General features: G+C 46.1%; 1 protein-coding gene across 1 annotated transcript; it reads right to left on the reverse strand.

Annotated features, from left to right (window-relative positions):
- Positions 1-826: 826 nt before the first annotated feature.
- LOC147990901 (uncharacterized) lies at positions 827-41,147 on the reverse strand. Its single transcript, XM_087533413.1, has 4 exons — positions 41,064-41,147; positions 40,944-41,000; positions 40,787-40,838; positions 827-1,035 (listed from the first exon to the last, which is right to left on the reverse strand). Exons 1-4 carry the CDS (start codon positions 41,145-41,147, stop codon positions 917-919), a joined length of 312 nt encoding a protein of 103 aa, XP_087389539.1. The 3' UTR covers positions 827-916.
- Positions 41,148-72,089: the final 30,942 nt, after the last annotated feature.

Below are 72,089 nucleotides of genomic sequence, written 5' to 3' on the forward strand. Positions count from 1 at the left end.
TTACATGCATGACATGTTAGACTTGGCTTTGAACGCATGCAATATGGAAATACTAGTGCCTGGTTTCATTGCAATGCATATACACATCTGGCCATGACCATCTGGACGTGCAAAATTTTGCCATGCACACGTACAGAGCTAAATTTAAACAAAAATCATTTAGCATGTCTGCAGTACTAGCGCTTATGGGCATATGTGTGTACATGCTCCGGGTCAATTCTGCCTCCATATATAGCCTGTAGTAAAAACTCAAAAATATATATTTAATGCAACAGTGCACAAAAACTCGTCGAACACTGGTCTAAGTACATTTGTTATTATTAAATAAAAATGCAAAGGCGTGTTAACTACAAGATGCAGCAACCAAATGTAGTCATTCATAGTGGTATTGATGAAATTGAATTGCACAGTTCATACTTGCACATATAGAACATCACGTTGTGAATAACTGGAATAAACAAGGTATACTATGAACAACCAAACATAGCATGTGAAACTGGACATATGCTAACTACAAACAACCGAACAACCAAAAAACTTTAAAAGAGGCATATGCTAGCTATAACAGGCTTAACAGCAAACAGATTTTTTTTAGAACCGGGCTTTACCCCTTTCCATTGCATAGAACGGAAATACAACCAGTTCCAACAGAAAAGTCGAGAGAAGGGAAAGAGGTAGAGCGAGTTCCATCACTACTAGGAAACCCACCACACTCGCTCGTAATCGAAACGAGTGTTATGGGGTGAAAACCTGAGTAGCACAAATTAAGTCTAGCCTATTACACTTTTTAGAAGATCAATCTAGAATAACCACAGTATCATGCCAGCCGAAGAGAACCAACTCCTCCGGGCAGAAGCAAAAGAAAGCAGACGCCTGTCTATGGCAGCCATCTCCTCATCGAGAGCGTCACGAAGCATCAGGCACCTTGGATCGGTTGCTTGGCAGCATCACACATCTTCATCAGCTGCATTGTACTCGTCCTGATCATCTCTGCTCTTGTACGTAACTCCCTGGCGGCGTCTCCTTGTTGTAAACCTATCCAGTAAACTGGAAAAGAGCACAGAGAAAACACAATCTCAAAAGGTGTCTTGATTTGTTTCTTTTCAAAAGTAGCCCGATTATCCGCCAACCAGATGGCCCAGCAAGTGGTTGCTAAGCCCAGCGTGTAGAATGTTTTCTTCCCAGGAAGAAACTTGTGACACCAAACGAAATATTGCCAATAATTCCTTGAACATTTGTGAGTGCCTAAAACCACCCCAATAGATCGCCATACTACCCTGGCCACTGGACAAGTAAAGAAGAGATGCTGGGTTGTTTCCACCTCCTTGCAAAAAGGGCAGCAAGGCTACCCTGGCCATTTTCTTTTTTTCATCACTTGCATGGTAAGTACTGCGTCTTGCGATAGCCGCCACGAAAGATTTTTTATCTTAAGAGGGATTTTAGATTTCCATATTTACTTGTAGTGGCATCCACTAAGGGGTTTTTCTAGCATCTTGTAAACTGATTTAGTGGTGAACTTGCCATTCTGGTTTAGACCCCAAAAAAATCGATCACTCTTCTCATTTAAAGGGATACTTTTAACTACAGCACGTAGGTCTTCCCACTGTTTAGACGGTTCAGGGGTAAGCCTACGTCTGAAGACAGAGGTGTTGTTAAGCTCATGTTTTTTGTCCATGGTGCTTTCTGGATGCTTACAAATCTCAAACAACCGTGGGTAATGAAGGAAATATGCCCTAGAGGCAATAATAAAGTTATTATTGATTTCCTTATTTCATGATAAATGTTTATTATTCATGCTAGAATTGTATTAACCGGAAACATAATACATGTGTGAATACATAGACAAACAGAGTGTCACTAGTATGCCTCTACTTGACTAGCTCGTTAATCAAAAATGGTTATGTTTCCTAACCATAGACAAAGGGTTGTTATTTGATTAACGGGATCACATCATTAGGAGAATGATGTGATTGACTTGACCCATTCCGTTAGCTTAGCACTCAATCGTTTAGTATGTTGCTATTGCTTTCTTCATGACTTATATATGTTCCTATGACTATGAGATTATGCAACTCCTTTTTACCGGAGGAACACTTTGTGTGCTACCAAACGTCACAACGTAACTGGGTGATTATAAAGGAGCTCTACAGGTGTCTCCAAAGGTACATGTTGGGTTGGCGTATTTCGAGATTAGGATTTGTCACTCCGATTGTCGGAGAGGTATCTCTGGGCCCTCTCGGTAATACACATCACCTAAGCCTTGCAAGCAATGCAACTAAATGAGTTAGTTGCGAGATGATGTATTACGGAACGAGTAAAGAGACTTGTCGGTAACGAGATTGAACTAGGTATTGATATACCGACGATCGAATCTCGGGCAAGTAACATACCGATGACAAAGGGAACAACGTATGTTGTTATGCGGTCTGACCGATAAAGATCTTCATAGAATATGTGGGAGCCAATATGAGCATCCAGGTTCCGCTATTGGTTATTGACCGGAGACATGTCTCGGTCATGTCTACATTGTTCACGAACCCGTAGGGCCCGCACGCTTAAGGTTTCGATGACAGTTATATTATGAGTTTATGAGTTTTGATGTACCGAAGTTGGTTCGGAGTCCCGGATATGATCACGGACATAACGAGGAGTCTCGAAATGGTCGAGACATAAAGATTGATATATTGGACGGCTATATTCGGACACCGGAAGTGTTCCGAGGAAGTTTTGGATAAAACCAGAGTACCGGGGGGTTACCGGAACCCCCCGGGGGGTTAATGGGCCTCATGGGCCTAAAGTGGAGAAGAGGAGGGGCTGCCGGGGCAGGCCGCGCGCCCCCTCTCCCCCTAGTCCGAATTGGACAAGGAGGGAGGGGCGGCGCCCCCCCCCTTTCCTTCCTCTCCACTCTTCCTTCCTTCCCCCTCTCCTACTTGGACAAGGAAAGGGAGGGGAGTCCTACTCCCGGTAGGAGTAAGACTCCTCCTGCGCGCCTCCTACTAGGGCCGGCCGCACCCCCCTTGGCTCCTTTATATACGGAGGCAGGGGCACCCCTAGACACACAAGTTGATCCATGTAATCGTTTTCTTAGCCATGTGCGGTGCCCCCTTCCACCATAATCCTCGATAATATTGTAGCGGTGATTAGGCGAAGACCTGCGACGGTAGAACATCAAGATCGTCACCACGCCGTCGTGCTGACGGAACTCTTCCCTGACACTTTGCTAGATCGGAGTCCGGGGATCGTCATCGAGCTGAACTTGTGCTAAAACTCGGAGGTGCCGTAGTTTCGGTGCTTGATCAGTCGGGCCGTGAAGATGTATGACTACATCAACCGCGTTGTGCTAACGCTTCCGCTGTCGATCTACAAGGGTACGTAGATCACACTCTCCCCTCTCGTTGCTATGCATCACCATGATCTTGTGTGTGCGTAGGAATTTTTTTGAAATTACTACGTTCCCCAACAGTGGCATCCGAGCCTAGGTTTTATGTGTTGATGTTATATGCAGGAGTAGAACACAAGTGAGTTGTGGGCGATATAAGTCATACTGCTTACTAGCATGTCATACTTTGGTTCGGCGGTATTGTTGTACGAAGCGGCCCGGACTGACATTACGCGTACGCTTACGCAAGACCGGTTCTCCCGACGTGCTTTGCACAAAGCTGGCTAGCGGGTGTCAGTTTCTCCAACTTTAGTTGAACCGAGTGTGGCTACGCCCGGTCCTTGCGAAGGTTAAAACAACACCAATTTGACAAACTATCGTTGTGGTTTTGATGCGTAGGTAAGATTGGTTCTTGCTTAAGCCCGTAGCAGCCACGTAAAACTTGCAATAACAAAGTAGAGGACGTCTAACTTGTTTTTGCAGGGGATGTTGTGATGTGATATGGTCAAGACATGATACTAAATTTTATTGTATGAGATGATCATGTTTCGTAACCGAGTTATCGGCAACTGGCAGGAGCCATATGGTTGTCGCTTTATTGTATGCAATGCAACTGCACTGTAATGCTTTACTTTATCACTAAGCGGTAGCGATAGTCGTGGAAGCATAAGATTGGCGAGACGACAATGATGCTACGATGGTGATCAAGGTGTCTCGCCGGTGACGATGGTGATCATGACGGTACTCCGGAGATGGAGATCACAAGTACAAGAAGATGATGGCCATATCATATCACTTATATTGATTGCATGTGATGTTTATCTTTTATGCATCTTATCTTGCTTTGATTGACGGTAGCATTATAAGATGATCTCTCACTAAATTTCAAGATAAAAGTGTTCTCCCTGAGTATGCACCGTTGCCAAAGTTCGTCGTGCCCAGACACCACGTGATGATCGGGTGTGATAAGCTCTACGTCCATCTACAACGGGTGCAAGCCAGTTTTGCACACGCGGAATACTCAGGTTAAACTTGACGAGCCTAGCATATGCAGATATGGCCTCGAAACACTGAGACCGAAAGGTCGAGCATGAATCATATAGTAGATATGATCAACATAGCGATGTTCACCATTGAAAACTACTCCATTTCACGTGATGATCGGTTATGGTTTAGTTGATTTGGATCACGTAATCACTTAGAAGATTAGAGGGATGTCTTTCTAAGTGGGAGTTCTTAAGTAATATGATTAATTGAACTTAAATTTATCATGAACTTAGTACCTGATAGTATCTTGCTTGTTTATGTTTGATTGTAGATAGATGGCCCATGTTGTTGTTCCGTTGAATTTTAATGCGTTCCTTGAGAAAGCAAAGTTGAAAGATGATGGTAGCAATTACACGGACTGGGTCCGTAACTTGAGGATGATCTTCATTGCTGCACAGAAGAATTACGTCCTAGAAGCACCGCTGGGTGCCAGGCCTGCTGCTGGAGCAACACCAGATGTTATGAACGTCTGGCAGAGCAAAGCTGATGACTACTCGATAGTTCAGTGTGCCATGCTTTACGGCTTAGAAGAGGGACTTCAACGACGTTTTGAACGTCATGGAGCATATGAGATGTTCCAGTAGTTGAAGTTAATATTTCAAGCAAATGCCCGGATTGAGAGATATGAAGTCTCCAATAAGTTCTATAGCTGCAAGATGGAGGAGAACAGTTCTGTCAGTGAGCATATACTCAAAATGTCTGGGTATAATAATCACTTGATTCAATTGGGAGTTAATCTTCCAGATGATTGCGTCATTGACAGAATTCTCCAATCACTGCCACCTAGCTACAAGAGCTTCGTGATGAACTATAATATGCAAGGGATGAATAAGACTATTCCCGAGCTCTTCGCAATGCTAAAAGCTGCGGAGGTAGAAATCAAAAAGGAGCATCAAGTGTTGATGGTCAACAAGACCACTGGTTTCAAGAAAAAGGGCAAAGGGAAGAAGAAGGGGAACTTCAAAAGGAATAGCAAGCAAGTTGCTGCTCAAAAGAAGAAACCCAAATCTGGACCTAAGCCTGAAACTGAGTGCTTCTACTGCAAGCAGACTGGTCACTGGAAACGGAACTGCCTGAAGTATTTGGCGGATAAGAAGGATGGCAAGGTGAACAAAGGTATATGTGATATACATGTTATTGATGTGTACCTTACTAGAGCTCGAAGTAGCACCTGGGTATTTGATACTGGTTCTGTTGCTAATATTTGCAACTCGAAACAGGGACTACGGATTAAGCGAACACTGGCGAAGGACGATGTGATGATGCGCGTGGGAAATGGTTCCAAAGTCGATGTGATCGCGATCGGCACGCTACCTCTACATCTACCATCGGGATTAGTATTAGACCTAAATAATTGTTATTTCGTGCCAGCGTTGAGCATGAACATTATATCTGGATCTTGTTTGATGCGAGACGGTTATTCATTTAAATTAGAGAATAATGGTTGTTCTATTTATATGAGTAATATCTTTTATGGTCATGCACCCTTGAAGAATGGTCTATTTTTGATGAATCTCGATAGTAGTGATACACATATTCATAATGTTGAAGCCAAAAGATGCAGAGTTGATAATGATAGTGCAACTTATTTGTGGCACTGCCGTTTAGGTCATATCAGTGTAAAACGCACGAAGAAACTCCATACTGATGGACTTTTGGAACCACTTGATTATGAATCACTTGGTACTTGCGAACCGTGCCTCATGGGCAAGATGACTAAAACACCGTTCTCCGGTACTATGGAGAGAGCAACAGATTTGTTGGAAATCATACATACAAATGTATGTGGTCCAATGAATGTTGAAGCTCGTGGCGGATATCATTATTTTCTCACCTTCACAGATGATTTAAGAAGATATGGGTATATCTACTTAATGAAACATAAGTCTGAAACATTTGAAAAGTTCAAAGAATTTCAGAGTGAAGTTGAAAATCATCGTAACAAGAAAATAAAGTTTCTACGATCTGATCGTGGAGGAGAATTTTTGAGTTACGAGTTTGGTCTACATTTGAAACAATGCGGAATAGTTCCGCAACTCACGCCACCTGGAACACCACAGCGTAATGGTGTGTCCGAACGTCGTAATCGTACTTTACTTGATATGGTGCGATCTATGATGTCTCTTACAGATTTACCGCTATCGTTTTGGGGTTATGCTCTAGAGACAGCCACATTCACGTTAAATAGGGCACCATCAAAATCCGTTGAGACGACGCCTTATGAACTGTGGTTTGGCAAGAAACCAAAGTTGTCATTTCTAAAAGTTTGGGGCTGCGATGCTTATGTGAAGAAACTTCAACCTGATAAGCTCGAACCCAAATCAGAGAAATGTGTCTTCATAGGATACCCAAAAGAGACTGTTGGGTACACCTTCTATCACAGATCCGAAGGCAAGACATTTGTCACTAAGAATGGATCCTTTCTGGAGAAGGAGTTTCTCTCGAAAGAAGTGAGTGGGAGGAAAGTAGAACTTGATGAGGTAGCTGTACCTGCTCCCTTATTGGAAAGTAGTACATCGCAGAAACAGGTTTCTGTGACACCTACACCAATTAGTGAGGAAGCTAATGATAATGATCATGAAACTTCAGAACAAGTTACTACTGAACCTCGTAGATCAACCAGAGTAAGATCCGCACCAGAGTGGTACGGTAATCCTGTTCTGGAAGTCATGCTACTAGATCATGATGAACCTACGAACTATGAAGAAGCGATGGTGAGCCCAGATTCCGCAAAAATGGCTCGAAGCCATGAAATCTGAGATGGGATCCATGTATGAAAACAAAGTATGGACTTTGATTGACTTGCCCAATGATCGGCAAGCAATTGATAATAAATGGATCTTCAAGAAGAAGACTGGCGCTGACGGTAATGTTACTATCTACAAAGCTCGACTTGTTGCAAAAGGTTTTCGACAAGTTCAAGGGATTGACTATGATGAGACCTTCTCACCCGTAGCGATGCTTAAGTCTGTCCGAATCATGTTAGCAATTGCCGCATTTTATGATTATGAAATTTGGCAGATGGATGTCAAAACTGCATTCCTGAATGGATTTCTGGAAAAAGAGTTATATATGATGCAGCCGGAAGGTTTTGTCGATCCAAAGGGAGCTAACAAAGTGTGCAAGCTCCAGCGATCCATTTATGGACTGGTGCAAGCCTCTCGGAGTTGGAATAAACACTTTGATAGTGTGATCAAAGCATTTGGTTTTGTGCAGACTTTTGGAGAAGCCTGTATTTACAAGAAAGTGAGTGGGAGCTCTGTAGCATTTCTGATATTATATGTAGATGACATATTACTAATCGGAAATGATATAGAATTTCTGGATAGCATAAAGGGATACTTGAATAAGAGTTTTTCAATGAAAGACCTCGGTGAAGCTGCTTACATATTAGGCATTAAGATCTATAGAGATAGATCAAGACGCTTAATTGGACTTTCACAAAGCACATACCTTGTCAAAGTTTTGAAAAAGTTTAAAATGGATCAAGCAAAGAAAGGATTCTTGCCTGTGTTACAAGGTGTGAAATTGAGTAAGACTCAATGCCCGACCAATGCAGAAGATAGAGAGAAAATGAAAGGTGTTCCCTATGCTTCAGCCATAGGCTCTATCATGTATGCAATGCTGTGTACCAGACCTGATGTGTGTCTTGCTATAAGTCTAGTAGGGAGGTACCAAAGTAATCCAGGAGTGGATCACTGGACAGTGGTCAAGAACATCCTGAAATACCTGAAAAGGACTAAGGATATGTTTCTCATATATGGAGGTGAAAAAGAGCTCATCGTAAATGGTTACGTTGATGCAAGCTTTGACAGTGATCCGGACGATTCTAAATCGCAAACCGGATACATATTTACATTAAACGGTGGAGCTGTCAGTTGGTGCAGTTCTAAACAAAGCGTTGTGGCGGGATCTACATGTGAAGCGGAGTACATAGCTGCTTCGGAAGCAGCAAACGAAGGAGTCTGGATGAAGGAGTTCATATCCGATCTAGGTGTCATACCTAGTGCATCGGGTCCAATGAAAATCTTTTGTGACAATACTGGTGCAATTGCCTTGGCAAAGGAATCCAGATTTCACAAGAGAACTGTAACGCGCCGAGACCGATGTGCCAGGTGTCGTCCAGTTATTCGCTGTTGTTGTCTTGTCATTGCTTGCGTGTCATGCATTGCATATCATGTCATCATGTGCATTTCATTTGCATACGTGTTCGTCTCATGCATCCGAGCATTTTCCCCGTTGTCCGTTTTGCATTTCGGTGCTCCGTTCTCCTCCGGTGGTCATTTCTACCTTATTCTCGTGTGTGTGGATTAAACATTTCTGGATTGGACCGAGACTTGTCATGCGGCCTTGGTTTACTACCGGTAGACCGCCTGTCAAGTTTCGTACCATTTGGACTTCGTTTGATACTCCAACGGTTAACCGAGGGACCGAAAAGGCCTCGTGTGTGTTGCAGCCCAACACCCCTCCAATTTGGCCCAAAACCCACCTAAACCTGCTCCATCATCTAGACGTTCGATCACGATCGCGTGGCTGAAAACCGCACCTCATTTGGACTCTCCTAGCTCCTCCTATGCCTATAAATAGGTCCTCCCCCGAAATCCTCGCGCAAACCCTAGCCCCCTCTCTCCCCTCACCCGCCGGACATCTTCCCGCCGACGGACATTGTCCGCCCGCCGTGTCCGCCGCCACGTGGCAGCCGCCCATACGCCGCGCGCCTCGCCCCACTTCGCCGGCCCGGGAGGCCCAGGGAGGGCCCCCGAGGCCCGTTGCCGCCGCCGCCCGCGCTCGTCTCCACCTCCGGCGACCGGACGCCGCCAGCCGCCGCGCGCCACCGCCCGCCGCCGCCTCGCCACCCTTCTTCGCCGGCGCCGCGCCACGCTCCGTGCCGGCTGGCCGCGCTTCCCCCGCCGCCTCTCCGACTCCCTGTCGGCCGGATCCGGTGAGGTCCGGCCCGGGAGCACCTCGCCGCCGTTCGTCCCGCTCCGACCACCTTCGATTCCGGCAGTCCTCAATCCGCGTGCCCCGATCCAGATCCGGTGAACAGTAAACCCTAGGTCGTTTTTTCTTCTAAGTCCCTAAATTTTCAGATCCATGTGCTCATGTTCATAGCATCATATCTCCTCATCCGTAGCTCCGATTTGGGCATATAACATATCAAAATGTTCATCTCAAAGAGTACATCATTTCATTCCATTGCATTATTTTCATTTGAGCTCATCTTGATGCCCGAAATGCTGTTAGAAGAGTGCTAGTTGAATTAATTGTCAGATCTGCTGCATCATTTAGCTATTTGTCATTTTTGCCATGATTGATGTGTGCATGATATGCCCATGAGCTCTACATATGTTTTGTTAAGGGTTTTGTCATCTTTCCAGAGGTGCAACCCATGTATTTTTGTGATGTGTGTGGTGACTGTTACAAGCTTGCAAAGTGAGGCACTTGGTAGTGCTGATTTCAGGGACTTAGCATTTCCACTAAGTCCTTGATCTGTTTATTTCATGATGCCATATATTCATGTTGTTTCCTAGTGATCCGTGCCTCTTTTGAGGATGATCAGTAAGGATGTTTTGTTAACTTGTAGTGCTCTATCCATCCATGTCTTTGTTTGCAATTATGGAGCACCCTAGCTTGAGCCAATCGAGCTCTACTTTTGCTACTTTGTGAATCTGGGCAGATTGTCTACTTGTTAGCGATTTTGCCGAGGATGTTATAGTTGATCCGTGCATACTATGCTATTGTTCTTGCCATGTCTAGCTTGCATTTTGTGTATTCTTGATGGGTGTATGCTTAGATGGTCATGACTTGCTCCGTAGTGAGTGCATCGAGCTCGTATACATGCCTACTTGATATCTGTTTTCAGCATGCTCTAGTTTTCACCAAGTCTGAGAACTGATTATGTTTTTGCCATGTTCACATGCTTGCAATGTGTTTTCTGATCCCTTTTGGCTCAAGGTCACTAAGGGACTTTTGTTAAGCTCTTTGAGTAGCTCCATGCCATGCTTTACTTTGCCATGTTCAGGCCCTGTCGCATATAGTTTTCATGCTCCGAATAGTGCTATCTGATCTGAAATTCCAGACAAGTGTTAATTTCACTAAGTCTGAAATCTGTTTGCCATATGCATTTTTCCATGCTTGTTTGAACCTGTTAATGGATGAATTGGCCGTAGCTCAGTGCTAGACTTTTGTTAAGCTTCTTGAATGCATCCCTGCCTTGTATTTTTTTGCCATGTTTGAGTGCTGTAGCATGTTCATCTCATTGCATTTAGATGGCTACTTGCTGTAAATCGCAGACCGGCGTCATATTTGAATCGCTTGCCATTTCCAAACCGTAACTCCGATTCCGGCGTTCTTTATATCGTTTTCAAGCGATTTCATCACACCTTTCCAGTGGCACACTTGGATTTCCAAGTTGAGGCCAGGTTCATTCATTCCTTGTCGAATCATGCATATGCATCGCATACCGCATCTCGCATATCATACCATGTTCATGTGTCGGTTGTTTACTATGTGGTGTGCTTCTTTTCCGGTGTTTGCTTCTTCGGGTTGGTTTCGATAACGTCGCATTTGTGAGGACCCGTTCGTCTACATCTGTTTGTCTTCTTCATGGACTCGTTCTTCTTCCTTGCGGGATCTCAGGCAAGATGATCATACCCTCGAAATCACTTCTATCTTTGCTTGCTTAGTTGCTCGCTCTTTTGCTATGCCTATGCTGCGATACCTACCACTTGATTATCATGCCTCCCATATTGTTGAACCAAGCCTCTAACCCACCTTGTCCTAGCAAACCGTTGATTGGCTATGTTACCGCTTTGCTCAGCCCCTCTTATAGCGTTGTTAGTTGCAGGTGAAGATTGAAGTTTGTTCCTTGTTGGAACATGGAGATGTTGTTCCTTGTTGGAACATGTTTACTTGTTGGGATATCACAATATATATTATTTAATTAATGCATCTATATACTTGGTAAAGGGTGGAAGGCTCGGCCGTATGCCTGGTGTTTTGTTCCACTCTTGCCACCCTAGTTTCCGTCATATCGGTGTCATGTTCCCGGATTTTGCTTCCCTTACGCGGTTGGGCTATAATGGGAACCCCTTGATAGTTCGCCTTGAATAAAACTCCTCCAGCGATGCCCAACATTGGTTTTACCATTTGCCACCTAGCCTTTTATTTTCCTTTGGGAGTCGCGCTCCTGCGGGTCATCATTATTTTAACCCCCCCGGGCCAGTGCTCCTCTGAGTGTTGGTCCAACCGAGCGATGTCCGGGGCTACCAGGGGCAACTCTGGGCTGGCCTACCCGACGTCTTGCTCATCCGGTGTGCCCTAAGAACGAGATATGTGCAGCTCCTATCGGGATTTGTCGGCACATCTGGGTGGTGTTGCTGGACTTGTTTTACCATTGTCGAGGATGTCTTGTAGACCCGGGATACCGAGCCTGATCGGAATGTCTCGGGAGGAGCTCTATTCCTTCGTTGACCGTGAGAGCTTGTGATGGGCTAAGTTGGGACACCCCTGCAGGGATTTGAACTTTCGAAAGCCGTGCCCGCGGTTATGGGCAGATGGGAATTTGTTAATGTCCGGTTGTAGATAACTTGAACCTTAACTTAATTAAAATACATCAACCGCGTGTGTAACCATGATGGTCTCTTCTCGATCGAGTCCGGGAAGTGAACACGGTGTTGGAGTTATGCTTGACGTAGGTTGTTTTAGGATCACTTCTTGATCATAATCTTATCGACCGTGCTTTGCCTTCTCTTCTCGCTCTCATTTGCGTATGTTAGCCACCATATATGCTAGTCGCTTGCTGCAGCTCCACCTCATACCTTTTACCTTACCCATAAGCTTAAATAGTCTTGATCGCGAGGGTGCGAGATTGCTGAGTCCCTGTGGCTCACAGATACTTCCAAAACCAGTTTGCAGGTGCCGATGAGACCGTGTAGTTGATGCAACCAAGCTCAGGAGGAGCTCGACGAAGATCTTGTCCTTTGTGATGTTTCGTTCTAGTTGGTCAGTAGTGGAGCCTAGTTGGGGTCGATCGGGGACCTTTGTCGCATTTGGGGTTCTTCTTTTATTTTGGTTCTGTAGTCGGACCTTGATTGTATCTGGATGATGTAATGCTTTATTCATGTAATTGTGTGAAGTGGCGGTTGTAAGCCAACTATGTATCTCTTTCCCTTATGTATTACATGGGTTGTGTGAAGATTACCTCACTTGCAACATTGCTTTCAATGCGGTTATGCCTCTAAGTCGTGCTTCGACACGTGGGAGATATAGCCGCATCGAGGGCGTTACAAGTTGGTATCAGAACCTTCCCCGACCTTAGGAGCCCCATTGCTTGATCATTTTTAGCAGCCGTTGTTGTGTCTAGAAAAATGTTTTGAGTCAGTTAGGAATTATATATCGGAGAGTTTAGGAATTCTTTTTACTTCCCAGTCTCCTCATCGCTCTGGTAAGGCATCCTGACGTAGAGTTTTGACTCTTCTCTTTTTCAAATTTCACTAAAAACAATTTTAGGATCATGCGGGTATCTTGGAATCGTTCCGATGGTTTTATGACGAGAACATTGTCTTGGTGCCTCCTGTCAGGGGTTTTGTGGAAGTGTCCCGGGGAGTTGAGCTCTGAGGTGTTGTCGTCATAATTTTATCGTTGCAGTTCTGGAATACCTGAGTTTAGTACGCCGACATCAAAAATCTCTTTTATGCAGTTCGTTGGTGAGATAACCTCGACGCCACCCAGTACTGGGGCGGGAGTTCGGGAGTATCGCCATAACTTGTATAACGGATGCTTTTCGAAGGTTGAGGTAGATGATTTCTGAGGGTTTCTTGGTTATGTGTTGAAGGATGGATACAGCTGGATGTAGGATTTGCTAGTTTTGGGTGAGATATTATGCTTCCCCTGTATCCCCAACACCCGATTGCATAACTGGAAAGGTTCGGGAGTTTCATAGGTGGGAATTCAAGTAGCTCTTAGGATATCTTTCCGACAGATGTACGATATGAAATTGGGGTTCGACGTCTAGTGGTCCGCCTATTCACGGTTGGTTTTACAGTGGTCTCGTTGTGTCTTAAAGAGTCCTTGGCTATGCCGACTCGGGGACGCTTCGTATGTCATGTGCACTGCCTTGTACATGATGGTGCTGTACGATCGAGCCCGTGTAGGCCCCACCACGAAAACTTCGGACGAAATCTCTATCATATGTTTGTTCCGGCTTATTCTGCAAGCCAATCCTTTGTTTTTGTTTTGAGCTGTGGTATTCGAGTTGCTTTGAAGTCAAGTGTTGATTCCATACCTTTCCCCAAATGGTGTTCTCATACTCCGATGTGAATACCAATCCTTCTTGATCATCCAGATTGTCTTGTCAATCCTTTTCAACCGGTGTGTTTCTCTTCAAGTGAATCCGTTCGTTTCAACATCCGCTTGATCAAGTATCAGTTCTTCTCAACAGTGTTTGTTTCATCCGTCTCCAAGTTGTCTTTGTTTTCCCACCCACCCACCCTTTTTCTTCGAGGACTCAGTTTTCTTAATCAAATATCCATTTTATTCATGTGAAGTCTCTTCGTTCTTTTTCAGTCAATGTTCGTATGCGGTGATTGTCATGAAGATCCTAACGGAGCTTCTAGTTTATCATTCTTTGTTCTTTTATCTTCTCCGGTGGAACCAATTCAACTGTTGAAGATCATATCATTTCCTCGTTTCAAATGTCTGCTCTTGTCGGTTCACCTCATAATCATTCCCCGCTTGCTATTCATCTGTTCCGTCATGCTTAAGATATCTCGAAGATTCGTGTTTCCACTCTGCTTTCATTCAAGCTATTTCGAGGTCCTATCGTATTCAAGCCTTTTATTCAACCGGTGCAATCTCTCTTTTCAAGTAATCGTTCAACGGTGTATCTTTTGAGTGGGCCCTAATCCACAGGTCTTTTCCCAGGATCTTACCTGACTCTTCCTATTTTCCCGGAGCTATCCTCAAAAATTTCTTTTCAAAGTTTGACGTAAGTATGATTTATCATCAGTTAAATGTCTTTCTCCAAGATTCTTTAAATTCATTTCATTGTTGACTCAACTTTTATATTCTTATTTATTCCGGTGCCTCAATAATTCTTGGTAGTGTTTCTCGTTGTCATTCTCATCTTTTGAAGACCGAAGAAGAGTTTCTCTTTAATCTTTCTCCATTCTCTTCAAGATTTTTGATTCCAGCTTGTTGCCATCCTCTCGTAATTGTTTTGATCCTGAGAATTCTTTTCACCTATCCGGAGTAATTCAAGAGTCTTCTCAGTTTGTTATCCGGAGTCCATCAATTCAGATTTATTAATTCTCAGCTTTCAGTTATCATTCTCCAATCTTACAGGTGCTTCATTCAAGTGATCTCTAATCAGTTTGTGATCCCTTTGTTCTCATGTATCTAAATCCTCTCAAGCATCTTCGTTCATTTCATAATTCTTCCCGGTGTTCTTTATCTTTTCCTCGATCATTTTAATTCTTACGGTGGTTCTTCCAAGATTTTTGTCTTCCTTCGTTTATCATATTAATTCTTTTGTTGTTTCATTCTACCGGTGGTTCTTTGAATACCTTCTCAAGTTTGACTTATATCTCTCTTAATCCTTTCTACGAGAATAAGTAATATGCCAAATCCATTGCTTGTCATCAATTTAATGGGTGAAGGATAAGAATAATGTAATTTTTATTCTTGTTTCATCGAGTATATTCAATTTTTTATTACGGAGGCTCATCAAATTCTCGGTTTCACTTGATTCATCTTTTCTTTTCCGGAGCTCCAAGTTTCAACTTATCTCGTCGCAGAGCTCTTCCAATCATCGCAAGGTTTCACCTTGTGTTTTCAACTTCTCTTTCTTGTCGTTACCCTTTGTTACCGGAGTTCTTCATGGAGGCTCTACATGATGTTTCATAAAGTATTTAATTCCATCTCGAAGTTTTCATTGAGATTCTTTTCTAAGGAGCTCAAGCATTCTTCATCTTGCAATCCGGAGTGCAATTGTTCCCCCTTATCTTTTGAGATGGTGTTATGTCTTTCTTGACAATGTCCCTTCATGTTTCATGATTCGCAAGTTGTCAAGTATGAGATAGTTTAAACCCATCAAGTCCTTCGAGCATGAGCTCTTCTCAATCCATCAACCTCTTCATTGAAGTTATCTTGGATTATATTTCACCTAAAGCTTTCCCTAAGGATTGTTGCTAATTATGGTGCTTATAAATGACCCAACTTCTTCTTTTATCCTCCCGATGATATAGCTTCTCGTATTCTTGTTGATATCAATCCAATCCATTGTTTTCCGTTAGTGGCAGAATTTCACCTCATAATTTTGAGATGTCTTCTATAAGTCCATATCAAGCTTATTCTTTTCGTTGTTGGTTTTCCAACAACTCCGGTCTAGTATTTGTTGTAAGTGTGCTCTCTCAAGATCGTGTTCCCCTACGTTCATTCCATTCCATTCTTACTTTTGTTCCGGAGGCATTGTGATGTTGCTCTGTTCAACCCATCTTCTTGTTTTGTTAGGACCGTGTTCTTTTCGTGATTATCCATTTAACCAGAGTGTTCTGTCCTTTTTGCTCAAGTTCTTTCGCCTTCTCAAGCCTTGCATCCCTTCTCAACCGGAGTGCTGCCCAAAGTTGTTCTTCCTTGTTCCTCTTTGCTTACAGAGTATTTTCAACTTGATTTATCTCTGTTCTATTCTTTTCTCTAAATGGCTTAACCTTTTAAAGGTTCTTCGGTCTCACTCGTTTGTCAAAGAAGCAACTTGGTTTACCTCTTCTCTTTCTCTTCCGTTGTCCCTCCGGTGCCATTCTAGATCTCGGGACGAGATCCTCTCGTAGTGGTGGAGTGTTGTAACGCCCCGAGACCGATGTGCCAGGTGTCGTCCAGTTATTCGCTGTTGTTGTCTTGTCATTTCTTGCGTGTCATGCATTGCATATCATGTCATCATGTGCATTTCATTTGCATACATGTTCGTCTCATGCATCCGAGCATTTTCCCCGTTGTCCGTTTTGCATTCCGGCGCTCCGTTCTCCTCCGGTGGTCATTTCTACCTTCTTCTCGTGTGTGTGGATTAAACATTTCCGGATTGGACCGAGACTTGTCATGTGGCCTTGGTTTACTACCGGTAGACCGCCTGTCAAGTTTCGTACCATTTAGACTTCGTTTGATACTCCAACGGTTAACCGAGGGACCGAAAAGGCCTCGTGTGTGTTGCAGCCCAACACCCCTCCAATTTGTTCCAAAACCCACCTAAACCTGCTCCATCATCTAGAGCGTTCGATCACGATCGCGTGGCCCAAAACCGCACCTCATTTGGACTCTCCTAGCTCCTCCTATGCCTATAAATAGGTCCTCCCACGAAATCCTCGCGCAAACCCTAGCCCCCTCTCTCCCCTCACCTGCCGGACATCTTCCCGCCGACGGACATTGTCCGCCCGCCGTGTCCGCCGCCACGTGGCAGCCGCCCATACGCCGCGCGCCTCGCCCCACTTCGTCGGCCCGGGAGGCCCAGGGAGGGCCCCCGAGGCCCGTTGCCGCCGCCGCCCGCGCTTGTCTCCACCTCCGGCGACCGGACGCCGCCGCCCGCCGCTGCCTCGCCGCCCTTCTTCGCTGGCTCCGTGCCGGCCGGCCGCGCCTCCCCCGCCGCCTCTCCGACTCCCTGCCGGCCGGATCCAGTGAGGTCCGGCCCGGGAGCACCTCGCCGCCGTTCGTCCCGCTCCGGCCACCTTCGATTCTGGCGGTCCACGATCCGCGTGCCCCAATCCAGATCCGGTGAACAGTAAACCCTAGGTCGTTTTTTTTTCTTCTAAGTCCCTAAATTTTCAAATCCATGTGCTCATGTTCATAGCATCGTATCTCCTCATCCGTAGCTCCGATTTGGGCATATAGCATATCAAAATGTTCACCTCAGAGAGTACATCATTCCATTGCATCATTTTCATTTGAGCTCATCTTGATGCCCGAAATGCTGTTAGAAGAGTGCTAGTTGAGTTAATTGTCAGATCTGCTGCATCATTTAGCTATTTGTCATATTTGCCATGATTGATGTGTGCGTGATATGCCCATGAACTCTACATATGTTTTGTTAAGGGTTTTTTCATCTTTCCATAGGTGCAACCCATGTATTTTTCTGATGTGTGTGGTGAATATTACAAGCTTGCAAAGTGAGGCACTTGGTAGTGCTGATTTCAGGGACTTAGCATTTCCACTAAGTCCTTGATCTGTTTATTTCATGATGCCATATGTTCATGTTGTTTCCTAGTGATCCGTGCCTCTTTTGAGGATGATCATAAGGATGTTTTGTTAATCTTGTAGTGCTCTATCCATCCATGTCTTTGTTTGCAATTATGGAACACCCTAGCTTGAGTCAATCGAGCTCTACTTTTGCTACTTTGTGAATCTGGGCAGATTGTCTACTTGTTAGCGATTTTGTCGAGGATGTTATAGTTGATTCGTGCATGCTATGCTATTGTTCTTGCCATGTCTAGCTTGAATTTTGTGTATTCTTGATGGGTGTATGCTTAGATGGTCATGACTTGCTCCGTAGTGAGTGCATCGAGCTCGTATACATGCCTACTTGATATCTGTTTTCAGCATGCTCCAGTTTTCACCAAGTCTGAGAACTGATTATGTTTTTGCCATGTTCACATGCTTGCAATGTGTTTTCTGATCCCTTTTGGCTCAAGGTCACTAAGGGACTTTTGTTAAGCTCTTTGAGTAGCTCCATGCCATGCTTTACTTTGCCATGTTCAGGCCCTGTCGCATATAGTTTTCATGCTCCGAATAGTGCTATCTGATCTGAAATTCCAGACAAGTGTTAATTTCACTAAGTCTGAAATCTGTTTGCCATATGCATTTTTCCATGCTTGTTTGAACCTGTTAATGGATGAATTGGCCGTAGCTCAGTGCTAGACTTTTGTTAAGCTTCTTGAATGCATCCTTGCCTTGTATTTTGTTGCCATGTTTGAGTGCTGTAGCATGTTCATCTCATTGCATTTAGATGGCTACTTGCTGTAAATCGCAGACCGGCGTCATATTTGAATCGCTTGCCATTTCCAAACTGTAACTCCGATTCCGGCGTTCTTTATATTGTTTTCAAGCGATTTCATCACACCTTTCCAGTGCCACACTTGGATTTCCAAGTTGAGGCCAGGTTCATTCATTCCTTGTCGAATCATGCATATGCATCGCATACCGCATCTCGCATATCATACCATGTTCATGTGTCGGTTGTTTACTATGTGGTGTGCTTCTTTTCCGGTGTTTGCTTCTTCAGGTTGGTTCCGATAACGTCGCGTTTGTGAGGACCTGTTCGTCTACGTCCGTTTGTCTTCTTCATGGACTCGTTCTTCTTCCTTGCGGGATCTCAGGCAAGATGATCATACCCTCGAAATCACTTCTATCTTTGCTTGCTTAGTTGCTCGCTCTTTTGCCTATGCTGCGATACCTACCACTTGCTTATCATGCCTCCCATATTGTTGAACCAAGCCTCTAACCCACCTTGTCCTACCAAACTGTTGATTGGCTATGTTACCGCTTTGCTCAGCCCCTCTTATAGCGTTGTTAGTTGCAGGTGAAGATTGAAGTTTGTTCCTTGTTGGAACATGGAGATGTTGTTCCTTGTTGGAACATGTTTACTTGTTGGGATATCACAATATATCTTATTTAATTAATGCATCTATATACTTGGTAAAGGGTGGAAGGCTCGGCCGTATGCCTGGTGTTTTGTTCCACTCTTGCCGCCCTAGTTTCCGTCATATCGGTGTTATGTTCCCGGATTTTGCGTCCCTTACGCGGTTGGGGTATAATGGGAACCCCTTGACAGTTCGCCTTGAATAAAACTCCTCCAGCAATGCCCAACATTGGTTTTACCATTTGCCACCTAGCCTTTTATTTTTCCTTGGGAGTCGCGCTCCTATGGGTCATCATTATTTTAACCCCCCCCCCCCCGGGCCAGTGCTCCTCTGAGTGTTGGTCCAACCGAGCGATGTCCGGGGCTACCAGGGGCAACTCTGGGCTGGCCTACCTGATGTCTTGCTCATCCGGTGTGCCCTGAGAACGGGATATGTGCAGCTCCTCTCGAGATATCTCGGCACATCTGGGTGGTGTTGCTGGACTTGTTTTACCATTGTCGAGGATGTCTTGTAGAACCGGGATACCGAGCCTGATCGGAATGTCTCGGGAGGAGGTCTATTCCTTCGTTGACCGTGAGAGATTGTGATGGGCTAAGTTGGGACACCCCTGCAGGGATTTGAACTTTCGAAAGCCGTGCCCGCGGTTATGGGCAGATGGGAATTTGTTAATGTCCGGTTGTAGATAACTTGAACCTTAACTTAATTAAAATACATCAACCGCGTGTGTAACCGTGATGGTCTCTTCTCGGCGGAGTCCAGGAAGTGAACACGGTGTTGGAGTTATGCTTGACGTAGGTTGTTTTAGGATCACTTCTTGATCATAATCTTATCGATCGTGCTTTGCCTTCTCTTCTCGCTCTCATTTGCGTATGTTAGCCACCATATATGCTAGTCGCTTGCTGCAACTCCACCTCATACCTTTTACCTTACCCATAAGCTTAAATAGTCTTGATCGCGAGGGTGCGAGATTGCTGAGTCCCTGTGGCTCACAGATACTTCCAAAACCAGTTTGCAGGTGCCGATGAGACCGTGCAGTTGACGCAACCAAGCTCAGGAGGAGCTCGACGAAGATCTTGTCCTTTGTGATGTTTCGTTCTAGTTGGTCAGTAGTGGAGCCTAGTTGGGGTCGATCGGGGACCTTTGTCGCATTTGGGGTTCTTCTTTTATTTTGGTTCCGTAGTCGGACCTTGATTGTATCTGGATGATGTAATGCTTTATTCATGTAATTGTGTGAAGTGGCGGATGTAAGCCAACTATGTATCTCTTTCCCTTGTGTATTACATGGGTTGTGTGAAGATTACCTCACTTGCGACATTACTTTCAATGCGGTTATGCCTCTAAGTCGTGCTTCGACACATGGGAGATATAGCCGCATCGAGGGCGTTACAAGAACCAAGCACATCAAGAGACGCTTCAATTCCATCCGGGATCTAGTCCAGGTGGGCGACATAAGATTTGCAAGATACATACGGATCTGAATGTTGCAGACCCATTGACTAAGCCTCTTCCACGAGCAAAACATGATCAGCACCAAAGCTCCATGGGTGTTAGAATCATTACTGTGTAATCTAGATTATTGACTCTAGTGCAAGTGGGAGACTGAAGGAAATATGCCCTAGAGGCAATAATAAAGTTATTATTTATTTCCTTATTTCATGATAAATGTTTATTATTCATGCTAGAATTGTATTAACCGGAAACATAATACATGTGTGAATACATAGACAAACAGAGTGTCACTAGTATGCCTCTACTTGACTAGCTCGTTAATCAAAGATGGTTATGTTTCCTAACCATAGACAAAGAGTTGTTATTTGATTAACGGGATCACATCATTAGGAGAATTATGTGATTGACTTGACCCATTCCGTTAGCTTAGCACTCGATCGTTTAGTATGTTGCTATTGCTTTCTTCATGACTTATACATGTTCCTATGACTATGAGATTATGCAACTCCCGTTTACCGGAGGAACACTTTGTGTGCTACCAAACGTCACAACATAACTGGTTGATTATAAAGGAGCTCTAGAGGTGTCTCCAAAGGTACATGTTGGGTTGGCGTATTTTGAGATTAGGATTTGTCACTCCGATTGTCGGAGAGGTATCTCTGGGCCCTCTCGGTAATGCACATCACCTAAGCCTTGCAAGCAATGCAACTAAATGAGTTAGTTGCGAGATGATGTATTACGGAACGAGTAAAGAGACTTGCCGGTAACGAGATTGAACTAGGTATTGATATACCGATGATCGAATCTCGGGCAAGTAACATACCGATGACAAAGGGAACAATGTATGTTGTTATGCGGTCTGAACGATAAAGATCTTCATAGTATATGTGGGAGCCAATATGAGCATCCAGGTTCCGCTATTGGTTATTGACCGGAGACATGTCTCGGTCATGTCTACATTGTTCTCGAACCCGTAGGGTCCGCACGCTTAAGGTTTTGATGACAGTTATATTATGAGTTTATGAGTTTTGATGTACCAAAGTTGGTTCGGAGTCCCGGATATGATCGCGGACATAACGAGGAGTCTTGAAATGGTCGAGACATAAAGATTGATATATTGGACAGCTATATTCGGACACCGGAAGTGTTCCGAGGAAGTTTCGGATAAAACCGGAGTACCGGGGGGTTACCGGAACCCCCCGGGGGGTTAATGGGCCTCATGGGCCTAAAGTGGAGAAGAGGAGGGGCTGCCAGGGTAGGCCGCGTGCCCCCTCTCCCCCTAGTCCGAATTGGACAAGGAGGGAGGGGCGGCGCCCCCCCTTTCCTTCCTTTCCTCTCTCCCTTCCTTCCCCCTCTCCTACTTGGACAAGGAAAGGGAGGGGAGTCCTACTCCCGGTAGGAGTAGGACTCCTCCTGCGCGCCTCCTACTAGGGCCGGCCGCACCCCCCCCCTTGGCTCCTTTATATACGGAGGCAGGGGGCACCCCTAGACACACAAGTTGATCCACGTTATCGTTTTCTTAGCCGTGTGCGGTGCCCCCTTCCACCATAATCCTCGATAATATTGTAGTGGTGCTTAGGTGAAGCCCTGCGATGGTAGAACATCAAGATCGTCACCACGCCGTCATGCTGACGGAACTCTTCCCCGACACTTTGCTGGATCAGAGTCCGGGGATCGTCATCGAGCTGAACGTGTGCTAAAACTCGGAGGTGCCGTAGTTTCGGTGCTTGATCGGTCGGGCCGTGAAGACGTACGACTACATCAACCGCATTGTGCTAACGCTTCCGCTGTCGATCTACAAGGGTACGTAGATCACACTCTCCCCTCTCGTTGCTATGCATCACCATGATCTTGCGTGTGCATAGGAATTTTTTTGAAATTACTACGTTCCCCAACAGGTACTGATCCTGTAATGGGAGCAGCCCATTAATTAAATCTTTCCACACCCTGACTATATTTCCAACCCCAATATCAATTTTCCTGCCCATGATATATATTTCTTTTACCTTCAACAAGGCTTTCCAGCATGGTGAATCGGAAAACCTAGGAACAACTTCAGCAACAGATTTGTTGCGTAGGTACCTAGCATGGACGATGTCCTGCCATAGGCCGTTTCGAGTCTCTAGTTTCCACCACCATTTAACCATTAGGCTAATATTTTGGTTCTAGAGGTCTTTTACGCCTAGCCCCCTTTGTCTCTGGATCTACAGATTCTGCTCCACTTGACAAGGTAATATCTCTTTTTTGTTGTTGCACCCTTGCCAGAAGAACTTGCGTCTGTGTTTATCTAGTTTTTCAATTAAGGTTTTGTTCATGAGGCACATAGACATGTGGTATAGAGAAATCTGAGTAACTACATAGTCAAGCAAGGTGTGTCTACCTCCCATCTAGGAAGCATTGCCAATCCAGGCTTCAAACCTTTTCTATATTTACTAACAATGAACTCCCAATTAGAGGTTTTCAAATTAGTATAACTGACAGGCATGCCCAGGTATTTGAGTGGGAAATGGCCGACCTCATAGTTGAAGATCTCTGCATATTTTTTGACAACAGTTTCATCCCCACCTACAGTAAGAATCTCGCTCTTCTAAAAATTTACTTTCAGACCAGACATCATTTCGAACATGTACAACAACAACTTCAGGTTAACTGCCTTGTCTATGTCATCTTCTATGCAAATGATAGTATCATCTGCATATTGCAAAACCACCACTCCATCAGGAATAAGATCAGGGGCTAGACTCACAATCAGTTTATTTTTTCGGTGTTTTTGATCATTTTGGTAAGGCACTCAACAGCCAAGTTAAACAGGAAGGGGGAGTGGGGATCCCCCTGACGAACCTCTTTCTTACTCTGAAAATAAGGGCCAACACTGTTGTTAAGTTTAATACTAATTGTACCATTGTAAAAGATTTGTTTAATCCATCCACACCAAGTATCACTAAATACCCACATCTTGTGCATTCTAGGAGGAATTCCAATTAACCTTGTCATAGGCTTTTTCAAAATCCAACTTGAGGATGATCCCCACTTTTTTCTTAACATAAGTATAGTTAAGAATTTCATGGAGAGATAGAACTCCGTCCATAATATTCCTTCCCTTCAAAAAGGCATTCTGAGAAGAGCTAATGAGTTTGTCTGCGTAAATAGCGACTTTGCAGGCGAGAACTTTAGTAATCAACTTATATGGGCATCTAAGTAGGCATATATATAGGCCTAAATTACTGAATCTTCTCAGCTCCAGACACTTTTGGGAGCAAAGTGATGACTCCGTAATTAAGTCGTTGGACATCAAGTGTCCCTTGATGGAAATGCTTAACAGGGCCGTGGTATCTTCTTTGACAACATCCCAGCACGCTTGAAAAAATTCAACATGGAAATTATCTGGTCGAGGAGCACTGTTAGAAGCCATGTCAAATAACGCCTCCTTGAACTCCAGCTCCGTGAATTCACGGCAAAGGTCTAGGTTATCCCTCTCATTGAGTTTATCCTCGTCAGACCAGGTGTTGGGGTCAAGGTGAAATTGGTTACCATGGGCTGGACCAAACAACAATTTATAGAAGTCAGTGGCGTGGGCAATTAAATTGTCCGTGCCTTCAATCACTGTCTCTCCCACCCTAAGTGATTGGATTGTGTTTATGTGTTTATGCCCATTAGCAATTTTATGATAATAATGAGTGTTTAAATCCCCTTTGAGGAGCCAACGCTCGTGGGACTGTTGGAGACAAAAGATCTCCTCATTCACCAATGACTCATAGAGCTTGACACTGACATCAACTTTTCTACTATAGAGGTCAGGAGGTAACATGTCTTCCTCTTCCAGCTCTTCCAGCATAGAGAGTTCCATGCATAGTTCTTCTTTTCTTTATTTATCGTGGCCATACCTATCTGATCCCCACCCTTTGAAGTAAGTCTTAAATCTTTTTTCACCTTGATGTTCATGATATCTATAGGGTCTGGTGATGCAACTTTCCTGGCCCAAATTCTCCTAATATTAGGCAAGAAATTGTCATCTTTGATCTAGGACCAATTAAAGCGGAATTCACGAGGTTTTGGGGCTTCACGCCCTTCTTCCCCGGAAGAGAGCAACAGGGGGTTATGGTCAGGAATTTCCCAGACTAATTTCTTTACAGAAACAAGTGGGAACGTATCCTCCCAACTTTCAGACATGAGGATGCAATCTAGTTTTTCCAATGTGGGGTGAGCATGATTGTTGGTCCACGTGTATTTACCTCCGCTAATGTGGATTTCCCGAAGGGCTAGAGTATTGATAATGGAGTTAAACAGGTCAGTGGCTTTGTGGTTCACCATTTTTTATTCTTCTCTCCAGGATGTCTCAGGATGTTAAAATCCCCCCAACTATGTAGGGTATACTCATGGCACTACAGGAGGCAGCCAACTCAATCAGGAATTCTTCTTTGAATTCATCATGTGCCGATCCATATACCACTAGTAGGCCCCATTTGATTTTTTTTCTTTTTGTCAGGGACTATCATTTGAAGCACATATTTACCCCTAGTACCCGACACTACATCCAGGGTATCTCTCCTCGCACCACACAGTATGCCCCTAGATTTGCCCACAGGAGGCACCCAATTCCAATGAAAAATGTCAAAGGGCTCAATTCTCCTCAAGCATTTAGGTGTGAAATCTTTTTTTCATAGTTGCGTGCAGACCCAGGAAGTCCAGGGAATGGTCACTAATCATGTCTGAGAGGCAGGCGGCCATTTGTAATGACCTAAGACTGATGCTCCAGATGCCTTCCATGTTTTGAGTGTCAGTTGTGTTATTTATTTGTTTGTTGCATTTCATCATGCTATCATGAGCATTGCATCCGCATGTTTTCATAAAACTTGCATCCGTTCATAGTTGTCGCTTCTTCCTTGTCTTTGTTGACCTCCTCTCAGATCAACCGGACTGCTCTCTTCCCTCTCTTTTCTGAGCCCATCAAACCCCCTTGTCTCCACGGCCTTTCGTTAAACCCCTCGCGTGCCCCTCCGAAAACTGTCTCAAACCCGAACTGCTCAGTCGTGACCGTTGGGGCTGGTTCATCCCGAAACATCCCTAAAATATCTTCGGTTCTTTGTTGGGCTCTCCTAACCTATTTTTCTTGGACCGTATGATTGTGATCGGAGGGACCGAATAGCCCCTAAGCTAACCCATTCCTATAAATAGACCACTACCAGCCTAACCCAAAAATCTAGGACATTTGTCCCTCGCGCTGCCACCAACATCTCCCACCTTAGGATCCATCTCCACCCAATCCCACCATCGCCTCCATTTCCGTGCCAAACCAACCACAACTCGCAGCAGCGCTCGGCCTCCTCCTCGTGCCCGAACCTCCATGGTGTCGCCAACCCAAGCTCCGCCCCGCCCGATCCATGTCGTCGCCCCCGTCTTGAGCCCCGCCGACGTCCAGCCTCCCCGTGCTTGACCTCGACCACCTCTGCTTCACCTTCTCGCAGGAGATCGCGTCACTACATCTCCTTCACCTCATGCCCGAGTCATGCATCAGCCCTGGTAGCCGCCGTCCCCTGCCTGGGGTCTCCGCTGTCCCTGTGCACCTCCGCTTGCAGTTGCCGTTGACTCCAAGTCGGACGACTACCAAACAAGGAGTAGCGCCAAGTTCGATTGTTGAAGATTTCGTCAAGTACCCATGGTTTCTCCAAACACCACATCGCAAGCGCCAAGTACCACGGCAGCCCTCCAAGAGTTTGGATTCGACAAGCCTGACGACGCTCTTGTACAACTACGTTGCCGAGACCGAGACCTGCAAGACCACATAGACGCCCGAACGACTACCGCACCGAATCGCCAAGTCCCATGATACGCCAAGTACCTCCACCGATGGCCCAGAACATCGACTGACGTGTATGACTACCATGGCTCGAAGAACCATGGGTCACAAGCGCCGTGAATGACTACCGTCGCCAAGATTGTGAGTGTCTCAACGGTCGTCGTGTACCACTAGTTCCACTACCGTTGTGAGAACGACTACTTCCACTACGGCCCGTGTACCACTACTTCCTTAGACGAACTCGATCCACCCCGAATGCACCCTTGGGAGGTATAACCGCCGAGACGACATCCATGAATGAATGATTGTGATGTATGAGTTGCTCATGTTCGAATCATGTCCGAATTGTTTCATGCACATCCCTCGTTTGCCTTGCCATCATCATGTGGGAACCCGGTGACCGGCAGTACCCCACCATTCTTGCATGACTCGCTCACGCCACACTTTCTTTTGCACCGACATCTCGACGAGTTGTCGGATCATCAGAATGTTACCGTGGCACCATTTCCGTTGTCGTTGCCGTGGCACCCCTTTCGTTCCGCCATGGTGACCAAATGCTTCACAACATGCTCATGTCAACATTTTCTTAAAATTGCATAAAACTTGTATGTGTCATCCGCATCATGATAACAATATTTAAAATGTTTAAAATTGTTGTTTGCTTTAACAATTGCTAAAGGACATGTGGGGATTTGCCGGAATTGTTGTTTCTTGTTTCCGGCCTCACTTAAACTTGCCTAGATAGGTAGTTTATTTATGCCTCACCTCTTGCCATGTTTAAAAACATTTAATATAGATGTGTAGCTAAATGAGAGCGGACTAAATAATTTGAATGGGGTGTTTCACGAATATGCAACTCGTTGGATATAGAGCTCCACTTAACTTGTAGTATTGTTTGTTGCACTTTGCCATGCCATGCCTCCTTAAACTGGACAAGCATCATAATTGATTGTGCATCATGCCATGTTTATGTGATGGTTGTTTACCATATTGTTTGCTCTTTCCTGTTGTGCTTCTTCTCGATAGTTCCGGTTTCATTGCGATTGTGAGGATTCGTTCGACTACGTTGCTTCGCCTACTTCATGGATTCGGTCTTCTTCGTAGCGGGATTTCAGGTAAGATGACCGTCACCTTGGATCTCACTACTATCTTTGCTATGCTAGTTGTCTCGATGATATCGCTATGTTGCGCTACCTACCACTTGTTCATCAAGCTTCCCGAATTGCCATGACATCCTCTAACCTCTTTCACCATCCTAGCAAACCGTTGTTTGGCTATGTTACCGCTTTGCTCAGCCCCTCTTATAGCGTTTCTAGTTGCAGGTGCAGTTGTAGGCTGTTCCATGTTGGGACATAGATATCATGGGATATCACAATATCTCTTATTTAATTAATGCATCTATATACTTGGTAAAGGGTGGAAGGCTCGACCTTTTGCCTAGTGTTTTGTTCCACTCTTTCTGCCCTAGTTTCTGTCATACCGGTGTTATGTTCCTTGATTTTGCGTCCCTAACATGATGAGGATTTATGGGCCCCTCTTGATAGTTCGCTTTGAATAAAACTCTTCCAGCAAGGCCCAACTTTGGTTTTACCATTTGCCTAATAACAACTAAAACTTGCATAGGGACCGGCTAGCACCCGAGGTTTCTAAATCCACAACCGGGGCCAGAGCTCCTCATGAGTGCTGGTCCAAAGCAGAGTCATGTGCGGCTTCCCTCGGGGCAACTCAGGTCTCAGTTGCTATAAGATGCGCTCATCCGACTGTGTCCTGCGACGAGATATGTGTGGCTACTATCAGGGTGTCGGCACGTTGGGAGGTCTTGCTGGTTTTGTTTTACCATTGTCAAAATGTCTTGTGCACCGGGATTCCGAGTCTGATCGGAGGGTCCCGCGATGGAGGATTGTCTCCGCAGATCATGAGCTTGTCATGGGCTAAGTTGGGACACCCCTGCAGGGTTTGATCTTTCGAAAATCGTGCCCGCGGTTATGTGGCAGATGGGAGTTTTTAATATCCGGTTGTAGAGAACTTGACACCGGATTTGGATTAAAATACACCAACCGCATGTGTAACCGTGATTTTCTCTTTTTGATGGAGTTCGGGAAGTGAACAAGGTTGGGTAATGTTTGAACGTAAGTAGCTCAGGATCACTTCTTGATCATTACTAGTTGGCGACCGTTGCGTAGTCTTGTACTCGTAAGTTAGTCACCTTATTATGCTTAGTCTCTTGCTGCAACCTCACCACTTATCCATTCCATACCCATTAAGCTTTGCTTGTCTTGATACCCATGGTAATGGGATTGCTGAGTCCCCGTGGCTCATAGTTTACTACAACAACAACTGCAGGTACAGGTAATGTGATGGTCTGACGCGAGTGCGATGCTTGATTGTTTGGAGTTCTTCTGCTTCTTCTTCTTTGATCAAGGGATAGGTTCCGTGTCGGGGAGCCTGGGATTAGCAGGGTGGATGTCGTTCTTCTTTTTCGTTTGATTTCATCTGTAGTCTGATCCTGCTCTTCTGTATGATGATTGCTATGTATTGATGAACTATTGTATTCATGTTGTAGCTCGTGGCAAGTGTAAGCCTTTATCTTGTATTCTCATCTATTCAGTACATGGTATGTTGTAATGATATCCACCTTTCTATGCGCCCAAAATGCGGTTGTGCCCCAATCATGAGTTCATCACGTGATTGGGATAGAATCGCATCTTGGGCACTACAAGTTGGTATCAGAGCCTTACCGACCTTAGGAGCCCCTTGATTGATTGAATCGCTGCCGTTGTTGAGTCTAGAAAAAACTATTTTGAGTCGAGTTATATCAGAGAGTAGGAATTATTTTTACTTCTCATCCCCTTCATCGCTATAGTGAGGACTCCTGACGTAGATGTTTTTACTTCACTCTCCTCTTTTTCACTCAATTTTTCTAGGATCACGCGGGTATTGTTGGATCGTTGCAATATTATTGTGACGGGGATTCTATCTTGGTGCCTCCTGACATTTAGGGGTTGTGGCAATGTCCCGGGGATTTGAGCTCCAAGGTGCTTTCGTCACAGTGCTTATCATTTTAGTTCTAGAATACCAGAGGACGTCGACATCGAAAACGCTTCTATACTCTTTGTGGTGAGTGTAGTTCGACGACACCCAGTACTGGGGAGAGCAATTAGATGTATTGCCACAGCTAGTATATTGGATGTTTTCGAAGGTCTGAGGTACATGATTTCCAAGGTTTTCTTGGTTATGTGCTGACGGATGGATACAGTTGGAGTGTAGGATTTGTTAGTTGTGTGAGATATTTGTGCCTCCCTATATCCCCAACACCAGATTGCATAACCAAAAAGTTTTGGGAGTTCTTAGGTGGGAATTCAAGTACTTACCCAGGATTTCTTTTTGACAGATGTATGATTTGAGATTGGGGTCCAACGTCTAGTGGTTCGTTTTTCATGGTCGATTTACACTGGTCGCGAAGCGTCTTAAAGAATCCTTGGCTATGCCGATTCGGGGACGTCTTTTTTGTCATTCGTGACGTCCGTTGTACGTCATGCCCGTGGGGCCTCATCGCGAACACTTTGGGCGAAATCTCTATCATATGTTTGTTTCTGGCTTATTTCCACAAGCCAAATCCTTTGTTTTTATTTTTGAGTAGTGGTATTCGAGTTGCTTCAAAGTCAAATGTTGATTCCATGCCTCTTTCTAAGAGGCATTCTCATATTTCTATGGGATTACTAATCCTTCTTGATCACTGAGACTATCATGTCAATTCTTCCCAACCGGTGCACTTCTCTTCAAGTTAATCCGATCCTTTCAATATTTTCTAGATCAATTCTCAGTTCTTCGCAACGGTGTTTGCTTCATCCGTCCCAAATTGTCTTTATTTTCCCACCATCCCACCCTTTTTCTTCAAGGACTCAGATTTCGCAATCAAGTATCCATTTTATTCATGTGAAAGTTTCTTCATTCTTTCCTTCAATGTTCTTATCTGGTGATTATCATGAAGATGGTCAGGAGTTTCAAGTTCGTCATTCTTCATTCTCATACTATTTTCCGGTGGATTCAATTCAAGCTTTCGATGTTGATCATATCCCTTTCCTCCTTTGAAATGCTTTCGCATGCCAGTGGACCTCTTAATCATTCACTTCTCGCTATTCCTTTGTTCCGGAGTGTTGAACATATCTCCAAAGATTTGCGTTTCCATTAATAATCCGCTCAAGCTATTTGGAGATTACGATCTCATTCAATCCATTTAATTCAACCGGTGCAATCTCTCTTCAAAATTCATTCAAAGGTGTGTTGTTTTGAGTGGGCCCTAACCCACAGGTCATTTCCCAGCATCTTACCTGACTCTTCTAATTTATCTGGAGCGATTCTCAAATTCTTTCAAAGTTTGACGTAAGAATGAATTCTCATCAGTCAAATGTCTTCTCTGGGTTTCCCTTCAATTCCTTCTAGTTTGATCCCAATCTTCATCTTATCTTCATTTTGGAGTGTCTCAAACAATTTTGGTGGTTCTCGTCGTTATTTTCAGCATTTAAAGACTGAAGGAGCATTTATCCTGAATCTTGGCCCAGTTTCTTGAAGATTCATGGTTATAACTTCATGTCATGCTCATAATTATTTCTGATTGTGAGAATTCTATGCATACCCATCCGAAGCATTTCAGGAGTTGCTTTCCTTTCTTGATCATCCGAAGGCTATCATTTCTGAATATTACTCATTCTCAGCTTTTAGCTCTCGTTCTCCCAATCTTACAGGTGCATTGCTCAAGTATTCTCTACTCAGCTTGTCATCTCTTCATTCTCTTGTATCTAAATTCACTCAAGTATCTTCGTTCATTCTCTAATTCTTCCCGGTGTTTCGTTCTCTTTTCCTCAATCATATTCAATTCTTTCCGTGGTTCATTTAACATTCCTATTCCTTTGTTATCATATCGATTCATTCGATCTTTCCAAAATCCTACTAGTGGATCGTTGAAGACCTTCCTCAAGTTTGCGCTAAATCAATCTTTTTTCAATGAGAATAAGTAGTATGCCAAATCCGTTGCTTGTCATCAATTTAAATTGATGAAGGATACGCATAACACAATTCTTGTTCTTGTTCATCCAAGTGTTTAATTCCTTCTTCCAAAGTTCATTTGTGATATCTATTTGTCGGTGCTAAGTTGTTCATCTTTTGTTTTTGGAGTCCAAGCTATCTGTGTTAACTCGCCGCGAGGTTCCATCTAAATCATTGCAATGCTTCAATTCTTGTTCTTTTCAACCTTTAGTTCCTTCCTACCATTTCTTTTCTTACCGGAGTTCTCACAAAGGCTCAACATGGTGGTTCGTCAAGGATTCCTTTCATTCTTCAATTGTTCTTCAAGATTTCTCTCGGAGTTAAGAACCTCCAAGCTATACCCTAAAATAAACATGGTGTTCAACACATGTTTTGTTTTGAGGAGTTCAACCATTCTTGATCTTGCATTCCAAAGTGCAATTCTTTCTACCTGATCTCTTGAGATGGTGTTATGTCATCCTTGGCAATTTCTCCTCGTGTTTCATGATTCACAAGTTGTCAGGAATGAGATATTTAAATCCATCATTTTCTCTTCGTTCAAGAGATCTTTTCAACCAATCAATCTCTTCCTTGGAGTTATCTTCGGTTATATTTCACCTACAGCCTTCCCTAAGGAATGTTGCTATTGTGGCGCTTATCTATGATCCAAGTTTTATCCTTAATTGTCACCTCGGTGGAAGGATCTTTCTATATTTTTTGGCTCTCAATCAAATCAATTGATTCCGTTAGTGGTAGAATTTCACCTCAAGTTTTGAGATGTTTTCCACAAGCCCACAACAAACTTATTCTTCCGTTGTTGATTTTCTTTACAACAACTCCGTTCAATACTTCTTTTAAGGATGCTCTCTCAAATTCATTTGAGTGTGACGCCCCCGATTCAATCGTACACTAATCATACACGCAAACGTGTACGATCAAGATCAGGGACTCACGGGAAGATATCACAACACAACTCTACAAATAAAATAAGTCATACAAGCATCATATTACAAGCCATGGGCCTCGAGGGCTCGAATACAAGAGCTCGATCATAGACGAGTCAGCGGAAGCAACAATATCTGAGTACAAACATAAGTTAAACAAGTTTGCCTTAGGGAGGCTAGCACAAACTGGGATACAGATTGAAAGAGGCGCAGGCCTCCTGCCTGGGATCCTCCTAAACTACTCCTGGTCGTCGTCAGCGGGCTGCACGTAGTAGTAGTAGGCACCTCCCGAGTAGTAGTAGTAGTCATCGTCGACGGTGGCATCTGGATCCTAGGCTCCAACGTCTGGTCGCAGCAATCGAGTATAGAAAGGGGGAAAAGAGGGAGCAAAGCAACCGTGAGTACTCATCCAAAGTACTCGCAAGCAAGGAGCTACACTACATATGTATGCATTGGTATCAAATGGAATAAGGGTATTGTATGTGGACTGAACTGCAGAAAGCCAGAATAAGAGGGGATAGCTAGTCCTATCGAAGACTACGCTTCTGGCCACCTCCATCTTGTAGCAGAAGAGGAGAGTAGATGGTAAGTTCACCAAGTACCATCGCATAGCATAATCCTAACCGATGATCCTCCCCTCATCGCCCTGTGAGAGAGCGACCACCGGTTGTATCTGGCACTTGGAAGGGTGTGTTTTATTAAGTATCTGGTTCTAGTTGTCATAAGGTCAAGGTACAACTCCAAGTCGTCCTGTTACCGAAGATCACGGCTATTCGAATAGATTAACTTCCCTGCAGGGGTGCACCACATAACCCAACACGCTCGATCCCATTTGGCCGGACACACTTTCCTGGGTCATGCCTGGCCTCGGAAGATCAACACGTCGCAGCCCTATCTAGGCACAACAGAGAGGTCAGCACGCCGGTCTAAATCCTATGGCGCAGGGGTCTGGGCTCATCGCCCTTTGCACACCTGCACATTGCGAACGCGGCCGAAAGCAGACCTAGCCTAGCAGGCGTTCCAGTCCAATCCGGCGCGCGCCGCTCAGTCGCTGACGTCACGAAGGCTTCGGCTGATACCACGACATCGAGTGCCCATAACTGTCCCCGCGTAGATGGTTAGTCCGTATAGGCCAGTAGCCAGACTCAGATCAAATACCAAGATCTCATTAAGCGTGTTAAGTATCCGTGAACGCCGACCAGGGCCAGGCCCACCTCTCTCCTAGGTGGTCTCAACCTGCCCTGTCGCTTCGCCACAAAGATCCACACAGAGGGCCGTCGGGAAAGTATGTCCTTCCAGCCCCCAATTCGTGAATCAACCCACAGGTACTCCTACAGCCAACCCGACTTTAGTCATCACATGTATCATGTATAAAGTATATAGTATATACCCGTGATCACCTCCCGAGTGATCACGGCCCGATAGTATAGCATAGCAGACGGACAAGAATGTAGGGCCACTGATGATAAACTAGCATCCTATACTAAGCATTAGGATTGCAGGTAAAGGTAGCAACAGTAGTAGAAAGGACAGGCTATGCATCAGGATAGGATTAAAGGAAAGCAGTAACATGCTACACTACTCTAATGCAAGCAGTATAGAGAAGAGTAGGCGATATCTGGTGATCAAAGGGGGGCTTGCCTGGTTGCTCTGGCAAGAGAGAGGGGTCGTCAACACCGTAGTCGTACTGGGTAGCAGCGGCGTCGGTCTCGGTGTCTAGCGAGAGAAGAGGGGGAAGAAACAATAAATAATGCAAACAAATGCATGACGATGCATGACATGACAAAGCGTGATGCTAGGTGTGCCCTACCACGGGACGAGGTGGTACCGGTCAAGGGGGAAAACATCCGGGAAAGTATTCCCGGTGTTTCGTGTTTTCAGACAGATGAACCGGAGGGGGAAAGTTGCGTGTTTGCTATGCTCGGGATGCGTGGCAAACGAACGGGCTACGTATCTGGATTCGTCTCGTCGTTCTGAGCAACTTTCATGTTGAAAATATTTTAATCCGAGTTACGGATTAAAAGATATGATTTTCTAAAGATTTTATTAATTTCTGGAATTTAATTAATTATTTAATTTAATTTCGGAAATGGATTTATGACATCAGCATGATGTCATGCTGACGTTAGCAGTTAACAGGGTTGACTGGTCAACCTGACCAGTGGGTCCCACTGGTCAGTGACACATTATAATTAAACATTTTAATTACCCTAATTAGTATTAATTAGGGGGTGGGCCCCACTGTCATTGACTACTTAATTAACTAATTAACGGATTAGGTTAATTAGGTAACTAATGTGTAATTAGTTTAATTATTTATTTAGTTTAATTAATAAAAATTAATTAAGTTAATTATTTCTGTAATTAAATAATTAATTATATTTATTATTATTATTTATATATTTTTAAAAAAATTTATAAACGTTCTGGGGGCTTGAGGCCCCACTTGTCATAGGGCCAGCGGGCTAACAGGGTTAACGGGCGCGGGGTGCGGGGCACAGCCCGAGCGGTTCAGGCGCTCCGGGCATTCGCCCGTTCGGGCGCCAGTGAATGGCGTCGGGACGCCGGCGACTGCGGCAAGCACAACAGCGAGCGGGGCGACTGGCCGGCAGCGGCGACTAAGGCCAGGTGAGGGGAGCAGGGGCGTGCGGTGGGGCATGGGCGCACGCCGGCGAGCCGGGGCGCGGCCAACCACGGATGCGGGCGGCGTGGCGAGGCAACGGCGGGGCAACGGCTGCAGGGACGAGCGGAAAGAGGCACGTCGGAGGCAGGCGAAGGTTGCTGCGGTGGCCGCGGGCGGTCCCGAGTGGAGGCGCCGAGCGGGGCGAGGCTGGGCTGCAGGGGGAGAGGCCGGAGGCAGGTTCGACAGCTCCAGGCAGCAAGCAGCAGCGCGAGCGGAGGAATAGGGGAGCGGGCGCGCCGGTCGCGGCGACGGCGAGCGCGAGCGAGTAGTGGCTCGCGATGCGTGCGGGCGTGCGTGCGGGCGCGCTGGGGCGAGCACAGAGGGTCGCGGGGCAGCGCGTGAGCGGCAGGGGCGGTGAGCGGGGCGGGCACGAAGAGCACGGCCATCAGGCGCGCGCCGGTGCGCGGCGGGGCGCAAGGAAGAGAAGGAGGGGGATCACGGGGGAACGTAGGGCACGGGCAGCGGGGGGTCGTGGTGGGGGGACGGGGACGTCAGCGAAGAGGAAGCAGGCCGGCGGGGGGGATCCAGCGAGGTCCTCAGGCGGCGGCGGGTGCGTCTGATCCGGGCGGCGGGGTCACAGCCGTTCGGGCCCCGATCCAGATCGGATCAGGGGAGGGGGGGGCGCGTCGTGGGGGGGAAGTGGTGGACGGTGGTTAGGGTTACGGGGGGGAGAGGGGATAAGGGAGTGTGGGGGTAGGCCGGCCTGGTGGGTCGTGGCCCAGTTGGGCCGGTGGCCTGCTGGGCCGGAGCCCCGGGGGGGTTTCTTTTCCTTTTTTTGTTTTTTTCTATTTTGTATTTTCTTTCTTTTATTTATTTTCTCTTCTGTTTTATTTCATTTTGAAGTATTTAGGCATTTTTCTAAAAATGTGTTTACTTCACCATAATTACCAGTGCAATATTTGGCACTGACCGAACATTTTTGTTTCAACTTTTTAAAAACTTTTGTTGTTTCCCATTTTTCTGAATTGATTTTTGAATCGGTTGATCTAACGAAAGTTTAGCAACAGTAATCACAGATGACATGGCTTCATTAAGAGAGTTTACTGTAGCCTAATTACCCGGGCGTTACATTGAGGTAGAACATGTTGTTTTGTTCTCCGTTCTTTTCATTCCATTCTTTCATTTCTACTGGAGGCATTGTGATGTTGCTCTCTTCAACCCTTCATCTCATTTTGTGAATATCATGTTCTTTTGCTTGTCTATCCATTGAGCAGGAGTGTTTTGTCCTCTGTTCAAGTTCTTTTAATCTTATCAAGTCTTGCCTCTCATTTCAACCGGAGTGGTGCACAAATTCTTTCGAATCCATTGCTTCTCTTTTCTACCGGAGTGTTTTCAAGCCTACCTTGTCCCTTGAGCTCTTGGTTCTCGTTTTATTGTTTGTTCCTCTTGCCTAACGGAGTGTTTTCAATCACATTCATCTCCGTTGGATCCTTTTTTTCAAGTTGTTCAACCTCTAAGGTTCTTTGGTTTCACTCTTTTGTCAAGAAGCAACTTTGTTTTACCTCTTCAGTTTGCCTCCGGTGCCATCCTTAGATCTCGGGACGAGATCTCTTGTAAGTGGAGGAGAGTTGTAACGACCCGAGACCGACGCTCTAGATGCCTTCCATGTTTTGCGTGTCAGTTGTGTTATTTATTTGTTTGTTGCATTTCATCACGTCATCATGAGCATTACATCTGCATGTTTTCATAAAACTTGCATCCGTTCATAGTTGTCGCTTCTCCCTTGTATCTGTTGACCTCCTCTCAGATCAAGCATACCGCTCTCTTCTCTCTCTTTTCTGAGCCCATCAAACCCCCTTGTCTCCACGGCCTCTCGTCAAACCCCTCGCGTGCCCCTCCGAAAACTGTCCCAAACCCGAACCGCTTAGTCGTGACCGTTGGGGCTGGTTCATTCCCAAACATCCCTAAAATATCTTCCGTTCTTTGTTGGACTCTCCTAACCTATTTATCTTGGACCGTCCGATTAATATCGGAGGGACCAAATAGCCCCTAAGCTAACCCCTTCCTATATAGAGACCACCTACCTGCCTAACCCTAAAATCTAGTGCATTTGTCCCTCGCGCCACCGCCTGCATCTCCCACCTCGGGATCCATCTCCACCCAATCCCACCATCGCCTCCACTTCCGTGCCAAACCAACCACAGCTCACAGCAGCGCTCGACCTCCTCCCCGTGCCCGAACCTCCATGGCGCCGCCGCCCCAAGCTCTGCCCCGCCGGATCCACGTCATCGCCCCCGTCTCGAGCCCGCCCAGCATCTAGCCTCCCCGGGCTCGACCTCGACCTCCTCTGCTTCACCTTCTCGCCGGAGATCGCATCGCTACGTCTCCTTCACCTCCTGCCCGAGTCCCTGCATCAACCCCGATAACCGCCGTCCCCTGCCGGTGGTCTCCGCTGTCCTCGTGCACCTCCGCTTGTTCTTGCCGTTAACGCCAAGTCGGACGACTACCGAACATGGAGTAGCGCCAAGTTCGCTCATTGAATATTTCGTCAAGTACCCCTGGTTTCGCCAAACACCACATCGCAAGCCCCAAGTACCACGGCGGCCCTCCAAGAGTTTGGATTCGACAAGTCCGATGACGCTCTTGTACAACAATGTTGCCGAGACCGAGACCAGCAATACCACATAGATGCCCGAACGACTACCGCACTGTATTGCCAAGTCCCGTGATATGCCAAGTACATCCACCGACGGCCCTGAACATCGATGGACGTGTACGACTACCATTGCTCGAAGAACGGGTCACAAGCGCCGTGAAGGACTACCATCGCCAAGATTGTGAGTACCTCAGCGGTCGTCGTGTACCACTACTTCCACTACTGTCGTGGGAACGACTACTTCCACTACATCCCGTGCACCACTACTTCCTTCGACGAACTCAATCGACCCCGAATGCACCTTGGGATGTATAACTGCCGAGACGACGTCTGTGAATGAATGATTGTGATGTATGAGTTGCTCATGTTCGAATCATGTCCGAATTGTTTCATGCACATCCCTCGTTCGCCTTGCCATCATCACATGGGAACCCAGTAACCGGGAGCACCCCACCATCCTTGCATGACTCGCTCATGTCACACTTTCTTTTGCACCGACATCTCGACGAGTTGTCGGATCATCAGAATGTTGCCGTGGCAGCATTTCCATTGTCGTTGCCGTGGCACCCCTTTCGTTCCGCCATGGTAACCAAATGCTTCACAACATGGTTATGTCAACATTTTCTTAAAATTGCATAAAACTTGTATATATCATCCGCATCATGATAACAAGATTTAAAATGTTTAAAATTGTTGTTTGCTTTAACAATTGCTAAATGACATGTCGGGATTTACCAGAATTGTTGTTTCCTGTTTCCGGCCTCACTTAAACTTGCCTAGATTGGTAGTTTATTTATGCCTCGCCTCTTGCCATGTTTAACAACATTTAATATAGATGAGTAGCTAAACGAGAGTGAACTAAATAATTTGAATGGGTTGTTTCTTCAATATGCAACTCGTTGGATATTGAGCTCCACTTAACTTTTAGTATCGTTTGTTGCACTTTTCCATGCCATGCCTCCTTAAACTGGACATGCATCATAGTTGACTGTGCATGATGCCATGTTTATGTGATGGTTGTTTACCATATTGTTTGCTGTTTCCAGTTGTGCTTCTTCTCGATAGTTCCGGTTTCCTTGCGATTGTGTGGATTCGTTCAACTATGTTGCTTCGTCTACTTCATGGATTCGGTCGTCTTCCTAGCGGGATTTCAGGCAAGATGACCGTCACCTTGGATCTCACTACTATCTTTGCTATGCTAGTTGTCTCGGTGCTATCTCTATGTCGCGCTACCTACCACTATTTTATCAAGCCTCCCAAATTGCCATGGTAGCCTCTAACCTTTTTCACCATCCTAGCAAACCGTTGTTTGGCTGTGTTACCGATTTGCTTAGCCCCTCTTATAGCATTTCTAGTTGCAGGTGCAGTTGCAGGTTGTTCCATGTTGGGACATGGATATCATGGGATATCACAATATCTCTTATTTAATTAATGCATCTATATACTTGTTAAAGGGTGGAAGGCTCGGCCTTTTGCCTGGTGTTTTGTTCCCCTCTTGCCACCCTAGTTTCTGTCATACCAGTGTTATGTTCCTTGATTTTGCGTCCCTAACACGATGAGGGTTTATGGACCCCTCTTGACAGTTCGCTTTGAATAAAACTCTTCCAGCAAGGCCCAAGTTTGGTTTTACCATTTGCTTAATAATAACTAAAACTTGCATAGGGACCGGCTAGCACCCGAGGTTTCTTAATCCACAACCCGGGCTAGTGCTTCTCATGAGTGCTCGTCCAAAACAGAGTCATGTGCGGCTTCCCCCGGGGCAACTCGGGTCTCAGTTGTTGTACAATGCGCTCTTCCGACCGTGGCCTGAGACGAGATACATGCAGCTACTATCAAGGTGTTGGCACATCGAGAGGTCTTGCTGGTTTTGTTTTACCATTGTCAAAATGTCTTGTGAACCGGGATTCTGAGTCTAATCGGAGGGTCCTGTGATGGAGGATTGTCTCTGCGGATCATGAGCTTGTCATGGGCTAAGTTGGGACACCCCTGCAGGGTTTGATCTTTCAGAAGTCGTGTCCACGGTTATGTGGCAGATGGGAGTTTTTAATATCCGGTTGTAGAGAACTTGACACTAGATTTGGATTAAAATACACCAACCGCGTGTGTAACCGTGATTTTCTCTTTTCGATGGAGTTCGGGAAGAGAACAAGGTTGGGTAATGTTTGAACATAAGTAGCTCAGGATCACTTCTTGATCATTACTAGTTGGCGACTGTTGCGTAGTCTTGTACTCGTAAGTTAGCCACCATATTATGCTTAGTCTCTTGCTGCAACCTCACCACTTATCCATTCCATACCCATTAAGCTTTGCTTGTCTTGATACCCATGGTAATGGGATTGTTGAGTCCTCGTGGCTCACAGTTTACTACAACAACAGCTGTAGGTACAGGTAATGTGATGGTCTGACGCGAGTGCGATGCTTGTTTGGAGTTCTTCTGCTTCTTCTTCTTCGATCAAGGGATAGATTCCGGGTCGGGGAGCCTGGGATTAGCAGGGTGGATGTTGTTCTTATTTTTCATTTTATTTCATCCGTAGTCAGATCCTTCTCTTCTGTATGATGATTGCTATGTATTGATGAACTATTGTATTCATGTTGTAGCTTGTGGCGAGTGTAAGGATTTATCTTGTATTCTCATCTATTCAGTACATGGTATGTTGTAATGATATCCACCTTGCTATGCGCTCAAAATGTAGTTGTGCCACAATCATGATTTCATCACGTGATTGGGATAGAATCCCATCTTGGCGCTACACCATTCCTTTCTTGCCTACCTCCCGACAGTTCCAAAGGAGCCCTCTCATTTGGAACGCTTTTTATGGAATTTGGAGCGAGTAATCCTACCAGGAGATGCGGTAGGATTACCTAACATATCTTTTTTCTGAAATGATCTTCTTCTGGCTCCTAGTCACAGGCCTAGGAACCTTGACAGAAGATTTGTTTTGCCTTTTGTTTTAGTTTTAGCAGAAGATATATCTTCATATATATGCTCTTCTTTGTCCAACCATTCTAAATTCACAGGGGTGTCCCTACCCAAACCATCAACAGCAACCATGTCATCATGTTCCTGGTTTGCTGTATCATTCTTATTTTTATCCTCTAATTCCCCCACATTCTAGCTCTCTAATAATGTCAACAGCAGTAAAATCATCATCAGGGATATCTAACCCCATCTTGTTAGCCCTACTAATCAAGTCATTATTGGATAGGGCGTCAATGGAATTTTTGTAAGCAGGTTTTTTTACCTTCCAGATCTTTCTTGCTAGCAAGTTTTTTGGCCTTGTCCTCCATCTTGTCCTACATTTCGGAAGCGTTACGCTTTCTGAATCTAAGCGGAGCCTTAGGTGCTAGCGAGGGAGTAAGGATGATCTCCTCAAAGCTTTCAGAAGATGGGAGTTGTACCATGTAGTCACTTGAAGTCTTTAGCCCGGGGTCCACCTCACCAGTCACCTCCACAATCTAAGAAGAGTTAGTAGCGGTTGGGCATGGCATAAGAATTTTATTGTGAGGAACATTTTTCACCTGAATATCTTGGACAACAGTCACAATAGTATCAGGTTTCCAAGAAACAATCCAGTTTGAGGAGTCCACAGCTTTTTCTTGCATTTTTCATTGATTTCCCTTTGCATTGTTTCAATAAGTAGGGAATTGTCTACATCTCTTTCAGAGGAGATAGATCCATCTTTCACATCGCATAGAAGGTGACAGGCCTTGCCACCACGATAGTAATTCCCAGGGTTGCCATGACCAACGGATCCAGAATGTGTCTCTCCCTTTTCTTGATCAGTATGTTTCCTTTTAGCAGAGTGGTCTGGCTTAGTTCTTTCATCTGGAATAGGATCTATTGTTTCTTTCTCAACAGGATTTCTTACCAAAACCTCCTCAACCTCATAAGTGAACCTGTAAAAACACCCTGCTAGCACCCCTTCAGCAGTGGCAGGAAGTTGGGCTACAGACCGACATCCAATTTTAGCTCTAACTGAAGAGGGACGGTTTATAGTTGACATGTCTACTTCCAAGGTAATCCCAACCGAGCCTCCCGCATAACCTACAGTCCTATCAAATCTCTTGTTAGGTGGAAAATGTACTACATCCACCTAAACCATCAACATCACATCTCTTTTACGTTAACTGGTGAAAATGTATTGCATAGTAAATAGTTGCACATATAGAGCATCACATTGTGAACAACTAAAATAAACAAGGCATACTGCAAACAATCAAACAAGGCATACATCAGTACTTGCGATGGTCAGAGCAGCCAATCACATGGAGTAGAGAAGACCACCTGCCCCGGGTTGATAATCCGGGTCAGCTAGCACTGGTGGTCGCTCCTCAGGTTGGGGGTTACAAATTCACTAAAGTCCTCATGGATGGTGGAAGCAGTATCAATATCCTTTATTATGATACTTTTCGCTAAATGAATTTGACTGACAGAGATCTTAAGCCGTCCTCCACAGTCTTTCATGGCATGGTACCTGGTAAGTCAGCATATTTAGTCGGTAAGATTGCCTTAGAAGTGGCTTTTGGCGATGACTATGATTACACGATAGAGACATTATGGTTTGAAGTGGTTAAGATCAAGAGACCTTACCACGCTTTGTTTGGACGGTCGGCTTATGCCAAGTTTATGGCACGGCCTTGTTATGTGTATCTGCAACTTAAGATGCCAGGACGTAAGGGTACCATTACAGTCCATGTTAATAGAAATATTGCTTTGGAATGTGAAGAAGGTGATGTTACCTACGCCGACTCTGCTTGTGCCACAGAGCAACTTAAGTTTTATAAGGATAATGTTGACCCGACTGATATGACCCCATTGAAGAAGCCCACCATAGAGAAAGACCCATTGTTGAAGTTTAAGTCGGCGGATGATACCAAACAGGTTGACTTTGTCCCTCGCAACTCATCTCAGTAGTTCACTATCAGTGCTAACATGGATCTGAAATAGGAAAGCGCGCTCATTGAGTTCATCCGTGAGAATCAGGACATCTTTGCATGGAACCCTTCAGATATGCCTGGTGTACCGAGAGAACTCGCTGAGCACACTCTCAATATTGATCATAAGTTTAAGCCGGTGAAGCAGTTCCTTCGTTGTTTTAATGAAGAGCGACGTAAGGCCATTGGAGAGGAGGTGGCCCAGCTCTTGGCGGTCGGGTTCATCATTGAAGTTCTTCACCCTAAGTGCTTGGCTAACCCGGTGCTGGTACTTCAGAAAAATGGCACTTGGCATATGTGTGTGGATTATACAGACTTCAATAAAGCCTATCCAGCTGATCCTTTTGCTCTTCCCCGTATTGATTAGATCATAGATGCCACGGCGGGTTGTGAGCGTTTGAGCTTCTTGGATGCTTATTCTGGTTATCATCAGATTAAGATGGCAGTTAAAGACCAAGAGAAGACGGATTTTATCACACCTTTTGGGGCTTTCTGCTATGTTCTCTATGCCTTTTGGGGTCAAGAGTGCGCAAGAGACTTATCAACGTTGTGTCCGGAATTGTTTTCATGACCAGATTGGGCGCAATGTTCATGCTTATGTGGATGATATTGTTGTTAAGTCCAGGAAGAAGGAGACTCTGTTGGATGATTTGAAAGAGACCTTTGAAAATCTCCGGGTCTACAAGATGATGCTTAACCCCGCCAAGTGTGTCTTTGGTGTGCCCGCATCCAAGCTTTTGGGTTTTCTGGTCTCCGGGAGAGGTATTGAAGCTAACCTGGAGAAGATTAAATCTATTACTTCATTGTCAAAGCCGGCGTGTGTCATGACGTCCAGCGCCTAGCAGGTCGTATCGCCGCTCTAAGACGGTTCATAAGCCGCCTGGGAGAGAAGGCAATCCCTCTATACCAGATGATGAAGAAAACATACCATTTTGTTTGGAGTGACATGGATAATGAGGCGTTTGAGGCGCTCAAAAAGTAGCTCGCTAAGCCGCCCATCCTTGCAGCTCCCATTGAGAAAGAACCTTTGTTTTTTTACGTGGCGGCTAACAACAGAGTTGTTAGTGTGGAGATTGTAGTGGAACGTAAGGAGACGGGTAAGGGGTACCCAGTCCAGAGGCAAGCTTATTACGTCGGTGAGGTGTTAATTGAGTCTAAACAGGGATGCCCACATTGGCAAAAATTGGTATATGGGGTGTTCATGGTCAGTCGTAAGTTGAAGCACTATTTTCTTGGTCATCCCATTATAGTGGTCAATGCTTCTCCTTTGGGGGATATTATTCAGAACATAGAGGCTACAGTCCGAGTGGCTAAATGGGTCATTGAGCTTGGACCCCATGGTTTGAAGTATGTGCCAAGGACAACTATGAAATCTCAGGCTCATGTGGACTTTATCAATGATTGGACGGAGTTGTGGACGCCTAAGGAGAGACCTGATAACACATATTGGACTATTCACTTCGATGGGTCCAAGCAATTAGAAGGCTCAGGGGCTGGAGTTATTTTGACCTCCCCACAAGGTGATAAGTTTTGTTATGTTTTAAGGTTGATGTTTCCCTGTACTAACAATGCGGCTGGATATGAAGCTCTGCTCCATGGCCTTCGGATGGCCAAAGAGATGAATTTAAGTTGGGTTAGGTGCTTTGGCGACTTAGATTTGGTGGCTCAGCAGGTATCAGGCACTTGGGATTCCAAAGACCCGCTCATGGCGGCTTATCGCCGGGCGGTTAACAATATTGTCGGTCACTTTAATGGCTATCAGGTGGAGCATCTTGATCATAGAAAAAAATGAGGCGGCTGATGCTTTGAGCCGGCTTGGGTCCCAATGTAAGCCGGTGCCCCCTAATGTTTTTCTTGATGCATTGCATAATCCTTCAGTTAAAGGATCTTGCTATTCCTAGCCCGGAGGCACAATTGGTGGCGGCTCTCCATGCTATTCATGATTGGACAGTTCCCTACCTGGCTTATTTGACCTGGGGCGAGTTACCTGAGGATGAAACATTGGCCAGACAAATAACCCAACGATCTAAGTCAATGATCATTGTCAATGGTGAGTTACACCGATGCAGTGTCACGGGCGTGTTCCAATGTTGTGTTTCTCCTTAAGAGGGCTGTGGGATTTTAAGAGAAATCCATGAAGGAGATTGTAGTCATCACGCCGGCTCTAAATCTCTTGTGGCTAAAGCTTTTCGTCATGGGTTTTATTGGTTGACGGCTCATGTTGATGCAGAGGATCTGGTTTGTAAGTGTCATGGATGTCAGAAATTTTCTCGACGGGCTCATGTGTCGGCTCAAGAATTGAGGATGATTCCAATTACTTGGCCGTTTGCAGTCTAGGGGCCTGACATGGTTGAACCTTTCAAGAGGTCTAAGGATAAGAAACCCACCTCTTGGTAGCAATTAACAAATTTACCAAGTGGGTTGAGGCAGAGCCGGTCAGCAAGTGCGATGCAGCGACAACAGTTCAGTTCATAAAGAAAGTGATCTTTCGTTTTCATTATCCTCATAGTATTATAACTGATAATGGCACTAATCTGTCTAAAGGTGCTATGAGAGAATTTTATCAAAGGAGCATATCTGTCTTGATGTCTCTTCTGTGGCTCGTCCACAGTCTAATTGTCAAGCTAAGAGTGCCAATCAAGAAATCTTGAGAGGTATCAATCCCCGGCTTATGGTTCCTTTGCAGCAAACGTCGGGTTGTTGGGTGGAGGAGTCACCTTCATTACTTTGGAGCATCAACACCACCCCCAACAGATCAACAGGCTATACGCCTTTCTTTATGATCTATGGGGCAGAGGCGGTTCTTCCAAGCGTATCCGTCGTGACTCGCCTCGTATGGCAACTTACATTGAAGCCACTAATGAGATAGCACGTCAAGATGCACTTGATGTGTTGGATGAGGAGCATGACCTTGCGGCGGCTCGTTCGGCGATATATCAGCAAGACCTGTGTCGCTATCATAGATGCAGAGTCAAAACCCGAACATTTCAAGAAGGCAATTTAGTGCTCCAGCTCATCCAAGATCAAACAGATATGCACAAGTTATCCCCGACTTGGGAAGGACCTTTTGTGGTCAGCAAGAACCTGAACAACGGGTCATACTGCCTCATTGATATAAGAGAACACAAGGACTCATGCACATCGAAGGAGGAGACCCGTCAACCCTGGAATATTGCTCATCTTCGGCCTTATTACACTTGAGCCACCAACTCTTGTCGTTGTACATACTATTATCAATGTATATATTATGTTCAATATAATAAAGCCGGCATCCCTGATAATTCAGGGCCTCTGTCGTTTCATTTCTAAGCATCTGAGTCTTTATAATTTCTTCATAAGGTCACTTGGGGGCTTCCAACACACCAGGTTTAGCTTTCATACCCTCTTGACCAAGTGTGGACTCCGAATCCTGAGTTATCCTGCCTATTTGCATGATGCTACTCCACCAAGTAATCCTGAGTGACCCGACGTACTCTTAACAGTCAATCTTTTTCAAGACCCTGAACTAGTTAAGGTCAAAACAACGGTTTTTTCACGTGAGGGCCGGCCTACAATGAGGGAGGATTAACTCTAAGGCTGTGCGGCCTATGAAAGCACATGACTTTGTTAGCCAGTTTGGTCGTGCTTTGATGAGCCGGACAGATAATTTTAAGGTTGTGCGGCCTATGAAAGTACATGGATTTTTTATGAATTTTTCTTTTGAGTATTTTGGATTTGTGTCCCTTAAAGATTTTTTATGCTAAAGCACGTTTTTCGGGCCATGCAACCCTGATTATATGACTCATATTTGAGCATTTTTGGGTTTGTTAACCGCCCTAGCTAGGGACTATGATTTGCTAGTGGGCCTTATTGAAGTCAGGCGCTTACAAATGTTTGGGTTTTCACCCTTACTTCATATGGTTCTATGAGCTGACAGTATCAGTCAAGTCTACTGGTATGTTTTCCTAGTTATATGACTATGCGAGGTTTGGTAACCCACCCTGGTCTTTCATGATTATCTTGCCAGTATATTTTGGCTGACATGACCATAATTTTAGTCTCTGTTCTACTTACATAAGACTATATGATATTTGGATTGTTAACCGCCCTGGCTTTTGACACTAGGTCGCCAGGGCATATGTTCATGACACTTTTTTGGAGGACATGCCAAATTCTCGACAGAAATATGAATACCAGCATAGCTTATATAATCATATGTCCTAGGAGGGTTGTAAATATCAAATTGGTGGTTCAACAGTTAAAGGCTAATATGCACGATGGCGTGACAGATCATTGTTTTAAATCTAGCCTATTACAAGGACACCATGAGCCTGCACATTGGAAGCAAACTATTTTCTGAAAGAGCATGTTGATACCCCAATTTTAAGAGCCGCCTGATGTCAGTTGTCTTCATCACGACGAGTTGATGGCTCCGGGTCATCCCACTCCGGCTCTCGTTCTTCGCCCATCTGATGTCAGGCGACGTCCAGCCGATGCCGGCTAAGGCTTCGAATATAGCTTCATCATTGATAATTGGGGATGGATCAGCATTAGGGGAAAAGGTATGCTTACACGTTGGAGGAGTGAGATCCACGATGTCATAAGTCGGCTCTTTGACATTAGCATTTTCCATGTTGTACGCCGGCTGGTACCTGGACAAATTAGTCTCTTCGGCCAGCTTGCACGCCAAGGGACGCATCTCCTTTACGCATTTCGCAAAAACCGTCTGATCAAAAGGAGAACCATCTTCTTTGAGGCATGTACAGCCAGTGGCCATTTTTTCCGGGTCTAGTTCCGCTTGCCATGCTTTGGCTCGACTGAGAGCGGTAATGGCACCAGAGCGAGCGACTGATAGTTTTATCTCTTCCAACTTCTGGGGCATCATAGACAATTTGGCAAGCACCTCCTTGAGGAGCGTGTGCGGCTGTTTCCCATTGGAGAAAGCCACAAGAGTCCGTTGAGTACCAGTATATAATTGTTCAACCAGGGCACATACGGCTTTCAGTTTCACGAGCATATCCTGGCCAAGATTGGAGCTCCTGGGGCCTGTTGAGCAAACATATAGATGAGTCACCAAGCGAGTCAAAATAAACGGGTTGTGAAAGGCTAAAACATTCAGTGTTGCTTACCAAAGATAGCAGATGTCATCTGTGAAATTCGCCGATTTAAGCCGGATAGTTCTGTAGTGGTGCTCTTCAAAGAAGATTCAGCGGCCTCTGCCCTTGGCAGTAATGTAGTTTTTTCTTCTTCCCAGACGGGTCTCTAGGTGCTAAAACTGGCCTTGAGTTTTTCATTTTCTTCCAAGCTAACTTTCAGCTTGGTCTCAGCTTTCTGCGTCTCAGACTCCTGGTGTTTGAGCATTTTTCTTAACACACCCAGCTGCAATCATTGAAGCTTAAAGTGTCCTGCAAGTGAGCATTGAAGACTAGAAATACTGTACAACATGGGTATAAGGAGTATTTTAAGTCCCAAGCACATTGCAAGCAATATACTTAGCACTTGGGGGCTAATGTGTGAAAAAGTTCTTTTAAAAATTCAGTGCATAAGACCCGTCTTATCTTCATTAGATGACCCGGCCCTTGAGGGTTATGAATGGCGGTTCTCATATTAGACTTAATACACTAGACCGGGTTCATCTTTTCAAGATAAGTCGGCCCTTGAGGGCTATGACCTGAACTTTTAAGGATTATATGGAAGAGTCGGCTCATCATTGCATGATAAGCCGGCCCTTGAGGATTCTAATAGGCTATTTTGCAAAAGAACATTGACAATAGCATGGGTAATATGACTTATGCAAGCCGGTGCTAAGAGGTCATGACCTGAAAATCTGAACTTAAATGTTGCTGAAAGTCTTAAGCATACTCAATGATATTTTTCTATGATTAAGAGTTGGGGCTATATGAGTATATGTATATATGCATAAAATTAAAGGAGGAGGTGACTTCATACCTCATATTCCTGTCGCATCATGTTGGCCAAGTTGGCCTCCAGGCCGCGGCTTGTGTGAAGCCGACTCAAATAACCGGAGTACAATTCACCAGCATTCAAGTTTGAGTAGCTCTCAAGGTCAAGTTTGGGCTTATCTTTATCTGACAAGTGTGCTTCATCCTTGGTGGAATGTTTGGCCAGTACAGTGGAGATGCTGGCTGGCTGGTAAGCTGATCTAGTGACGATCACCTCTTCAACATGGTCATCAACAGGAGTCTTGTCCGAAGGCTTGACAGGAGAAAGCGACTTAGGACTCGGCGGGTCTTGATTGGTTGCTGGGTCGTCATTAATATCAGTGGCTGAGTCAGGATTGACAAAATCAGCTTGAGGAGGCGGGTCGTCCTACCGACTCTCAGGATCTTCGATTTCCTGGGTTTGAGCTTCACCATCTTTCGGCGCCTGTTTCTCTTCTTCAGAAGTTTCAATAGTTTTGGAAGGGCCAGGTTTTTGTTTCTTGCCCGTCTTTGCCTTATCCCTATAAGGAAAATTATTCAGTCGGATAAGTATGAAAGGTCAAGATAATTTATTCTACAAGCAATGGTACTTACGCTGAATTAACCACAAAGGTGGGGAGTTGTGTCCCGTTTGATTCGCCAGATGAGTGAGAAGTATCCTGATATGCCAAGTCAAAATAATTAAGAGGTTGTCGTATGAGGCTGGCTCATGAAAGAGAGGAAGTAGGGCTTGGAGGCACCTCATGACGACGTTTACGAGGCGGCGGTTTGTTGGGTAAGCCGGCCATAAGCTCTTCTTGGCCGTTGTTTTGAGTATGTTGTCTCTACTCATGTTGTTGTTTCTTCAAAAGAAAGTTGGGATCCAAGTGAGCAAGAGGATGGGAAAACCATACTTTCCTGACGACCCGCCATGTTTTTTCTCTTGGTAAGGTTTCTGAGTCAGAGGAGACAGGGATTACCTCAACGACGTCTGCTTGGCTTGTCTCTGTTTCCTCCCAAGGTGAATTGGCATCAATAAGTTGCATAAAAAGAATACCAAGTGAATGAAGTTCTACCTCTGAGTCATCCAATTCGAGTTTCTCTTGCGTTGTGGGCTTGTTAGGACGACCCGGGTCGTGACCGGTCATTTTGACCCTTTTTGCTGGAGCAGTAGCAGTTTGTATCTTCTTTTTCCAGAAGGAAGAGTCGTCCTGGGTATACGTTAAAATAAGATTGGAACCCGATGAATTGATAAGCAAGCAGTGTATATGTAAGGGTACTTACAGCTGGTTGCGGCTTAAGAGTATAATATGGAGCCAGGCCCGTCTTGCTGCAGTTTGCCAATGACTCGCCAATGAGGGACTTGACAGTTTCATTGATTTCTTTCTCAGTCAACTCAGTGGGATTATAGCGTAGTGGATCTTTGGGGTTTCCAGTGTATTTGCACATTAAGCCGAGGCGACGGCTTAAAGGAAGAATTCTCCATGAGATCCAGCAGCGAACAAGTTTGATTCCAGTTAAGCCATTCGCAATGAAGGCCCGGATCTTGGAAAGAGTAGAAGAATAAAGACCATGTTCCGAGGCAGTCATTCGGCCTGGCAGTGGGCCACTGGTGGGGAGCCTATATGGACGATAACCAGGCAGGGGGTTCTCTCCTTCTGGAGAGGTGTCTTTGCAATAGAACCAGGTGAAATTCTAGTCCTTAGGATGACTTGGCAGGGTAGCTGATGGAAAACTCTCGTCTCTCCGCCTTTGAGTTGAAATGCCTCCAAGCTCAAGGCTAAGCCCGTCAGTCATTTCAGTTTGGTGGTTGATGTAATAATTGTCTCTGAATAGATCTATGGAAGGATTTTCACCAAGGTAAGCTTCCCAGAACACTTGGAAATTGCAGATGTTTGAGACAGAGTTAGGAACGATATCTTGAGGATGGAGGTTGTAAAAGTGCAGCACGTCACGAAAGAATTTTGGGCCGGGTGGGGAAAAGTCGTGGAGCAGATGATCTGTAAAAACTACAACCTCACCATCTTGAGGCTCAGGAGGGCATTCAGAACCAGGAACCCGCCAATGAATGACTTCCTTGGCAGCTAAAACACCCAAGGACACATAGTCATTGAGGATTTCTTCGGTGACTTTAGAAGGGATCGAATCGCAAGTGGTGGGTGTTTTGGTCATGTTGAGCTGGAAGTAACGAAGATCTGAGAAGGAAATAAATACGATGAATAAAGTATTATAGTATGAAGCTGTCGGCAAGTTTTAAGCCGGCCAGAGGCTGACGGGTCATAAGAGCATTGTGTAAACCCCCGTAAATGATACGGTGGGTCAGCAATATATATCAATGGAAGTGCTAAAATTTCTGCTAAGGGTTGCATAAAAAAATTCACAGATTGCGGTTATATTTATGGATCTACGACAATTCAGAAAAGAAAAGTTATTCTTAAACCTAAAATGGTTGTGGAAGAACTAGTGTGTGGAAAATGGATCTTGAAGGAACATGGAATCTGTGATAAGTAGTGGATGCTAAAACTACTGCCGCATGATTTCAGTGTTGTATTGGGATTCAAGTAAGCAATATGGTAGATGAACAGTGAGCAAGAACGATGGACGTTGATGAACACCGATGAACTGAAGAACTGAGGGAAACCTAATGTGGATTCAAAGTAAAAAGAGGCAAGTACTTGACGATGTTGATGGACAACGGAAGAGCACCGCAGTTTTCCAGTTCGTTCAGGTCGATGAAGCGGCCAGTTTGGTGCAGCTTGCGAAGGTCGACGACGGTGGTAGGGTTCGAGCGACGACGGATGAAACGAGGAAGAAGAAGAGAGGGGAACAGTGTAAAAGTGAAAAAGAACCCCCCCCCCCCCCCCGTCCCTATTTATAAGGGGAAAGGTGAACAGTAAATGGCAGGCGCAGAAATTGATGTGGCATGATCATTATCTTAAACAACTAAGGCGCCTTGATTCTCAGAATGGATGATTAATGCAAAGATCCATTCTGACGTCACAAGATTTTTTATGGAATTAGTAACGCGACGTCATCACTTTGTTATGGCAGGTTATATAACTTTAACAGGTTAAAGAATTGAAAAGGTTCAAAGGAAGTCACCAATTGAAGAATGGAGATTGACATGAATAGATTCAAATCAATCTGGGGCCTAATGTTGGGGATATAACCCCATGATATGACCCGCCCACGAGGGGCCGGGTCATATTACTGGCGACTTAAAGTGGAAGGCCTAGAAAGGCCTAAGAAGACCGAAGGCGGCTTATAAGAAGGCGCGGCCCGGGGGCGACTCAAGACCCGAAGGTGTGAGCCACCCGATGGTAGCTTGCCTAACAAGGCAAGGTAATTTAGAGACAGGATTGTTTACGTTGTGTGATCTGACCTAAACTTTTGTAAGCCTCCGGGTCTCGACCTGTGTATATAAAGGTGAGACCCGGCGGCGGGTTAACTCAAGGAACAATTGATCGATAGCTAGGTCTAGCGTATTCGCTCCCTTGTAATCATAACTCCAGCAATACAAGTAGAAGCATGAGGTAGGCCTTTACCTTCTTGTGAGGGGCCGAACCTGGGTAAATCCTTTGTGTCCTTTGTCCTGTTCAACCCCTTTCAGCTAACCTACATTGCGATAGCTCCACACCTAAGTCCTTTCACAAGGGCATCTGCCATGACAAAACCACGATAATATATGTGCCGCCACGCGACTTGTGTGCCATGCGAGCAGGCGTGAGTTGATGGGATGCATGCGAGCAGTCAGCCACGCAGGCAGACTAGGAGGCGTGCGTGCAGGTGTGTGAATTGAAGGGAGGCGTGCTTGTTGTGCAGTGTCATCAGGAGGCGTGCGAGTATCTGTGTGATATGGTGGTAGGCATGCCAGCAGTCCGGTGCACAGGCTCACCGGGAGGCGAGCCAGTGGTTTGACCACTGCCCGCCTCTCTCCCACTACTCCATATTAATGAGGCGCCCGAGCAGCCTCACCCCCCATCCTTGCCACACACAAAATCCTCTCTCTCCGCTTGCATCCTCGCCGCCGCTCTCAGTCCCCAAAGCCGTCAGTGTATGAGGATGCCGCCGAAGCGCCCCATCAGAGGGAGTGGCGACGCCAGGGCTGTTGAAGCACTGAAGCAAGGATTGGATATGGAGATAGAGGTTGCCATCGTCGCCGGCGAGGTATCGCTGCACCCTGATGTCGTCGACGGCATCACGCTTCCACAACCGGAGCCAGAGGTCCTCACCGACTCCGGTCATGACTCGGGCGACGACTCCGGAGACGATGGAGAACCGGTTAGTCATCTATACCAAATTATGTGTCAAATACATCCTAGGGTTTCTCTGGTTACTCCTGTGTCCTACCTCCCCCTTTTTGCAAATAGAAATCCTATGGTTATGTTCTCCCAATCCATGAAATTTGAGTAAGTTTCGTTAGATCTGTGTAGTGTATTGATTGTTTGAATGGTACAAGTGATAAGAGATTAGTTGTTTCATTTGTGCAAATGATTTCTGCTAATAATCCGACTAGGGTTAGTGTTCGTGCTAACAATTCCTAGCCAGTTCTTGACAATTGATTTTGAATGACCTACATATATGTGTGTGCCATTATTTCTTCAAGATTGGTCTCTACATAGACGAGTGTGCGTAAACATCGAACCATAATCTCTGGATATGTCTAATCAATAGCCATAAATTCCTAACCCTACTTTACGACAAGTAAACATTGATTTGATGTCAAATTTTGGCAAGTGCCAAATGTTCGCTAGAGATTAGTTTGTAAACATTAATTTGACGCCACATCTTGTTTTATATATGTATAGGTGCTGTCTGACGATGTCGACAACGAGGATGAAGTTGGCCAAAGGAGGTACAAGAGGCAAATCTCAGGGAGATTTATGCGAGAATGCATAACAGACATATTAGGTCCTGGAACTGGGGCTATCGATGCCCATTTTACAACCAAAAGCTTCATCATGCGTATGAAAGTGTTCTGGCGCATGCAAGAGGACAAGTCGTTGGCTCCTTCAAGCAGAAGTATTATTGCAGGGTGGCGCACGCTGTCGTGGTTCTAAGTCTGATAATAAAGTAGGGTGTAGGAATGTAGAGGCAAGATCGAAGCTACGGTGAGATTGTGCACGCAAGATGTACGAGTTCAGGCCCTTCATGGTGGAAGTAACAGCCCTACATCTCGATGCCAGAGGCTCGGTCGATTGGATTATGCGTGAATTTGCAGGAGGTGCAAACCCTTGTGCCAGTGGAGGGAGGTGGCTTATATAGAGTGTGCCAGGACCCCAGCCAGCCCACGTTATAAGGGGTTCAATGTTCATTAAGGTAACATGTTACTGGTAATGCCACTAATAAAGAGATATAAATGATCTTTAAGACTACAGAATGAATGGCAGACAGTTGCCATCCTGAGGGACGTTAGGCCTTCTATATTCCGAGTGGTTTCTTGCATCGTCGAGTGACTTCATATTTGTCGAATGGAATTGGGGTATCCGAATGGAGATGTTGGTCGAGTGGGCATGCACTCTGGTGATTCCAGTCGGTTTGTACTTGTTGTCCATTGATTGTCTTTAAATGTAGGGCAGTGTCCTTGGGAGGGCTGCTTAGATCAGGTCTATTGCCCTCCCCTAGCTACACGACATCGTCATTAGCCCCCGAATGGTTCTGGGTTCGAGTGGAAAATGGAGTTGAAGATGGTTCCGACTCGATCTTTATGCTGCGGAAGCATTTTACTGGGTTGGTGAACCATGCAACAGCTTCGATTTCACTTTTTAGTCGCCTTGAGCCATTCAGAGGTTCGAGTGAATTTTTGCTGATAAGCTTCGACTACTGGTGTTGTATAAAAATTTCGGTATGATTGACTACTCTTCCATTTCTGGATCTCGTGGGATTCAAAATTTGGGGAAGCGCGTGAGGCGGAGAGGGCCATAGTAATCGGAGCAGATTAGGTAGGGGCGCCTCGATTCCCGTGCCACCTTTTTCGCCACGTACCGCGCGCGTGCCTGTTGCGGGATTTGATTGGATCATCTGGGTCCACAAGTCAGTCACTCGGGGAACGGGGCCATACAAGGCGTCGGGGCCGATGCCTTCGCACTATGCACTCCATTCTCCTCCTTCCTCTGCTCCCCATTGCTTCCGCCTCCGCTCTCGGCGCTGCCGCCCAGCTCGAGCTCGTTCCACTACAATGGGGAAGGATAAGACCACTGCTCTGGAGCGTGCGAAGAAAGCGACGGTGAAGGCAAAGGGGAAGAAGACGAGCCGGGGCGGGTCGTCGTCGAGATCCGCTCTGCCGCGTGGCTGGATCCAAGGAGACTGGATCCGGTCGACGATCTTGAAAGAAGACATGGAAGATCTGGTTGATGGGGGGCTGATCGCCCATGAGTCTTGGCGGCTTCCGGGGGACGAGACCGAGCCGCGACCGCAAGAGGGTGAGTGCGTCCTTCTTGCGACCCACGTCGACCGCGGTTTTCTTTGCCCCCCCCCCCCATCCTTTCTTCCGGGATTTTCTGGACTTCTTTGGAGCCCAACTTCATCATTTTTCTCCCAACACCATCACATACCTTGCCACGTATGTGTCCATGTGTGAAAACTTGTTGGGTTGTCGACCGCACTGGGGCCTCTTCAAGAACATTTTCACTTGCCGTTCTCAGTCGGTTAAGAAGGCCAATCCGAGTGATGAGAGGACACACATGATCCAAATGTGTGGGGGTTTAGGGATCCAGATGAGGAACAAAAGTACTTTCCCAGCTATGATTCTTCCCGAGTCGGTTAGGGGGTGGCAGTCGACTTGGTTCTACTGTAAGGACCAACCGACCCCTGGTCAGTCGACTGGTCTTCCCCCGTTTTTCATAGATCGACTCGAAAAGCCTTCTCCCTTGAGAGTGACTCCAGCTGAGAAAGTGGAGGTTAATACGTTGGTTGAGCGAGTCATCCAGCTGCTTCGTGACGATGTGACTGGCATGGACCTGTTAGAAGCATTTCTCAGTCGACGCATCCAGCCACTCCAAGCCCTTGACCATCCAATGTGGATGTATTCAGGTGTTGAAGACAGCACTCGGATCCATCCGGAGGATGTTGAAGAGGTGACGGTGGCGCTGTGGCTGCAAGGTATCATTGGCAACGAGGACAACCCTAGGGGTCTAGGAGGGTTGCTCCACTCGACCACACCACCGAATCTGACAAGGTCTTATTCTTTTCTTCTGAGTGTATCTTGTTCTGATATGCGTTTGCTTTTGAAGCTGATTGGTATCCACTCGACTCCGTGTCTTGCAGATCTACACTGAGATGTACTCGATGCCCAACGGAGAGCAGGAGGATGACGGGGAGGCGAGTGGAGGCGACAGCGGCGAGTGGCATTCTGACGGAAGGGGAGATGAGGAGAGCGAGGACTTCAGCTGCGGTGAAGAGGTCGACACCCCTCCTCGCACGGAAAGGTGCTCCAAGCAAAGGCAGGATCCAGCTAGCGTCCATGGCAAAACGACTCCACCGACTGCACAAACCTCCAAGCGCACTCGGATGTCATCTCCTGTGCCGACAGAGAAGGCTCCCAAGCAGCTCAAAGTCGTGACGTCAAAGCCTCGGAAGGCCCTGCCCAAAATTAAAGTGGTTGTCCCCATTGCCCCTGGGTAACAACTGAGCTCAACTTCTTAGTTCTTGCATGAATCAAACCTTGGTCGACTCATTTGCTTGTTTTGACTGAGTGAATTCTGAAATTTGAAGTGCTTCCTCTGGGACCTCTATTTACCGAGACGGCGACGATGAGGAGATGGAGGACACAGTCACTACTCGCGCGGGTATAACTTTTATCACTTTGACTCTTCTTTTTCAGCCGCTTTGATGGTCGACTGAACTTATATAATCAATTGTTTTGCAGCTCCACCCAATGTCATTGAACTTCCAGATGATGATGAAGACGTGCTACAAAGGGCCATGGGAAGGAGGGGCAGAGCTTCGAGCAAGAAGGCATCCGTTGGCCAGATGTCTCAATCGGCGCCAATGACAGAGCCCGTGATTCAACAATCTGAAGACGTGAACCGGGCTTCTGTTACCTTTGCCGTTCCAGTGTCGAGTGTACGCCCTTCATCGTCGACTGTGCCAGCCCCTGCTTTGTCTGTCCAACATCATGCCTTGGATTCTCAGGCTACCGCGACTAAACCGTCGTCTCCGTTCTTCACTACCCATTACGTTCCGGATGACCAGGAAAGCGTTGCTGCAGAAGCCATACGCCAAGCGGGTCTGATGATGGAGCGAGTGAAGACGGTGCACGAGAACAGCCAAGCTGCTTATGATGCCAGTGCGGCCCTCCGAGCCAATGTCCAGGTAAATTGGTTTCTGACTGAACTCTTATCTTGATGCTTTTTTTGTTAGGATATGCTACCTGAAAACTTTTCATTGCGCTTCCATTTCTTAGCATGTTCTTCGCATCTGTACACCCACTGGGTGTTTCAACTTATGTTGAGTAATTATTCCAGTTGTGCCGACTAGGTTATGTCGATTGTAGTTTTGGACTAGTGGGGGCACGCAGAGTGCACCCACTAGGTGTAGTCCCCGAGGCCATTGTCGAATGTGTGATTCGGTGGGGGCCTTGATAAAAATATCTTGTACTTTAGTTCTTCCACTCGGTCTGGGCGGACCAGGTCGAGTGTAATCTAGACCAGTGGGAGCGCACAAAGTGCACCCACTGGGTGTAGTCCCCGAGACTATTGTTGAATGTTTGATTCGGCAGTAGTCTTAGAGTTTTTTTCACTCGGAAGCGAACCATCTTTGATTATGTCCACTGATGTATCTTTTTGCTGATTTCAGAAATCCTGTGAGATCATCTCCAAATTTGTCAAATTCAAGGAGAAGTAGAGACAGCTCAAACTTGACATGGAGCTGGCCAGTCAGAACTTGCAAAAGGCCAAAGATGAAGCAGCTGGTATGGAAGGTAACAACTTGTCGACTGTCTATCTTGACCATCTCACAAGTTATCTTCTCGTTCTTCTCTCTGACCCGAGTGTATATTCTTCAGAGAAAATGAGGCAAGATCTAGCACAGAAGGACCTTGATCTTGCTGCAGCGCAGAAGGAGGCTCAGGAGAAAACAACACTCACTGATAAGAAGATGGCTTCAGTCGGGGTGCTAGAGGAAGAGAACACCAAGCTGAAGACTTCTCTTACTGAAGCCTATCTAGGAGCACTCGCCAAGAAGATTGAAGGCATCTCTCGTAAGAGAAATGACCTGGAAGCCTATCTAGGAGCACTCGCCAAGAAGTTATTCCTTATGCTTGAAGGTATTTTTCCTTGTCTGACTGTTTTGCCATCTGTCAAGTCACCCTCGGTCGATTCATTAGCTCTTTGTGGTTGCAGAATTCTGCCAAAACTTTAAGGAAGAAACTGGGTGAATCGAGATGAGCTTGGACCCCATCAATTCTCCTGTCAATGATGAAGCTGCTATGAGCGTGCTCCGACTGGAATCTCGTCTTGTCGGTGTCACAGACTACCTTGCCCGCCTGAAAATTGCGGTGTCGCGAATCGACACGGCGCTCTAGCTAAAGGAGACGCTCCAAAACAACCTCGAGTCTTTGATGACTCGACTTAATGAGATTCCTGGTCGAGTGCAGGAATGGAAGAAGTCGCCTGCTTGATGTGGTGCTGACGTAGCTCTGTCACTAGTTTGAGTCCATTGCAAGGAGGCCAAGGAGGAAAAGCTAGCAGCGATCAAGATTGCCAACACCAGGAAACATGACTTCCGGTCTTTCATGGAGACCTTTATTGTTGCTGCCACTCGAATTGCAGATGGAATCGACCTAGGTGAGTTCGTCGAGCCTGCTAGTCCTCCTCTCGCGGAGTGAACAAACTTTTATAATTCGATTAAATTTGCCTCGGTATGCCGAGTGGTTTTGTAACCGTTGAACTCTTTTGGGCCTGATGCCCGGGTACTTTGAACTGTGGTCTGGAACCTCGTAGGTTTTATCTGAACTTGGTTGTTTTTGAATCTCTTGGCTTTTAGTGGAATTTGATTCTTCAGCCTGAATTGCTACTGACTTTGTGGTGCAGCTCAGTCGAGTGGGTCACAGACAAGGGCATTCGGTGCCGTCCATGACCTGCTCCTCGTCATCTTTGCAGATAAGGATGGAGCAGACATTGTGTTTGTGCCGCAGCTCCAAGGATAAGGTCGCGGTCGACCTGCACCTCGTCGTCCTTGCTGATAAGGATGGAGCGGACGTTGTATTTGTGTCGCAGCTCCGAGGATAAGGTCGTGGTCGACCTACACCTCGCGGTCCTTGCGGATAAGGATAGAGCGTGTTTGGAACTTAGGCGAGTACGAGACTGCATCTAAGCCCCCAAGTGGGAGGATTGCTCTCCACTCGGTAGGGTTTTTTTAAACATAGGCGAGTACTGGACTGCAGCTAAGCCCCCGAGTGGGAGGAATGCTCTCCACTCGGTAGGATTTTTTAAACTAGGCGAGTACCATACTGTAGCTGAGCCCCCGAGTGGGAGGATTGCTCTCCACTCGGTAGGGTTTTTTAAACTTAGGCGAGTAGTGGACTGCAGCTAAGCCCCCGAGTGGGAGGAATGCTCTCCACTCGGTAGGATTTTTTAAAACTTAGGCGAGTACTAGACTGCAGCTAAGCCTCCGAGTGGGATGAATGCTCTCCACTCGGTAGGATTTTTCAAACTTAGGCGAGTACTGGACTGCAGCTAAGCCTCCGAGTGGGAGGAATGCTCTCCACTCGGTAGTTTTTTTAAAACTTAGGCGAGTACTGGACAGCAGCTGAGCCCCCGGAGGAATGCTCTCCACTTGGTAGGATTTTTTAAACTTAGGCGAGTACTGGACTACAGCTAAGCCTCCGAGTGGGAGGAATGCTCTCCACTCAGTAGGAATTTTAAACTTAGGCGAGTACAGGACTACAGTTAAGCCTCCGAGTGGGAGGAATGCTCTCCCCTCGGTAGGATTTTTTTGAAACTTAGGTGAGTACTAGACTGCAGCTAAGCCCTCGAGTGGGAGGAATGCTCTCCACTCGGTAGGATTTTTTGAAACTTAGGCGAGTACTGGACTGCAGCTAAGCCCCCCGAGTGGGAGGTTTGCTCTCCACTCGGTAGGATTTTTTGAAACTTAGGCGAATCAGATTCGCGGCTAAGCCACCCACTGGGGGATTTTTTGCTCATGTATAAGTAATAACAATCATTTAGGAGACTGTAAAACCATGTCTTTGATAAACAAACTGAAAGGTAGTTCCTATTACATCTCAATAGTCTGACTGTTCGAGTATTAAAATGGCGGAGACGTTCCGCATTCCAAGGGCGTGGCTCGTACTTCTTGTCCTCCACATCGTATAGGTGGTATGCTCCATTGTGAAGCACTTTGGTGATGATGAAAAGGACCTCCCAAGCGGGAACCAGCTAGTGTGGTCGTTGCTGATGTAAGTGCATCTAGTGCCACCCCTAGTTGGTTTTGGAGTATTGACGACAAACTTGGTTGAGGGACTAATGTGTTTGTGAGAATTGCAGGATAACACAGGTAGTAGTCCCTCATTGATTCGGTTTACCTACCAGAGATGACCCCTAAAAATGTGTGAAGACATTGAAGACAATGGTGGTTTCTGAAGAGTTTCACATTGAAGACTATGACATGAGAAGACATCGTGTGAAGACTATGGATTGTGAAGACATAGTTGTTTTGTAGTTTCCTTTTCTTCTTTGTTGAGTCATAGGAACCACCTTACTGTTAAGTGGGGTCCAAGTGAACAAAGTCAGAGTGACTGAAGTGATGCTCAACCAAATCCTATGTCTTCGAGCGAAGACAATGAGAGCAAATCTTATCCAGACCTGGATAAGTCAGCTTTACTTGTAGCCCATGTCAAGCTGTCGCGTGTGTTTGAAATCTGACCGTTGGACACGTGTCAGTTCCTTAGTGACCCAGGGTCATTTCGAACAAATCAGGTCGGGTTGCCTCCTGGCTATAAATAGCCCACCCCCTACACCATAAATTGGTGGCTGCTCAGAGTTACTGCACGGCTTTTGTCGTTTGAGGGCAACCCACCTTCGAAGCCTTTGAGAGAGAAATCCTTGCGAGGACAAAGCCCTAAACACCCAAAGCCAAAGAGTGTTAGGCATCACTGATGTCTTTCTGTCTGCGTGATCTGAAGACTTGTTACACTTGAGGACTGTGAATCCTCCATCCGGTTAGGCGTCGCGTTCTGAGCATCCAAGAGTCATTGTGGATCGCTGGTGAACGAAGTCTGTGAAGGTTTGGAAGTCTACCTTGAAGACTTACCAGAGTGATTGGGCGAGCACTGTGTGTCCTTAGCTCAAGGGGAATAAGGTGAAGATGCGGTCTTCTAAGTTAAATCTCAGCCTCCCTAACCAGACGTACAACTGACACAGCAACTGGAACTGGTCCAACAAATACTTGTCCTCATCGAGCAACTGGTTTTATCTCTTACCTCTCTTTGCTTATTGTTTGTCTTCGTGAAGTCATTGCCTGCTTGCATGATCTGATTGACTTCATTGTGTGAAGATTGTTGTTGATTGGCTTCATACTATTTTCCATCTTGATCCATACTACCTAGCTGCTGATAGTCTTCGTGCTTTCACTTCATTGCTTACTTGACTATGGCTTGTCTAGTGTAGTCTACCTTCCGCTGCATATCAATAGGTTCATTTCGACTAGTTGTCTTCAAATCCCCCGTGTTTTGAAGACTTCCATAAAAATCGCCTATTCACCCCCCTCTAGTCGATAACTGGCACTTTTATTGGTATCACAGCAAGGTGCTCCCTTGTTCTGTGTGATTCGGTTTAACCACATGGAGTTTAGCTATGTCGACTGCAGGGATAATCAAAGTCTCCGTTGCGTGCCCTATCTTTGATGGCACTGGTTACCCCTACTGGAAGAATAAGATGCGCATGCATCTTGAAGCCATTGATGTCGACCTCTGGTATGTCATCAAGAACAGCGTTCCCAAGGCTGGTGAAGGCGTCACCCCAGCTGATGTCAAGAAGTTCATTCAACTGGATTCTACTGCCAAGAACATCATCTATGGTCATCTGACCAAAGGACAGTATGGCCGTGTGAGTGCTCTGGAAACTACGAAGCTAGTCTGGGACTGGCTCTCCAAGGTCAATGAAGGCGTCTCAACCCAGAGAGACTCAAGGATTAGTGTTCTTCGCAATCTCTTCAACCGCTTCAAGAGAAATGACAATGAGAGCGTTCAGCTGACGTTTGATCGCCTCACAGACATCACAAATGACCTTCATGCACTCGGCGCCACTGAGATCACCAAGCATGAAATCGTCAAGACACTCTTGAGATCACTCAACAGCTCATTTGACACCCTGGCCTTGATGATTCAAGAACGCCCTGACTTCAAGACTCTCGATCCGTCTGACATACTTGAGAGGCTCAACACACATGAGTTCCAGCTATCTGAGAAAAGAGATATCTATGGTCCCAACTATGGCCGAGCTCGCGCTTTGAAGGCAAAGGTTGTTTCCCCATCTGAAGAAGAATCTGATTTTAGTTCTGAGGATCCTGAAGACATTGGAAAGGAACTTGCCATGTTCGTGAAGAGGTTGCAAAGGTTCACCAGGAAGAAAGGCTCTAGATAGTCTTCAAGATCTAGCTCAAGAAATGATGAAGCTTCCTCCCGTTACTACAAGAAGAGAATGTGCCACAAGTGTAAGAAACCTGGTCACTACATCTCTGAATGTCCTCAATTGGACAATGAGAACAACAACAAGAAGAAGAAGAGCAAGGAATATGATTTTGATGACAAGAAGAAGAATAAATCATCAAAGTCTTCTTCCAAGTCTTCGTCGAAGTCTTCATCACACAAGAAGAGCTCATCTAGCAAGGACCGTGCGTTTGTTGGCAAGGAAATGGATTCAGAGGAGGAGTCTGCATCTGAGGAGGTGGAGATGGAGTCTGAAGAGGAATCTGATTCAGGCTTGGCAAGCCTGGCTTTAGCTTCAGCATACGTCGCCAAGTCCATCTTTGATATTGAAGACGATGGCCTCTTCACCAACGCTGATGCTAAATAGGATGACTCTGCTCCCACCTACTGCTTCATGGCACGTGGTGCCAAGGTAAACTCACGCAATGCTCACTATCAAACATCTAGTGAAGATGACTCTGAATGTAAATCTAAACCTAGCTACAAAACACTTGCTAAAATTGCAAGACGGCAACAGACTTCTATGGAACATATTCAAAAATGGTTAGACAAAAGCAATGACCTGTTGGACGTGGAAATGACTCGAACTCAGTCCTTAATTGAAGACATTAAAAATCTTCATGTTAAGTATGAAGAACTTGAAAGTCGTCATGAAACGCTCTCAGCTACTCATGAAAAGCTCTCCTATGATTATCTTCAGAGGAAGCAAGAGCTTGAGAACTTGAGATCGGCTCATGAAGATCTTCAAAAGGAGAACGAGTCACTTCACGCTCAACAGATCAGTTCCGCTCAGGAAGGATTTGAACCACCATGTCTAAAATGCGTTGAGCGTGATAGCGCTACTTTTGTTGCTGGATGTTCTACTGCTACTACTGTTGCAATATCTTCAACTGCTGATGTGGTAAGCATGATAGCGCTACTTTTGTTGCTGGATGTTCTACTGCTACTACTGTTGCAATATCTTCAACTGCTGATGTGGTAACTAACCCCTCTGCTGAGGATACCACTACTATTGTTGATGAGAATGCCAGGTTGAAGACATTGCTTGAGACAGGAATGTACAAGAGTCTCAAAGGGCATCAGACACTATGTGATGTCCTCAAGAAATAGATTCTGAACCGAAACCCTTGGAAAGAGGGTGTTGGGTTCAAAAGGAAAATGAACGTTGATGGTTCTTACTGGAAGCCTGAGCAGTACCCCAAAACCACATGGGTTGCTGCAAAGGGACCTTAAGTGGACCCATCTGCCTTATCTGGCTTCACTTGTGCTAACCTGATTATCATTAATGAATCCTTTGATGCAAACTATAAACTATTTAAGAATTAGAATGGTGAAGTATTTGCCAGGTATATTGGTACTAACTGCAGGAATGGACCACCTTTGAAGAAGATCTGGGTGCCCAAGAGTTGTCTTTAAAATCTTCAGGTGAATGTCATCTTGACACCACCTGGGAAGAAGACGAACCCCAGACCAAAGGCTTCACATGGTCCAAAGGCTTCATATAGACATAGGACTCACCAGAGTCACCCTAACACAAATGTTTTGCAGGGAAACCATACTCAGGCCTATGAATATGAGTGTGTTTCATCAAACCACCATGTTCATAAGACCAAGAACTACTCTGCTTATTCTTATGAGTATTATTCACCTCCTGCAAGACTATTTGCTAGGGCTCCAAAGCCAAAGTTCTCAGATGCTGCACTTAGACTCATTGCTTCGAAGCCACCCCTAAATATGTGGGTGGTTAAGGAAACTTAACTCTCTTTTGCAGGGGAAAGGTCTCCAGCCAAAAATCAAAGGCGTCCGATGCTATTGCTGGGGACCTAAAACATCTTGTGGGGCGCAAGATAAAACACCCAGGTGGTCTTATCATGTATTTCGTTCCTGAATCGCTTGCCAATCATCCTATCAGTTGTAACCTGGATCTGAGCTTTCATAATCCACTTGCTCGTCAAATGTTTATGCTTCACAATACTCATCTTGAAGCCTATCCCCCTAACTGCACTGTAGGGTATGACACCAGCTGCTTCAGAATGGATTATTGATAGTGGATGCACTAACCACATGACTGGCGATCGAAGTCTTCTCATGGACTCAACCTTACGGCCATCTGACAAGAGTCATATCACATTTGCTGACACTAGTAAAAGCAAGGTATTGGGTCTAGGTAGAGTTGCAATCTCAAAGGATCAGCACACGGATAAAGTGATGCTTGTTGAATCCCTTGGTTTCAACTTAATGTCTGTCTCAATGCTATGTGACTTGAAAATGATTATGGTATTTGGAAAATATCATTGCCTTGTTCTAATGGAATCTGACAAGTCTCTAGTATTTGAAGGGTACCGAAAAGGTGATCTGTACATGGTAGATTTCTTAGCAGGACCACAGTTTTTTTCCGACTATAAACAGTAGGGCAAAACACCCCACTGCAATTTTTATAAATAACTAAAGCAAGGTCCAGCAGTACAAAGCATAAAAGAAGACATCAGGGGCTTGAGGGAAGCCCCCTAAGAAGAAAAAGAAGTAGAGGAAGAACTAGAGAAGCTAGAAACTACCAAGACTAAGGAAAAAAGACTATAACTAGAAATAAAGCTAAAGACCTAAGCAGGAAGAAGCTTCCAAGAGAGGAAAAGAGAAGTTATCCTTGAAGATCCGGCCATGAGTTGAATTGGTTGGCATGCTTTGGTCTCATCCTGTGCTTGAGTAGCTTTAGCTCTATCAGGAAAATGTTCTTCCATCCTTGAAAAGTGGGGTGTATATGTTCAAAGATCTTGTTGTTTCTAGAAATCCAAATAGCCCAAGAGCTAAGTATTATTATGTCCATGAAAAATGGTATCCTTAGCTTTTCCTTAATGTCCTGGAAAGCCTCAAGAACAGATAAGTTTGGAGTTCTGGTGGGACAGATATGATCCTAGCATCTCTTAGCAAAAGGGCATCCCCAGAACAAGTGATACAGGATTTCCTCTTGTTGACATCTCATAAGAGCACAGTTATAGTCTTGTAAAGCAAATGTTTTCCTTCTCAAAAGATTTCTTGTGTTGAGTCTGTCATGTAAAAGCATCTAGAAGAACATTTTGTGTTTAGGCTGGCATGATGAATCCCAGATCCATTTAAAGTGTGGAGGAGTTTGTTTGAAACCAATCAAAACATTGTAGGCCTTGGCAGAGGAAAATTGTTCATTACCCAAGATGTAGCTCCATGTATCTGTCTGGTGCTGATACTGTGATTGTCTCATGGAGTAACACATCTCTTCAAGCTGCAAGAATTGCTCATGGGCCTGCACTGATAATGGAAGATGGAAAAGGTCTTGAAAGTATTCTGTGGCCAGAACCTGCTGCACTGTAAGTTTGACATTAATCACAAAAGAAAAAAGATGGGGGAACTGATGCTACATTATTTGCTCAGACCATAAGTCTAACCAGAAAAAAAACACTTCTGCCATCCCCCAAGTTGCACCTTGCTAGGCCTTTAAACTGTCAAGTTTGCCTTCCACCAGAAAGAACCTATTAACTCATCTCCTGGCAACTTGTCCTCATTGTAGTGAGTCTCCCAAATCAAGTTCACCCATGGGATATCATGTCTGTTGTAAAACTTGTGCAAGTTTTTCATAAGCAATGCCTTGTTCTGTGTAAAAATATCCATAACTCCTAGCCCTCCCTGACACTTTGGTCTACAAATAGTGGTCCATTTAACTAAACCTGGCCTATGGTCTTCCATGTCTGGTCCTCTCCACAAGAAGTGCCTTAAGTATTTCAAGATTTGTTGCTTAATAGTCACTAGAACATCCAAGCAGCTCATGAAGAAAATTCTGAGAGATGCCAGAACTGATTTAACCATTAACAGTCTGCCTGCATAGGTCATGTAAGTGGCAATGCCAGCAATATTTTTGCAATCCTGTTAACCAGTGGTAAACATTGCTCTACTGTTGGTTTGAGAATCCCTAAAGGTAGCATGACCACAGTTGGCCGTATGCCCTCTAGCAAAAGCTTCAGAGTGTTGGCTCTGGCATCGGAGGCTAGGGCATGCTGGCATGAGAAACTTGTACACTCTCGCGAATAAGAAGCATGTCACAGGCATCGAGGGCGTCAAGTTCAAGAAGGATCATCTGTGTGGTGCCTGCGAAGCCGGGAAGATGACTAGGGCCAAGCATCCTTTGAAGACAATCATGACGACATCACGTCCTTTCGAGCTGTTTCACATGGACCTATTCGGCCCTACTTGAGGGAGTCTTGGATTAGGGGGTCCTCGGACAGTCGGACTATATACTTTGGTCGGACTGTTGGACTATGAAGATACAAGATTGAAGACTTCGCCCCGTGTCCGGGTGGGACTCTCCTTTGCGTGGAATGCAAGCTTGGCAATTCAGATATGTAGATCTCCTCCCTTGTAACCAACTCTGTGTAACCCTAGCCCCCTCCGGTGTCTATATAAACTGGAGGGTTTAGTCCGTAGGACAACAACAATCATAATCATAGGCTAGCTTCTAGGGTTTAGCCTCTACGACCTTGTGGTAGATCAAATCTTGTAATACTCATATCATCGAGATCAATCAAGCAGGAAGTAGGGTATTACCTCCATCGAGAGGGCCCGAACCTGGGTAAACATTGTGTCCCCTGCCTCCTCTTACCATCCGCCTTAGACGCACAGTTCGGGACCCCCTACCCGAGATCCGCCGGTTTTGACACTAACATTGGTGCTTTCATTGAGAGTTCCACTATGTTGTCACCATAAGGCTTGATGGCTCCTTCGATCATCGGCAATGATGCGATCCAAGGTGAGGTTTTTCTCCCTGGACAGATCTTCGTATTCGACGGCTTCGTACTGTGGGCCAACTCGCTTGGCCATCTGGAGCAGATCGAGAGCTACGCCCCTGACCGCCAGGTCAGGTTTGGAAACTTAAACTATACTACCGACATCCGCGGAGACTTGATCTTCGATGGATTAGAGCCCATGTCAGGTGCGCCGCACAGTCACGATGAGCATGACTTAGCTCTGCCGCCAGATAGTGTTTGGGAGATCACACATGTGGTAACTCCGGCCCTCGATCCGAAGCAGATCGCGCCGTCCGAGGACGGGTGGATGGACCACGCCACGTAGGCCGCACACTCAACGGCGATAGAGCCGAATACTGACTTCACCTCCTACGAGACCTGCGTTGCCGGATCCTTGGATTCGTCCCCAGCCACGGGCCCCAAACCGCCTGCATCCGTGCTTATCGAATTTGATTGGGCGCCGATCATGGAGTTTTCCTCCGCGGATATCTTTTAGCACTCGCCCTTTGGGCGATGTGCTAAATTCATTAAGGTCTCTCTCCTTGTCAGGAGGCCCTTGGACGAACTATGTCCGACTGGAGTGGGAAGCGGACAACGAAGAAATCCGTTCCCCACCCACCACCCACTTAATAGCCACTGTCGATGACTTAACCGACATGCTTGATTTCGACTCCGAAGACATCGATGGTATGGACGACGATGCAGGAGAGGAACAGGAACCACCACCCACAGGGCGCTGGACAGCCACTTCATCATACGATATATACATGGTGGATACACCCAAGAAAACAATGACGAGGAACGGAAGGATGCAGTGGAGGATAATCCCCTTGAGAAGCAACCAAAGCGACGACGTAGGCGCCGCTCCAAATCCCGCCTCGGCAAAAACAACGATAACAGCGCAAGAAAGAATAATACCCCGGTCGACTCCAAAGCAAATGATGACCACATGGACCCAGCGATAGAGCAGGATGAACCAGCGGACGGCGAACATAGTACGGAGCCGCTGTCCGATGACGGCGACGTCGAGGGTAAAACTCATCAACCTGTCTCCGGAGAGGAGAACAGTCCGGACGACGATGCACACATCATCCTGGAAAGGCGCTTGGAGCAAGAGGACCTCCATAGAAGGCTTATTGCCACCGCGAGGAGTCTGAAGAAGAAGAAGCAAAGGCTTAAGGCCGCGCAAAATACACTCAACAGTAGATGGAACAAAGCTCGACACTGAAGAAAAGTATGGTGGCAGCCGTCACACAAAGAGCTATCCAAAGCGCAAGCTGCTGCCCGAATTCGATGACGAGGCTTTAGAGCCTATGCAGCCGAAAAATAAAACGACTGATCAGTCGGATCGACCACCCCGTGGCCGCGATAGGGCGGCTAACGATGTCACACATAAGTCAGCACACGATTTACGTGAGGACTTGCACCAAAAAGCTGGTATGACCATGTCCATCTACGGATCTAGGAAGCGCGCTCCAGCACAGAATCAAAACCGAACACTCCAACCGTCAGAATGCCATGACACATCCAAATGCAGGGGTTCCGCGCACCCCCTATGCTTCATCGATGAGGTCCTGGATCACGAATTTCCAGAAGGATTCAAACCCGTGAACATAGAGGCATACGATGGAACGACCGACCCTGGGGTCTGGATTGAGGACTTTATCCTTCATATCCACATGGCTCGCGGAGACGATCTCCACGCCATCAAATACTTGCCCCTCAAGTTGAAAGGACCAGCTCGGCACTTGCTGAAGAGCCTCCCCAAAAACTTAATTGGAAGTTGGGAACAGCTTGAAGACACTTTTAGGGCTAATTTTCAAGGGACCTATGTCCGACCTCCGGATGCAGACGATTTAAGTCATATAATTCAACAGCCCGGAGAGTCAGCCCGAAAGCTTTGGAACAGATTCCTCACTAAGAAGAATCAAATTGTCGACTGCCCGAACACCGAACCTTAGCGGCTTTCAAACACAGTGTCCAGGACGAATGGCTCGCCAGACACCTCGGCCAGGAAAATTGAGGACAATGGCAGCCCAAACAAGCCTTATGACCCACTTTTGCATGGGCGAAGACAGCTGGCTGGCCTGTAGCGGCACCAGTGAACCAGGCACATCCGAAGTCAGGGATGGCAATGGAAAACCATGACGCAATAAAAGAAAGCGTCGAAACAATGAAGACAGCCCAGACAACACGGCGATAAACGCCGGATTCAGGGGCTCCCGACCCGGTCAATGGAAAAGGCCATTCAAAGGCAGCAGAGATGGACCGTCCAGCCTAAACAAGATTCTAGACAGATTATGTCAGATTCATGGCACCTCCGACAAACCGGCAAATCACACCAACAGAGAATGTTGGGTCTTCAAGCAGGCCGGCAAGCTAAACGCCAAACACAAGGGGAGGAAGACACCAAGCGAAGACGAGGATGAGCCTCGCCAGCCGAACACTGGGGGACAGAAAAAATTCCCACCAGAGGTCAAAGCAGTGAACATGAGTCACGGAACGAAGAGGGGGAGGAAATGCACACTCCGAGACGTATCTGCCGTGGAGCCCGTCACCCCCAAGTTCAACCCTTGGTCGGCCTGCCCGATCACTTTTGATCGCAGGGATCACCCGACTTGTATCCGGCACGTAGGATCGGCCGCCTTGGTACTAGACCTTGGTACTAAACGAGCGCCTTCTAGGACTTCTTCAAAATAGTGCTCGAACGAGGCTTGGCCTACGGCCAGACCCCAGGTTGCAACAGCGGTGGCATCCATCTCCGCCCAGTATGTCTTAACACGGGCAAGAGCCATCCGCGCACCCTCTATGCATGCAGACCTCTTTACAGCGTCTATATGCGGCACATCACCAAGGAATTGTTGCACTAAACCAAAGTAACTATTCGGCCTTGGTCCTTCCAGCCAAAGATGATCCACGATAGACCTCATGGCAAGCCCGGACAACCTACGGCGCTCAGCCCACTCGGCCATTTGCTCATTTAACAGCAGCGGACGTGTTGGAGCACTAAACTGCGACCAGAACAACTTTTCCACTTCGTGATCTTTTTTATCTTTGAAAAACTCAGTCGCATCAGCAGCACTCATTGCCAGGTCCGAATACGCGTCCGCAGCACTCCATAATTGATCCAGAGGGGCATACTTCGGATCTCGAACTTCGTCCGCAACAAAAAGGGCTTCCCAGCCGTGATATCTCCGGCCTGACGAAGCTCCTCCTTCGCCGCTCTGATTTTAGAGCGGGTCTCCTTGGCTGCTACCATGGCTTTCTCCAGGTCCGCTGCTTTCGCTTGGCTTTCCTTTCCAAGAAGCTCATACCGGTCGGCGGCATCCTTCAGCTCAACGGCCATCTTGGCTATTTTATCTTCGCCCTGGTGATGAACAGCCCGTTCGGCTCTTAACTCTTCGGTCACCTTTAGGGCGGCCGCATCACTTCTCCTGGCTTGTTCCTTGGCTCGGGCAAAGCTCCGCCCGAAGGGTCTCCATGGCGGCAGCTCCACTTGCAGTCACAGCATGTTATAGATACTAGCATCGTGCTCCTCTTAATATCTGTTGACCACCGGAGAATACATACCATGTGCCTCATCAAGCCGCTTATTCACAAGCACGATGTCGGCATCTGCCATATCAAGTTGTCGCCTCAGTTCGGCAAAATCAGCAGTCCGGCCAGCCACCGGACCGTCAGCCGCCTGCACATGAAAGCAGCGCGATTATTACTTGGGACTACAATCCTCTGTTTGCCGCCTCTGGACAACAACCAGAGTCTCAGGGGCTACTATCTGTATAGAGCACACCTAGCGTGTGCAGTACCGTCAAAAAATTTATATATTACTTTGCGTACCTCAAAGCCTCTTAGCAGACTCATAAAAGCTTCATGCAACCCACTTTTAGCGGATGAAATCCTCTCAACCACCGTACCCATTAAAGTATGATGCGCCTCTGAGATAGCCGCTTGCTCCAAAAGACCCATCAGTGTGTCCGGTTGCGCACCGGACAATCCCAGACTCTTTCTGTTGCTCTCCTTAGGACCCGAATACTCCGGACTTCGGGTGGCCGAAGGGTTACCTTCTGGCCTTGGTGGATTAGGAGAAATCCTCCATGATGACACCTCGGGGTCGTCCGCCCAAGGAGACTGGGATGCAGGGGGGTGGCGTTTCGCTCTCCATCGTCTCAGGAAGAAGATCCCCCGAAGACGAACTCTGTCAAGAAGGGCTACGATCAGGACTGCAAGACATATGTCTCGGTTATTGTCCTCGGAGATAAAGCAGGATATATCTACCAAAAGTACTATTGATTCACTTATAGCTTGGTGGAGGGTTGGCCCCCTTGCGGGCATTGTGCGGTAAGGATGCCCTCCGGGGCAGGGCCCCTGGCGAAGGTTTCTTCCCTCGTTTGGAAACCTTCGTTTCCAAGTATTTAGAGGCGGTCCTTTTCCTTCCTTGGGGAAAGGGGATTCTAGATTCTTCTCCCCGATTATCCTCCTTCGCGGAGACACTAATTCCCCCGGTTTGGATGAGTAATGCGTGAGGCCCGCTTTCGGCTTCTTTATCCCCCCTTTATCTTCCCCTGATGGCGCTTGATAAAGTGCATGCTCAAGCATCCTGGCTAGTGTAGGATCCGGTGAGCCTTCGGGAAGGGGGTCCGAACACCTGATCATCTTTGCCTTTCTTAGTCCTGGCCAAGATCGATTTTTTCAGAATGATGTTATGGAAAATGAAAAGACGACGTGTTCGGCCGCAAAATTACTTACATGGGTATCTGGACGATTGCAGTTTAGACGCACATTCTGGTGGTGTCCAGACACTTTATTCATGATCCGAAGAACAATCCTTACATCCCTTCGAGTGTCATGCTGAAGAATTCCTGAATAGTTTGCGGTCCTTCCGGGTTGAACTCCCACATACAAAGAGATAGACGTTGGCATGGCAGGACCCAACGAACTAGCATAACTTGCATTACCTTGATGAGACTGACATCCCTCTTGAGGAGATCTCGGATGCGACTTTGCAATGTCGGCATGTCATTAACTGGCCCCCAGTCCAGCCCTTTGTTGACCCATGACGCCAGTTGTGGTGGGGGGACCGAACGGAAGGCAGGGGCAGCTACCCACTTAGTACTTCGGGGAGCTGTGATGTAAAACCACTCCCGCTGCCATAAGTTGGACACCTCCGGGAAGGAAACCTTTGGCCATGGAGCATCGGCGCCTTTGCTTATTATGGCGCCTCCGCATTCTGCATGTCGCCCATAGATCATCTTCGGCTTCACATTGAAGGTCTTGAGCCATAAGCCAAAGT

This window comes from Triticum urartu, chromosome 1A, assembly GCF_056163025.1.
Source record: "Triticum urartu cultivar PI428250 chromosome 1A, HENAU_Tu73, whole genome shotgun sequence".
Lineage (NCBI taxonomy): Eukaryota > Viridiplantae > Streptophyta > Magnoliopsida > Poales > Poaceae > Triticum > Triticum urartu.

What these genes read in the sequence shown, in the direction of transcription:
- LOC147990901 (XM_087533413.1), bottom strand. Translation starts at nt 41,147, where the DNA reads ATGCAAGAAAAAGCTGTGGACTCCTCAAACTGGATTGTTTCTTGGAAA. An exon ending in CTGTTGTCCAAGATATTCAG is followed by an intron (nt 41,001 to 41,063) that starts GTGAAAAATGTT and finishes AACTCTTCTTAG; the next exon opens with ATTGTGGAGGTGACTGGTGA. An exon ending in AGACTTCAAGTGACTACATG is followed by an intron (nt 40,839 to 40,943) that starts GTACAACTCCCA and finishes TCCGAAATGTAG; the next exon opens with GACAAGATGGAGGACAAGGC.